At 35.0% G+C, this 72,089-nt stretch overlaps 2 protein-coding genes across 2 annotated transcripts; both read right to left on the bottom strand.

Moving 5' to 3' along the window:
- Positions 1-39,471: 39,471 nt before the first annotated feature.
- On the bottom strand, positions 39,472-42,834 carry LOC131849411 (uncharacterized). Its single transcript, XM_059199490.1, has 2 exons — positions 40,956-42,834; positions 39,472-40,094 (listed from the first exon to the last, which is right to left on the bottom strand). The coding sequence occupies exons 1-2, from the start codon at positions 42,832-42,834 to the stop codon at positions 39,472-39,474; spliced, it is 2,502 nt and encodes an 833-aa protein (XP_059055473.1).
- A 505-nt stretch (positions 42,835-43,339) lies between these two features.
- LOC131849404 (uncharacterized) lies at positions 43,340-44,692 on the bottom strand. The gene has a single exon (XM_059199476.1). The coding sequence runs from the start codon at positions 44,690-44,692 to the stop codon at positions 43,340-43,342; it is 1,353 nt and encodes a 450-aa protein (XP_059055459.1).
- Positions 44,693-72,089: the final 27,397 nt, after the last annotated feature.

Raw genomic sequence — 72,089 nt, 5'->3', positions numbered from 1 at the left:
ACATGAGGTCATGTTTTTTTTATGGATGATAATGGAATGGTGCACCCGCCTCCGCTAACGGTTTACGCTGGCGGGGCACCAGTGGGGGATGATAAGATGAGCATGAGGTCAGGTCAGTTAGCCCATCGTGACAAATTCACCAGGAACTTAACACGATGGTTTCGGGAAAACCGCGTGGAGGTCGACCTGACAAGGTACATTGCTAGCAATGTTAGTCCCTTCATGACGAATTCACGAGATCCACGATAATTTCCAGGAGAGACGTGGACGTCGACCTAACGTCGAATAGAATAGAATAGAATAGAAGAATAGAAAATCATTTATTCAAATAAACTTACATTGAAGCACTTTTGAATAGTCATTACATTTTTTTTAATCTACCGCTCGTTCGGAAAGTTGTCTCATCACAAGAAGAACGAGCAAGAAACTTGCGTGTTGCTCTTTTAAATAATTTTATTATTACTTTACATTTTTAAGTTTAAGTGTGTGAATACAAACCACCAATTAGCACTAATTCAATTAAATACTCAAATAGAAAAAATATTGAATATATAACCAACTGGTTAAACAATTAATAAGAGGAAATCAGTCATAGTGATTAGAGCAGACCAGTCCCTACAAGCAGCACCCGTTCACGAGTATGACGGATGCGCCAGCCATCACTACGCTCGACCATATTTTAGGGAGCCCAATGACCCGGCCCACCACGCCGCCACAAGTCTGGACATTTTAGTGAGCATGACTACTCAAAACACTAGACCACTTCAAAGCTACTTACAATTGCAGAGCACCAGTGGAGGATTACAAGATGAATGTTGCGGGTGAGTGATACTATGTTGTTGGTCGAGACGATGTATATTACAGATGATAATAAACTGACAATATGAACATAGAAATAATGATCTTATATACTAAATAACAATAGGAAAATGTAAGGTGCGGTGACACAGTTTAGACACAGCAGTGCCTAGTAGACAATATTGAATTTGTCTTACTAGACATTATTAAATGCAATTATTATTTTGATGTATCTAGGTTACTGTGTCCCATAATGAACATAAAGCGAGGTCAGTTAGCACATTGAGACAAATTTACCAGGAATTTATCATGGTCTCCAGGAACCTCGTGGGAGTCAACCTGACTTGGTGGATTGCTGGCAATGGAGTTAACAGTGCATTATCAACTATCCTTTTACACCCTGTAGTGATAGTCATCAGATCAGACAGTTAAAGTTATCCGAAAGGCCATTATCACTATAGTTAATTAAAAACAAGCTCACTTAACATGGGGCAACTGTAATTTAATCTTTCAGATTAATCAAGTTTAGGAACTGTGTCTATAATCGTCGGGTCGAAAATTTAAATTACACGAAAAGTTTTGATGTCGGGCAGCAATAAACTCACGAGTGTGGTCTTTTCCAGATGAGGGTAGAGAGAGAAGTAATGTAAACGTAAATTGAACAATGTTTTTTTAATTTTTTTCTTTATGACATAGGGGACAAACGAGCATGCGACTCACCTGATGGTAAGTGATTACCGCCGCCCCTGAGCACCCGCAACACCAGGGGAATTGCAAGTACGTTGTCGGCCTTTTAAAAAGGAATAAGCTCTTTTCTTGAAGGTTTCAATATCGTATCGGTTCGGAAGTACCATTGCTGGAAGGTGATATGATACTTATGATATCGTCAGTTTTTTGTATCCCAAGTTTTTTCGTTACAATACAAATAATTTGACGACCTTGATGGTCTAGCGGCTTTCCACACCGCTTTGCTATCGATGGTTGCAGGTTTGATTATTCGCATGATACACACATTTGTATTGGTCTGGGTATTATGTATGTTATCAGTATTTAAAAAAATCAAAGTGTATCTGCTAGTTGTCTAATGCCCATAGCCCAAGCTCTGCTTAGCTTGGGACTAGAAATATCATAGACTAGATTGTCTAGAGATATCATTATTATTATTAAATATATACATATATATATATATGTCTCGAGGTATATATCCACTGAGGCAGGGTAAGCCTACTGCCTTAATTCCAATTAAATTTGTTTTGCTATTATCGGTATTTTCTTTACAATTTTTTTTTGGCATCTCCCAAATTTGAACTGACTATCTTTTGGAGTACGTTGGGGTAGTAAACCATTGAGGATATCACAGAAATCTTAATTTCATTATAGGCGATTGTTAGCACATTCCATTAGGTAGGCTTAACTTAGCTGTTACAAAATAAAGCCTAAAAGCCTAAGTCAGTTATTAGTCCTTACTAATATCATAAATGCGCAACTCTGTCTGTCTGTTGCTCTTTCATGCCAAAACTTTTTTAATGAAATTTGGTACACAGATAGTCTAGACTTTGAGAAAGGATATAAGCTACATCTTAATGCGAAAAATGGTTGTAAGGGATTGAAAGAGAAGATGAAAAGTTATATGGAAGTATCATCATATTTAAAGCTAGAATCTTGAAACCTATTTTTTGGGCTGTTAATTAAATACAAATAAATATGATATTTTTATCCCCTTAGGGGTGGCATTTATCAAAATCCTTTCTTAGGGGTAGGTTTCCCCTAAGAAAGGATTTTGATAAATGCACACAGTAGCTTTTTGCATGCAAAGTCTCAGCCCGATCGGTTTAAAATTGACAAAGTTTCATACAAACTTTCATCCCCTATTTTATCCACTTTTGGGTTGAATTAATCAAAGTCCTTTCTTAGTGGATGCCTACGTCATAACATCTACCTGCATGCCAAATTTCAGCCCGATCCGTCTAGTGGTTTGGGCTGTGCGTTGATAGATCACTATGTCAGTCACCTTTGAATTATATATATTTAGATTCCAAGATTGTAAACATATTATCCTTAAGGAGGTAAAATAAAATAGTTTGTATTGAAATTAATCATTTATGAAACTAAAACGATGAAACTTTTTCTTTACTTTTTGTAAATAGACTAAATAATTAAAAATGTAATACAAAAGTCATTTTACAAGCTAGAACGATGAAAGTTTCATGTCTTCTTTGGTTTTTTATATCTAGACTAAGTAATTAAATATGCTATCCAAGATCAATATTCCGCTCGGACAATATCATTGTAAGAATTTTGAAAAACATTACGACAAGTCGACAGATTTCATAACTCTTCTGACCGACTTTTCGCCGTTTTAATAAACAAAGAATTTGAAAGCGAAGCTGCAACAAAACCCTGTGCTAATGTCGACCGTGCCGTGGTGCGCTCGGTGAGGGCTCTTCCAAAGCAATTAGAGGCACTCAAACATATAATAGCTCGTGTGAGGGGTGGAGAGGTAGGTCCAGGGGTGGGGGATGGGGTGCTGTCGACGGAAACTGCAGGCAACCGCAGCTGCGCGTCAGTGTAGTTTACAAGTGGCTTTGTTTCTTTGTTTTAATCGCCGGTACTGTTTTTGACACGAATTGAAAATCGATCCCATATGGTTCCACATGGAGCTGTTAAGTATGTGTTTATATACATGATATTGTTTGGCTATTTGAACTTCATCAATGCGCTAATAGATTTCAATGATTTTTCTTCGTATTTCTATTTTTTTTTTATGCATATTCCATTTCTATTACTAAACATTTTTCAAAAGCGAAAGTCGTCACGAAAGTCTCTAACCACGATGATAAGTTTCCTCGTTCATTTCTTCTAAACAACTTAACAGATTTTGTTATAAATTGCACTATCATCTTATTAATATTATAAACGTGAAAGTTTGTGAGTATGGATGTTTGTTACTCTTTCACGCAAAAACTACTGAACGGATTTTAATGAAGCTTTACAGTAATATAGCTTATACATCAGAATAACATATAGGTTATAAATTGTCGCAGGTGAAACTGCGGGTACAGCTAGTTTGGCTATAAAGTATAATGTATAATGTACAAAACAGATTAACATCTCTTCTGTATGGTAATAGGGGATGAAATCCTCTTCATGTGGGGTCAATTGTTTGACGACATTTGGTTCTTATTGTAGTATTATACAGTCTGGGTAAAGTCAAAAATAATTTATTCATGTAGGACATTTTAGCCGCTTATGAACGTAAATTTTTTTGTTTTAATATTTTTTCCCTACCGTCCAGTTCAATATACATATTCAATTGAAAAGAACTGCCAAGAAACTGAACGTATTTTTTTTATTACCACATAGTGTGTGTGTAGGAATGTCTAACATTAAATGAAAATCCCGTTGTTGCGGCCTCCTTGACAGGACTGCTTGCTGGCCGGTGATAAGACGTGACTAGGACAGACGACAGAATTGACAAGACAGACTCGAGAAGGAGAAAGACGGACAATTACATACATATTTAAATAATTATATTTTACCTTTAAAACAAACTCTCTTCTTTAATTACGCGACAATTCTCAACGGTCGGCCGACCAGCAGACCGTTCACCCGTGCAAGAACTACTATTGCAATGCACGCTCGTCATTCAAATAGTAGTTTAGTGAGTAATAGGTTTTGCTCTATAAATATTATTTGACAGATATTTTGAATAAAAAAAATACATCAGTACTATACGTGGGCAACGCCGCGTAATCCCGAAAGTATGTAAAAAAATATTATAAATAAAACTTGAAAAATCCAAAGTAACATTGAATAATTCCGTTGCTTTCGTCCTGATTCTCTTCCAAATTCAATTTCAAAATATTTATTCATGTACGTCTATTACAGACTCTTATGATATGTCAAATCTATCGTCAGTTCGGAATGATTGCGAGATGAGAAGAACTGACAAGAAACTCAGCTCGTATTCCAAATTCAAAATATTTATTCATGTAAGTCTATTACAGACTCTTATGATATGTCAAATCTACCGTCAGTTCGGAATGATTGTGAGATGAGAAGAACTGACAAGAAACTCAGCTCGTATTCTTTTCAAATAAATGTTGTACATGTTTACAATGATACAGATTCATTTAAATTCAAATTTGGGAGAATAGAGTGATCTCCAGCATATCACCATCATATCAGCTCTTATTCCATTTATGGCTAAAACTAAAAACACATTTATATTCTTGATGAATTCTTGATGAATCTAGATTTTTCTGTTTCAACAAAAAACAAAACGAAAGCTGGCCGGAGACTGCGCTAATGCTTACAAAGAAGAATGAAACAAGTCCTGCGCCTCACGGAGCGATAAGTATTAAAAAGTTAGCTGGCAGTCTGAGTGTAGTGATTAAATCAACCATAATTATTTCAAGTGAAGAGTCTTTACTGTGATTTATTATGAAAGTCGTGGCCAATCTGCATAATGCCGAGTCAGCGGCGCACGGAGAGGATTGCACGGCTTTTGTAGTTGAATATTAAAGGGACTATTTGGGTGCTAGCTGTCACGTTACAAACCACTATTTTAGTACAGGCATTACTGTTATTAAATTTAGTGGTCCTTTACTTTGCTAGGTGTTTGTCATGTACATTGTTAATTATCTATACATATGAATAAAATTGGATTGTCTATTTGTAATATTGAAATAACCGTTTTTTAGTACATGCATATGAATATAAATACGGTACATACAGCAAAATATTTTTTTTTACAATTTTTGTCTGTCTGTCTGTCTGTTTGTTCCGGCTAATCTCTGAAATGGCTAGACCGATTTTGACGGGACTTTTTGTGGCAGGTAGCTAAGTGATAACGAGTAATTTAGGCTACTTTTATTTTAGAAAAATAAAGTTAATTTCAATGCGAAGTCGCGAGTATAACTATGTAGTATAATAATAATATTAAATACATTTCTATTTTAATAAAAAATGACATGAGTTTCTGTTATTTTTTCCCGATCAACCAAAGGGTACTGGTATTGTTGTCTGGGAGAAAATATCTCAAGGTTTTACATCTACCATCTGCACCTTTATTTGTGCATTGCAGTCTTAGACAAATCACACAGCAAAGAAGAGCTTGTGTCATGGATACACAGACAGATATACGCTTTGTAAGCTGAGTTGCAGTCGAAGTACAGGATATGAAGGTATGACAACTTAATCCTTCGAAATGTCAACGTATGAGGTGAAGTCCGTAGTGCTATTCATATTTTTATGTATGAGATATAGATAGAGCTAGTATATCATAAAATATTGAATGTATGATAACGTCAAACGGGGATCGATATTACGACGGCCTGAGCCGAGGTTCGAACCCCTAGCGGTGCCCTCAGACTAAAGTCGTATCCGTCAGGCAGGAGTTGGCCTTCAGCTGCTTCATAAGTCCTTTGCTGGTTTGAAGTGCCATCTGCACTCGCTCCGTACCGTCCGGAGAAGCTGTAAAGGCCAGCTACGGCCAACAGCATTAGAGTAGTCCGAAAAAAAAACCTTACCGCATTGAAAATGTTAAAAACTTCCGAAACTTCTTTATAATACCCTACCTTTATTCTGTTTACTTATATAAGATATATCAGCTCTATGTACTAGTAAAAGTATGTATTATAATAAAATAACAACTATATAGCATTAATTTAACTATGTCTCTAACATAATTCACATTAGGATTTAAAATACAACCAGCACATCCTGTGCTCAAACACCGAATGCCGTGGTTTTTTTTTTGGACTACTCTAATGCTGTTGGCCGCAGCTGGCCTTTACAGCTTCACCGGACGTTAGCGGGCGAGTGCAGATGGCACTCCAAACCGCGGAAGGACTTTTGGAGCGGCTGAAGGCCAACTCTCGCCTCACGGATACGACTTTAGTCTGAGAGCACCGCTAGGGGTTCAAACCTCGGCTCAGGCCGTCGTAATATCGATCCTCGTTTGAATTAGATAGGGAATCGATCAGAAGGGATGCCATGGCTTAAAAAAACCCTCCCTTTTATACAGAGAAGATATGAGTGGGAGTTATAAGCAACTAGTTTAACGATACCGAGTAATAATGAAACTACCTTCTTTTAATACTTTTAAATTATCCGATTTTTCAACAATATCGATGTCTCTAGCACTTAGACATTCGCTACCGAATATAATTACCTTACAACTTTAACAGGATTGTAATAAATAATGAACTTCCATTGACTTCATTACTGCGGACGTACCTGAAACAAGAAAATATATTAATAATAATAATAATCTCAAGACAATTCACACAGCGCCATCTACACCCAAGTTAAGGTAGCTAAAGCTCGTGTTATGTGTACTAGATAACTGATACATATACATAGATATTTTTTTTTTTCGTAAATATTCTTCAATTTGATACACAGATATAATCTTTATTGAAATAAATATAATATAAACTTTTGTGTAGTCACATTTTTTTATACTATCACTCATTCGGAAAGCAGACTAATTACAAGAAGAACGAATAAAAACTTGCGTCTTGCTCCTTTAAATATATGGTAATAATAATATTCACCCGCAATGACAAGTTTAACAATAATAATAATCTCAGGACAATTCACACAGCGCCATCTAGATCCAAGTTAAGCTAGCTAAAGCTTATATTATGAGTACTAGATAACTGATACAACTACATAGATTTTTTTTTCGTAAATACATACATATTATACATAGAAAACACCCAGACCGATACAAACAATCATACTCATGAATACAAATGTTTGTGCCGTGCGAGGAACCGAACCCGCGACCATCGGACGTAAAGTGGTATGCTAAACCACTAGACCACTGAGGTCGTCAAATCTAAACGAACTGACAGTAGATGCGAAATATATTACTATGATTTAATCACTTAATTCCACTTTATGATTGAATGCAGTTAATAAAATTACAAGAACATGTGAGAGAGAACATAAACGAGTACTTGCAAGTAAATTCCTCGCTTTCATTACATTTTACAAGAGGAAACTGCGATGTTATTAAATGAGACGAGTTAAATTATGCGTAAGAGGCGATATAAAACGGAAGTATGTGTAAGCACTATAATGCAGGGTAGTAAGCATGTCCGGATAAGCTAGCGTTAGGCCAATAACGCGGTTACACTAGTATGGACATAACATTCTATAAAAACGTGTGGTCTAAGGTAGAAGCTGAAGAGACTCAGAATATTGGGGTAGGCTTTAATGTAATAACTGTACAAAATCAAAAATCATGTATTCATTTAGAACTGAACTGACCGTACAGCGGCCTTGACGCGCGCGCGCATTGTGTTGTGAATTAAAATAAATTAGAACTGTGTTAAACCTACTGTGAAACTGGAAAGCTAGCGAAGATACCTTCGAGACCCTGAAGCCCAAGAAATCCGCAGAACCATACAGGTACGTGACAGACGCTTCCACCACTTTTATTTTTCCCTATATATATACATAGTACTTTCCCTAACATTTTGGTAGCAGAGAGTATTTTCCCTAACATAGAATATTTTAGCCGCTTATGAACGTAATTTTTTTTATATTATATTTTTTCCCTACCGTCCAGTTCAGTATATAGATCCAATTAAGAAGAACTGGCATACACTCAATTGCTCAATTACTTATAACATATTACAATTATGTAAATAATAAATGTTAAAACTAAATATAAAAAAATTAAATGAATTCATATGAAATGCACTCTAACAGTAAGCATGTCCGGGTGAGCTAGCATTCGGCCAATAACGCGGTTACACTAGTACGGACATAATATTCTATAAAAACGTGTGGTCTAAGGCAGAAGCTGAAGAGAATTAGAATATCGAATGAATGAATGAAAAACCCTTCAAAGATCCTCTCACAGAAAGAAACTAACAGTTATATAAATTAATACGTATATCAAATATAAAAAAAACCAATGACAATAGAGAGGTAACAATGGGCGGCCTTAACGCTAAATAGCGTAATAACCATACTTTAACCGTACGATAATACTTATATGTACTAACTAGCTGTACTCGCGAATTCGTCCGCGTGTAATTTAACTTTTTCTGAAATAAAAATGGCCTAAGTTACTCCTTATTACATTAGCTACCTGCCGAAAGTCCCGTCAAAATCAGTCCAACCATTTCAGAGATTAGCCGGAACAAACAGACAGACATACAAAAAGTGTTATTTTGGTGCATGTACCATATTTATATTCATATGCATGTAGCAAAAAATGGTTATTTCAAAATTAGAAACAGACACCCCAATTTTATTTATATGTATAGATAAATAAATTATTTACTGGTAAAACTACATATGAATAATTGAAATGTGAAGTCATATGAATATGTAATAGCACTGTAACGCAGGGTAGTAAGCGTGTCCGGGTGAGCTAACATTAGGCCAATAATGGCGGTTACACTCGTATGGACATAACATTCTATAAAGACGTGTGGTCTAAGACAAAAGCTGAAGAGATTTAAAATATTAGGGCAGGATTTTATATAACAACTGTATAAAATTCAAAATTCAAAAATCATTTATTCATGTAGGATTTTAGGCGCTTATGAACGTCAAATTTTTTATATATATTTTTTCCCCTACCGTCCAGTTCAGTATATAGATCCAATTAAGAAGAACTGGCAAGAAACTCAATTTTAATACTTATAACATATTATATTAATAACAATAATATAAATAACTTTTTACTAGTAAAAGTACATATAGAAAATTTAAATGAATTCATATGAGTGTATAATAGCACTATAACAGTAAGCGTGTCCGGGTGAGCTGATATTAGGCCAATAATGGCGGTTACACTCGTATGGACATAACATTCTATAAAAACGTGTGGGCTAAGGTAGAAGCTGAAGAGATTTAGAATATTAGGGCACATGAACGTAATTTTTTTTTATATTATACTGTTTCCCCTACCGCCCAGTTCAGTATAATTAGATCAAATTAAGAAGAACTGGCAAGAAACTCAATTTAAATACTTATAACATATTATATTAATAACAAAAATATAAATAACTTTTTACTAGTAAAAGTACATATAGAAAATTGAAGTGAATTCATATGAGTGTATAATAGCACTATAACAGTAAGCGTGTCCAGGTGAGTTAGCATTAGGGCAATAACGGGGGTAAGACTAGTATAGACTACATTCTATTATGACGTATGGTGTAAGGCAAAAGCTGAAGAGATTCATGTTAGGTGGTAGAATAAATGTAACGGCTGTACTGTAATAATAGTAATATAAATTTTTATTAGACTTTATAATGAAGTCAACTTGCTGTAGAAGATATGTTCGGTTGTAAGATGATATAAGGTAGTGATATCACGGAGGTAAGAGATCGAAGTCCTCCGAAAAGGAAAGACATTGTAAATAGTACGGGTACTGTATAATCATTTGAAGTAAGATCTTATATATAGATGACATGGCTTATAATAATACTAAAATTACTGGACAATCCAAACAGCGACGTCTAGTCGCAACTGATTAATTTTTTTTGTACAATTACATACCTACATATATTATATATAGAAAACGTGGTACAAACAATCATACTCATGAATACAAATGTTTGTATCGTGTATGGAATCAAACCGCGAGTGTCGGAAGTAACCAGTATTCTAAACCGCTAGACCATCGCAATCATCGGACAATCATTGACTAATTCTGTTAAATAATAAATATTAAAATATGTAACATTTTAATCTAATTGACAACATTGTTTTAATACCTGAAATGGAAAATCAGTATTCTGCAACTCAACATGTGATATCTATGATACCACTAAAGCGATCACATACCAGAGTACCAAGATGACATGCATCTTACCCTGTAATTTCACAGTCTCACATAAAATACGCTAACTCTTATTACTTGTACCACATTTACACTAATGACGGTTCCGCCCGCTGACTCCTGCAACTTGCGCCACCGCCGAGCTCTTTATACAGCAGCACGTAGTGATACGAATTGAGCGGAGCGCTATAATTGCTGTCGGCGTCGTTTGACCGCCGCTCGTGTAATTACTGCATATGGCCGTCGGCGATGGGCTTCAACCAATATTCATTTCAAACGTACCACTACAGGACTATCTCCCGGGGGTAAGTAATTATTAGTAATGATCTAATGATCTTGTTGACAGCAATGTACCATGTCATGACCTTCACGCGGTTCCCCCTGGACACCTGGGTAGACCTGACCTCATGCGCTCATCTTATCATCTTCCACTGGTGCCCCGCCAGCGTAAACCATTAGCGCAGGCGGATGCACCATTTCTTTATCATATATAAAAAAAGTACCGTCTCCGGAATTTATGATGATGATGTATTAATTTTTTTTCATTAAAAATGCCTTTAAGGAAAAAAAACCTCAGGGGTTGGACGGACAGCTAATGCAAGACTCTTACTCATTAAAAACCCTACAGCATTTCTCCTTATCGCCTCCCGGGATTCAGTTCGCAATCGACCTCGACTCCCGTAGCGGATACACTCCCCACAAGTGAATAAAATTCAACATAATTTAATTGACATGTATTTTTATACCATAATGGTGACAATCAGACATACGGCCCAACCCTAACAACGCTAGCCTATGGACGACTTTTAAGTATTATATATCCCATATAAGTTAAACATAGTCATAACAATGTTCTTTCTTAATCTACCGCTCATTCGGAAAGCTGTCTCATCACAAGAAGAACGAGCAAGAAACTTGTGTGTTGCTCTTTTAAACAATCCTTGTAAGTTCACATTATACAATTCGAAACGTGTGAATACAAACTACCAATCAGCACTAATTTATTTAGGCTCAAATATAAAAACACAATAAGATTAAATCAGTCGTAGTGATAAGAGCAGACCAGTCCCTACAAACAGCACTCGTTCACGAGTATGACCACGCCACCACATGTCTGGACATTTTAGTTAGCATGACTACTCATTCCACACGACCACGTCATAGCTACTTAAATTTATTAAATGGTAGTTACAGTATTCGCACTTTACATGAGGATGCATGCGGCAATCAATACAAAAGCCGCTACGCTATCATATTTCAAGTTACTCAAGATTAAATAATTGTAAAATCTGCTAACTATACATATATAAATAGAATGGTGGGCCGGATCATTGGGCTCCCCAAAATATGGTCGAGTGCAGTGGCTGGCTCATCCGTCATGCTCGTGAACGAGTGCTGCTTGTAGGGACTGGTCTGCTCTTATCACTACGACTGATTTAATCTTATTGTGTTTTTATATTTGAGCCTAAATAAATTAGTGCTGGTTGGTAGTTTATATTCACACGTTTCGAATTGTATAATCTGAACTTACAAGGACTGTTTAAAAGAGCAACACACAAGTTTCTTGCTCGTTCTTCTTGTGATGTGACAGCTTTCTTAATAAGCGATAGATTAAAAAAAAATTGTTGACTATTCAAAAGTGCTTAAATTAAGTTTATTTGAATAAATAACTTTCTATTCTATTCATTATTGCAATATGCACTCCAAATTGAAATATTTCTTAAAATATTTAAGCTGTACAAAGTTCGAAGCAAAATAGAGAATTCAAGAAAGATTTTGCTAAAGGAGGTATCAATATAAATAAATATACAGCTGCGAACAAAGTAACATTTCCAAGAGAGCTAGCAGCGCGTCGAAAGTTACGGAGCAACTACAAGTTTCGTTCGCAAATAATACAATTTATCGCAAATCCAATTATTTTATAAGAACTCAACAGAAACTTAAGAATTTATGAGTACTTTAAATTAATGAAGCTAGGTAATTCGTAATAATTTCACGACTGCAATTTGAAATGAGTCAAAATTAATTGGTGTCGCTTAATCTCATTAAACTCATAATCGTAAAACCATTTTTTTGGAAATGAATGGTAAACGTGAAAAAAAACAAAGAATAAAATATTTGTTTTTTTTCACGTTTACCATTCTACCATACCATTCTCTATCTATCTATCTAACATGTTGATAGGCCATCTAGGATTTTGATTAATTCTACCCCCAAGGGGATAAAATAGGGGATGAAAGTTTGTATGAAACTTTGTCAATTTTAATCCGATCGGGCTGAGACTTTGCATGCATAAATCTACTATGACGTAATCATCCCCATAGGAAGGATTTTGATAAATTCCTCCCCTAAGGGGATAAATTAACACAAGCGAAGCCGCGGGCAAAATCTATATAATTATATTATTTTTGTTTAAGATAACAATATAGAATATAAGTGACATAATATTGATTATGACGACCTCGGTGGTCTAGCGGTCTAGTCTACCGCTTTACGACCGATGGTCGCGGGTTCGATTCCTCGCACGGCATAAACATTTGTATTCATGAGTATGATTGTTTGTATCGGTCTGGGTATCTATATAATTATATTTATATATCTATGTTTATCAGAGGACCCATAACAATTTATAGAATATAAGGCGCTGAATTGTCCTGGGATTATTATTATCATTATTATTATCACTGTCTCGTGAGTTACAACAGATGGCGTCTAGCGCCGGTATCTAAATAAAGAATTTCTAATTAATTCCCGCCTAACTCGTTTGCTTTGTAATACTGTAGACTAGTTCTCGACAAGCGATTCGCAATCAAAAGCTAAATATTTCAACGTGAATTCCTGTCACTAAATGTAAATTCAAACCGATATAACGTTCAGATTGTACCTTTATATATATCTATCTGAGAGTACAGAACAACTGTAAAACTCTATGTTTAATATTTAACTGTTTGTTTGTTTGAAATTGTAATGTTTTATTTCTAATTTATAACTATGCATATAATGTTAATATACTTCGGTTAAGGTTCACAATATATATAATTTTGACGAGCTCGGTGGTCTAGCGGTCTAGCACACCGCTTTCTGACCGATGGTCGTGGTTTCAATTCCTCGCACGGCACAAACATTTGTATTCATGAGTATGATTGTTTGTATCTTTGATTGGTCTGTGTGTTTTCTATGTATAATATGTATGTATTTATAAAAAAAAATATCTATGTATATGTATCAGTTATCTAGTACCCATAACACAAGCTTTAGCTAGCTTAACTTGGGTCTAGATGGCGCTGTGTGAATTGTCCTGAAATTATTATTATTATTAATATTTATTTAAAAGAGCAAGCCGCAAGTTTCTTATTCGTTCTTCTTGTGATAAGTCTGCGTTCCGAATGAGCGGTAAAATAAAAAAAATGTGACTATACAAAAGTGCTTATATTAAGTTTATTTGAATAAAAATTATTTCTATAGAAATGGAGAAGATAACATAATTCAAGTAAAGCTAGAGTTACTGTCCTGTTTTCCCGGGACATGTCCTAGTTTTTGAAGTGTCCTGGGAAGTCCTGAATAGTTATTTGTCAGCGTCCTGGGTTTTTAAAATATGCGCGCCTCTTAATTACTGATTTTCAACAGTATAATTTACCCCTCCGATCGATCCCCCGTCCAATTCAAACGGGGATCGAAATTACAACGGCCTGAGCCGAGGTTCAAACCCCTATCGGTGCCCTCAGACTAAAGTCGTATCCGTCAGGCGGGAGTTGGCCTTCAGCTGCTCCATAAGTCCTTCCTTTGGTTTGGAGTGCCATCTACACTCGCCCCCTATCGTCCGGTGAAGCTGTAAAGGCCAGCTGCGGCCAACAGCATTAGAGTAGTCCGAAAAAAAAAGTATAATTTTATCAAATACTTTTTATTAAAAACCTGATTATATTAATTACTTGAATGTTACTACATATTAATATAACTATTGCAACACTATTACTGCGTTCTGTTTTTAAAACTTTCAATTCTGGTGTTTTAAATTTGAGTTTGGCAACCCTAAGTTAAGCAATTAAACTCATACATGCTGGAACTGCTACCAAGATGGTAATACTGAACAAACTTGATCCCTCAGTAAGCAGAAATGAAGATAAACAGACCGAATTAAGATCCATCAAACTTCTATAATAATGTATAACCAAGCAAATATTGAATATATTTTCAATTCAAAATTACTTACGAATAGAATAGAAAATCATTTTTTGAAATAAACTTACATTGAAGCACTTTTGAATAGTCATCACATTTATTTTAATCTACCGCTCAGTCGGAAAGCTGTCTCATCACAAGAAGAACGAGCAAGAAACTTGTGTGTTGCTCTATTAAATAATTTATTCTTACTTTAGATTTTTAAGTTTAAATGTGTGAATACAAACTACCGATTAGCACTAATACAATTAAAAAATCAAATAGAAAAAATATTGAATATACAACAACTGGTTTAACAATAAGAGGAAATCAGTCATAGTGATTAGAGCAGACCAGTCCCTACAAGCAGCACCCGTTCACGAGTATGACGGATGAGCCAGCCATCACTGCGCTCAACCATATTTTAGGGAGCCCAATGACCCGGCCCACCACGCCACCACAAGTCTGGACATTTTAGTGAGCATGACTACTCAAAACACCAGACCACGTCATAGCTACTCACAATTGCCATCTGATAGTTATAGTATTCACATTTTACATAAGAATGCATGCGGCAATCAATACAAAAACCGCTACGCTTTCATATTTCTAACATAATGAAATCAAGAAAGCAATGAGATAATTAAATTATAACGTTGTATGCTAATAAACTAATTATTTATTTGATATGTTGTCGTCTATGAATTCGTCTATCCTGTAATAGGCTTTCTTACATAAAAATTGTTTAATATAAGATTTGAATTGCCTCTCTGTGATTGTGACAGAGTGATGTGACAGATTTAGTGCAGATTCTGGCAGTTTATTATAAAATCTTACGCAATTACCATAGAATGAATTACTAACTTTGTGCAGACGGCATTTAGATAAAATTAGCTTATTTTTATTGCGTAAGTTTCTACTTGTACAGTCTTTAGGTTTTTTAAAACTCTCTAAATTCTACGAAGCTTTAGAAAGGTCGAACTGACCTTGTAACAAATTTATATTATACTAGCTGTGCTGTGTACCTACATACTTTTTATTACTAATCTGTGTTCGCAACCTGAACAGACCCGTTGACGAGTATGACGGATGAGCCAGCCATCATTGCACTCAACCATATTAGAGGGAGCACATCGACCCGGCCCACCACGCCGCCACAAGTTTGAACTTTATAGCGAGCATGACTGTTTCAAATATCCTTACATTTCTCGCTATATGTTATTATATTGCCGTACCTCGTTTCACACAGTTTCGAAATGCAATATGCAACACGGCGTTGCAATAGGAAAATCACGAATTCAATTTCACATAACAAATACGTTTTACCTTTACAAGAATCGACTATTTAGACGGCCTCGGTGGTCTAGCGGTTGTAGCTAGTGCTTCGGAAGTGCTACCGATGGTAGCGGGTTCGAATCCTCGCACGGTATATTTTTATTCATGAGTGTGATTGTTTTGTCGGCTGGGGTGTTTTGTATGTATATTATGTGTGTTTATAAAGAAAATCTAAGTATTTATATCAGTTGTCTAGTACCCAAAACACAAGCTCTGCTTACCGTGGGACTAGATGGCGTGTTAATAATAATAATAATCTCAGGACAATTCACACAGTGCCATCTAGACTCAAGTTAAGCTAGCTAAAGCTTGTGTTATGGGTACTAGATAACTGATACAAATACATAGATATATTTTTCGTAAATACATATTTTACATAGAAAACACCCAGACCGATACAAACAATCATGCTCATGAATATACATAAATGTTTGTGCCCTGCGAGGAATCGAACATGCGACCGACGGAAGTAAAGCGGTATGCTAAACCACTAAACCAGCGAGGCCGTAAAGTTAATTCTCCAGAGTTATTTATTTATTATTTAGTAGCTACTTGCCACGGCTTTACACGGGTGTACATGTATTATATATATAAACATTCCTCTTGAATCACTCTATCTATTAAAAAACCGCTTTAAAATCTGTTGCGTAGTTTTAATGATTTAAGCATATATGGGGACGGACAGACAGCGACAGCGACTTTGTTTTATACTATGTATGTAATGATTGTAGCAAATTATATATATGAATTTATAAGTCGTAATAAACATATATGTTGGTGTTTGTATTATCGATTGGCATTTTCTATTCTACACGTGTAACGTACAGTGGCGTAGCTTCCAGCAGTGCACCGGGGCCCTCAAGCTTAGGGGGGCCCCTACCAGGGGGATTACCAGAAAATCTCGATCGACATAAACTATTCAAAATTTCTCCCATTTTCAAAATAAATATGACAGGTTGCAACCAAACTTTGATCATGGCAACTCAGTTTCAATTCAATTCAATTCAAAAATCATTTATAGTTGAGAGAAATTCTAAAGTTATACCTTCGAAATTCCCTTAAATTCTTTCTGTGGGTTGGCAACACTGCCAATTGGAAGGATTTTTTTTTCGGACTACTCTAATGCTGTTGGCCGCAGCTGGCCTTTACAGCTTCACCGGACGTTAGGGGGCGAGTGCAGATGACACTCCAAACCAAGGAAGGACTTACGGAGCGGCTGAAGGCCAACTCCTGCCTGACGGATACGACTTTAGTCTGAGGGCACCACTAGGGGTTCGAACCTCGGCTCAGGCCGTCGTAATATCGATCCCCATTTGAATTGGACGGGGAATCGATCGGAGGGGTATTGGAGGGATAGCGATATGTGCGTTTTAATAAACTGTAATGTGTCCCACTTCTGGGCAGTGGAACCCTATTTTTTTATTTGTCCCAGGGCCCTTACCTAACCGCGCCACTGGTAACGTAGTTAGAATAAACTTTACTTACTCGCTTTTTATGTAGTAAGGCGTTGTAAAGTTTATTTATGTATCTCATTCACTTGTATTTACACTCTGAACCCCTCACGGTCCCTGTTTATTTGATTTACAAATAGAGTGATATTTTGCAAAAGAACTAAATTCCCAAAGAGAAATAAAAATATAAATTTATATAATTTAAACGTAAACATAGGTTTATTTTCTATATAAATATATGTAATAAAAAACTATGTCAAGTTGTTCCTTATATCCGTATGTAGACACGCGGTAGCGTGTCAAAGCTGAGTTCAAGTAAGAGAACTGGCGAGTAGCACCGTGTGTAGTTTTACACGAACCATTTGGAGCCACTTTTGACCCCCTCATAACTCAAAAACTCTTTCACACAATCCTGTCAAATTTGGTACATATATTGAGACTTACGAGGTAAATATGTGTTCCAAATTTCATAAACATATCTCAAACGGTTATTTAGATATTAACGTCCAAATATTGTTATTTTTATCACTGATCAACTATAGATCAAAATTATAACCCACTTCCAGATGTCCTAGGAAGTTCAAATTTGGCATGCAGATAGGTAATTAGGTGAATATAAAGGAAAAAATCTGAAACTGGTAAATTGTCATAATTTTACTATAATTTTTCACTTTAATTGATTCTATTTCAACTTATATTGGATGATTACTAAAATTCTATGAAAACGACGATAGCCACCAATTAACGTTGATCCCTGGCTACGAAGTAGTTCATCTTGTACTGGACGGAATGTAATATTGTATGAAAATGTCGATATCCACCAATTAACGTTGATCCCTGGCTACCAAGTAGTTCATCTTATACTGGACGGAATGTAATATTGTATGAAAATGTCGATATCCACCAATATATTAGTCATTACCACTGATCAGAATAGGTAGAGCTATTTAGGATCATTGACCTTAAACATTGATGTTAACATGGATAGGCCATTGAATTTTTCTGTTTGTCGTTACTTGTTGGTTCTTGTGTAAATATAAGAAATTGTTACATTAAAAATTAAATGTGATTTAATTATAAATTTATGTAATTTAAACTTAAATATAGGTTTATTTGCTAGATAAATGTATGTAATTCAAATTCAAAAATCATTAATTCATATAGGACGTTTTAGCCGCTTATGAACGTCAAATTTTTACATTATAATTTAAATTTTTTCCCTACCGTCTATAATAAAGAAACTATGTGAAGTTATTATTTAAGCTGGTGATATAAATCGGTCATTACTGTTGCTTGCAGCTCGTTAACCATTTTTTTTTATTGAAAAAGTTGTTTTACAACTAAAATCGCTTTTAATAGGGGTCAATGTTTGAAGGGTGAAAATTTAAGGTTGTAAATATTTTTTGCCGAATCATATAAAAAACATCTCTGAGCAATTCACATAGCGCCATCTAGTTCCAAGCTAAGCAGCTTGTGTTATGTTTACTAGACAACTGATATAAATGCATCATGTTTTTTTTAATACGTACATAATATACATAGAAAATACCCATGAATACAAATGTTTGTACAACGCGTGGAATCGAAACCACGACCACTGGAAGCAGGCTGTTAAACCGCTAGTTCATCGAGGGCATTAAAGATTTAACCAGTTCGAATTACATACTTTATCTAATCCTAAAATTGAAGATTTAAACCCGTTTTATTGAACTAAAACATTTTCCATTGGACTTCAAATTGTAATCCGCACTCGGTCATGTCACTAAGCGATGGACAGCGTTTTCAGGGCGTTGCATTGCGATCAAATTCAGCAGCGTATTCCCGGAGAATAATGGTCTAACGGGATCGTACCGGGATTCCCGGGATCAACCGTTCACAATGGTGACGTGCCTGCCAGGGATACATTCGTAGCACTGAACAATACTCATCTAAATAGGTCAGCTAGTTTTGTTTATAAAATACTAGCTACTCGCCGCGATTTCGCACGGCTGTACATGTATTATACACATAAACCTTCCTCTAGAACCACTCTATCTATAAAAAAACCGCTTCAAAATCCGTTGCGTAGTTTTAAAGATTTAAGCATACATAGGGACGGACAGACAGCGACAGCGACTTTGTTTTAAACTATGTAATGATACTAAGTGAAGTATTATACAGATAAACCTTCCTCTTGAATCAAATTCAAATTCAAATTCAAAATATCTTTATTCATGTAGGTCTATTACAGACTCTTATGATATGTCAAATCTACCGTCAGTTCGGAATGATTTCGAGATGAGAAGAACTGACAAGAAACTCAGCTCGTATTTTTTTTTTAATGTTGTACTTATTTACATTAATTCTCATTTAAATTCAAATTTGGGAGAATAGAGTGACCACCAGCATATGCTATATAAAAAAAAAAAAAAAATCAATAAATCTAATCAGTGTTCGCAACCTGAACAGACCAGTCCCCACAAGCAGCACCCGTACACGAGTATGACGGATGAGCCAGCCATCATTGCACTCAACCATATTAGAGGGAGCACATCGACCCGGCCCACCACGCCGCCACAAGTTTGAACTTTATAGCGAGCATGACTGTTTCAAGTTACTCCACTACGTCATTTATATTATTTACAGCATAAACTGTACCAATCACAGTTTTCACCCATTACAATATTTAATTTACATTATTTAAATTACAATATGTCATTACTAAATTTAGGATAAGTTTCTTTAGTGTTTATTATATTATCTATGTCAATGAGAAAGTTATATACCTCATAACAAAAGTTAAAATTGTAATTAAGTCCACGCATTGTAGTCATTCAAGTAGTCGTTTATTTTGTAATAAGCTTTAGCGCAAAGTGTATTTTTTACATGTATCTTAAATTTCCCTTCATTTAAATTCAAAACATTATCGGGCAATTTATTATAAAAACGTATACAATGTCCCATGAAAGATGTACTTACTTTTTTGAGACGAAAACTAGGCATATTTAATTTATTTTTATTCCTTGTATTAAAACCGTGTAAGTGACTATTCTTTGTAAATAAATTTAAGTTTTTACGAACGTACATTATATTTTCATATATATATTGAGAGGGAACAGTAAGGATACCTGTTTCTTTAAAGCGTTCTCTAAGAGATTCGCGACACGGTAAATTATATATTGAACGAACTGCTCTTTTTTGTAATATAAAAATTGATTCTACATCAGCCGCCCTGCCCCACAATATAATACCATACGACATTATACAATGGAAGTAACTAAAATACACTAGCTTCGCTGTTGCAGTATCAGTTAACTGTCTAATTTTTCTGATAGCAAAAGCAGCCGAGCTAAGTCTTTTGGCCAGTGTGAATATATGTGGTCCCCACTGCAATTTATTATCTATTACAATACCAAGAAAAGAAGTCTCATCAACAAAGTCCAAAACATGATCATTCAGACTAACATTTGTCATTACTTGTTTTACATTTGGTAAAGAGAATTTAACACATTTTGTTTTCATTGAATTAAGCGCTAGATTATTTGATGTAAACCAGTTAAGAATATCTTCAAGAGTATTATTTATATTACTAAAATCCTTATTATTTCTTTTCACTTTGAAAATAAGTGATGTGTCATCAGCAAACAATACAATGTCAAGTATATTTTGAAACTGGTATGGTAAGTCGTTTATGTAAACAAGAAAAAGAAATGGGCCGAGGACAGAACCCTGGGGTACACCCATTTTTATATACGACCCCTTAGATTTGCTTCCTTTAATGTCTACTACTTGAATTCTATCGCACAGATATGATCCAATGAGTTCTAAGGACTTTTCTCTAATTCCGTAATGTTCTAGTTTAATCAATAAAGTCCTATGGTCGACGCAATCAAACGCTTTTGAGAGATCACAGAAGACACCAATGGCATCCTGTGAATCTTCCCAGGCACCAAAAATACTTTGTACTAAGTTAATGCTTGCATCAGTGGTAGACCGTCCTCTCGTAAATCCAAATTGCTGTTTATGAAGTAAATCATGTGTATTAAAATGAGCTAACATTTGTGTAAGTAATATCTTTTCAAAAATCTTACTAAATACTGGCAAAATTGAAATAGGTCTAAAATTTGATATATTGTCTTTGTCACCAGATTTAAATAGCGGTATTATTTTACTCACTTTCATTAGATCTGGAAAGATACCTTGATCAATGCTCATATTAAATATTTCAGTTAAATGTGAAGCAACTTCGTTTATTACTGTTTTTATTACTCTAACTGACATACCCCAGATATCCTCAGTGCCCTTTAGATTGAGAGCGTTGAATGTTTTTATTATACAGGAGCAGCTGATATGGTGAAAATGAAAGTCATAAACGCATGGACTTACAGTATTTTTTAATAATGTTTCTGCTAGACTAGGTGACGAGTTTAACCTTTCCGTAGCTTTGAGAGGTATTGTGGAAAAGAAATTATCAAAAGTTTGAGCAACAAGTTCATTTTTATCAATAACGACGCCATTTTCTGCTTTTACCTCATATTCTAACTGTCGCGACTTAGTGTTACCAGTTTCCGTATTTATTATATTCCACGTAGCTTTTATTTTATTTTTAGAAGACTTTATTTTATTTTTTAAATGAAGTGCCTTTGCAGCCTTACATACTTTCTTGAATATCTTTGAATAGTTTTTAACATATTCGTCGAATATAGGATCACGCAAATAGGACCTAATATCATATAGTTGATACATATTTTTCCTACTTATATAAATACCTAACGTTGACCATTCAGCATACTTAGAATTATGGACTTTAAATTTCTTTACTGTAAAATTTTTATCAAAATGCGTTTTTATTATATTGAAAAAACGACTATATGATATATTTGGATCAATATTGTCAAATTTTAAAAACTGTAAACTTTCATTTAATTTGATTTTAAATTTCTGTAAATTAAATGCTGTTGTTGGTCTGTAGAACTTATATATAATCTCGTTTTTTTCATTACTTGCGAATGTTGCTATTTGTCCGCAATGGTCTGACGGCAATGTATTTATTATAGATTTATTTAAAATACTAAAATTACAATATATATTATCAATACAGGTTGCTATAGTGGACGTAATCCTTGTAGGTTCAAAGAAAATATGATCAAGATCAAAACTTTTAAAAAGGTTTCTAATTTTATTACTTATAGGACTATCAACAAGAAGATCTATATTGAAATCCCCACATACCAAAATAGTTACTTTTGAATGCTAACTTCAGTACATCTTCCATGGTAGACTCAAATTTTTCATAGTCTGAGTTAGGAGGCCTATACACACATATAATTATGTGTTTCTCAAGTTCTGCACATGATAATTCTATAATGCATTCATTTGAAAGTGCTACAATATCTTTACGTTCTTTCCCTTTAATGTTATTTTTTAATAAAATAATTGAACCACCTCTAATTGAATTTTGCCGAGTAAATGTACTCAATATTTCATAATTTGGTAACTGAAATACCATATTGGACTGTTTTAACCAATGTTCTGAGAGGCATACAATGTCAATATTAAATTTACTTATAAATAATTCTATCTCTAATTCTTTGCCAAGAAAGCCTTGAATATTTTGATGTACTAAATTTAGTTGTGATGGCTTTCTGTTTGTCTGTAACTTAAGTTTAAAGATTCATGCACAGAAACATTAGTAAAACTACTAAAAACGGTGCAGTCAGGATAAGTACCCGTTATACTACTTATAACAGGATTATGTATATTATAAGCTAACAAAGTAGCTATATGTCTTTTATCAAAATGTGACAAATAAAAAGTATTTTTAGTCAATGTCAATTTTTTTACAAATTTATTTGTATCAATACAATGAATGTTGTCATTATAACAGCTCATGTTATATATATGAGTGTTAAGTTTAAAGATATAATTATTTCTATTCTTAGATAATGATTTTGAGTATGGAAATGTACATATTACAAATTTTTTAATTTTCATATTTAAGACAGATTTAAATAAGTTCATCAAATCATTTTGAGTGATACCTAAACTATTTCCAATGAATAACACAATAGTTGTGTATTCAGTATAACTATTTTGATTTTTTAACATTTTCTCAACTATATAATTAAATGGGGCATTCGGCATACAATTGTTTTGGATATGTTCGCTCAAACAGTTATTCATGAGTGATCCTAGATTTATTCCTATACTATCTGAATATATTACAGTGTTATTCTTACATGTGTGGTGACTACTAACAACATTGGGTAGTATATTTGTTTGTTCCGGAGTGACAATGGATGTTGATGTATGTGATGTGTAATTGCCCGACAAAGTGTTGCAGTCTGCATGTTGCTGTGACAGTTGTTCTGATGTTCCACATTCACTTTTTGAGTTAAATGCAAGCAATTCCTTCATCACAACATTATGTTTTGATATTTGAAACTGAGCATGTGAGTACTTGTCAGTAATAGCATCCAATGATGTTTCCAGTTCTTTTATATGCAATAATAACCTTGTAGTATTTGTATCAAACTGTAATTTATGGGTCCAGAACTGATTTTCATAATATTCTAATTGTTTTTCAAAATTAAATTCTTTTTCTTTTACTAATTTTGATAAGGCAGTTTGATTAATTTTGAAAGATTTTCTTAATCTTTTAATTTGTCTACTTATTTTTCTATAGTTCTTACTATTGTAATTAGTTAGAGGATACTTTACTCGCTTCTGTTGTACAAAAGGCTTCTGTGTGTCGGAGATAGAGTGGACAGGGTCAGGCTCATCACATACACTTTGCTCGATCAACTCGGCATATAATGTCATAGTCTTTTCAGCTTCTTGGTCTCCCATTTTTGTAAAATGTGTTAATTTTATTATATGCTTCGGACAATTCATATTCTAATTCATGGATGCGTTTGAGTGCACAGTCATGAGCATTCCGGCACTGGTCAAAGGAGTCGACAAGAAACTGCAGTTGATCCCGTTCTTTTTGTAAATTTTGAAATTTACAGTCTAATTCAGCCAAGTTTTCTTCAATATAGTATTTTTATGTACTATATTTGATATTTCTACCTCTCCCTCATCCCGTTCCTGAATTAATTTGTCACATAGTTCCTTCTTGTCTTTTAACTCCTGTAAAGCCTTCTTCAATTTCACATCCAAGTCCTTACTGCGAGTGACCATTTTTACTGGAAACATAGTAAGGATAAAACAGATGAGTATTGAAAATATACAATTTAGTAAGGCTGATTAGGGAGTTAAAATATAAAGATTACCTGACAATTTAATAATTTATAAAGAAATTTTGTAGTTGTATACTATTTTATATTTATGTATTAATTATTAATTAAGAAAATATACTAGAAATTGTCAGGGACTACAGTAAAGACAAAATAAACGAATCGTTAGTACTATTATGTAGGTAGTTCGGAGTGTATTTTGTATGTCATCAATTTTTGTTAAATATTTACTTCTAATATTAGTTTAGGAACACAAGGAGTAAAAAAAAAAGTTAAATCTAGATAGTTATTTTCCTATAAATAAAACAAAATTCAAGGAATTTGTATATAACAAATGATCTATAGCATGTGATGAGTTGATGACAATCTAATTATTTAGATTAGCAAGAAAGTATTTAAGTATTAAGAGGTAATTTATTGATTAAATAGATTACTCAATCAAAGGTAAACATATAAATAAAAACAATACTTCCCCGGTTTATCCAAAGTTTTTCAAATTTTGCTGCCGTTTCACAAATTAAAACTTGATGAAGTCTTTAACAAACACTGGTACTTATTAATTATCACTAATTACATTAAATTTTATTAAAATACACGATTATTTATTAGTAAAATTAAATTAAAATATAAATAATGTATCAGCTGTTAGTTGTGACAACCGGCCGTGGTGTTGCCCGAACAAAAAAATCACTCTATCTATTAAAAAAACCGCTTCAAAATCCGTTGCGTAGTTTTAAAGATTTAAGCATACATAGGGACGGATAGACAGCGACAGCGACTTTGTTTTATACTATGTAATGATACATGTATTATATATATACAAACCGTCCTCTTGAATCACTCTATCTATTAAAAAAACCGCTTCAAAATCCGTTGCGTAGTTTTAAAGATTTAAGCATACATAGGGACAGACAGCGACAGAGACTTGGTTTTATACTATGTAATGACTAGCTACTCGCCTCGGCTTCGCACGGGTGTACATGTATTATACATATAAACCTTCCTCTAGAATCACTCTATCTATTAAAAAAATTGCTTCAAAATCGTTGCGTAGCTTTCAAGATTTAATTTAATTTAACAGCGACTTTGTTTTATACTGTGTAATAATAATTATGTTGTTCAAAGTATATACATATTAACAAGGATTAGGCATGCGACAATCAACATAGAAACCGCTACGCACTTCTTTGCGAAATCAGACAGTATTGTCATCTCCACACGCTGGAACCTAAGTGATCATTCTACTTAACTATTTTGTGTAAACATAGTAAATGTAAATTGGACTCCATTCTCCGCAATTAGCCTCTCATTCGGGCCGTTGTGCGTGTAGAGCCAGACTACTAACGTAGCCAGCCAAGCTCCTCCCAGAAGCGCAGAAGATTCCTGGTGTCTTCACAGGCTTCACGGAGCGACCTCACCGTTCCGAGGATTTGTGTTCGTTGTGTGGCCACTGCAAGCACTCCAGGATTACGTGAGCAGCCGTTTCTTCAGCTTCAAAGCAGCCCCGACAAAGGGGACTGTCTGTAGCATCTATTGTGTACAGATGTTTGTTCAAACATAGATATGCACATAAAAAAATCGCGACTCCTTGACTTTTTAACAACTGTTTGACGAAAGTTTGTAATTCGTTTTATGGAAATTGTCTTAGGTTTTACAACAAACTGCCAGAGTCTGTCCAGAAAAAAATATTTAAATGTCACTTTCTTTATAAAGAAACTTATTATAAATGATAATAATATTTGTGTAGCGAAACTAACTTAAAATTCGTGTTTTTATTTTCTACTAGGATGGCGGTAAACAAGCATACGGCCCATCTGATGGTAAATGGTTACCGCAGTCCATAGCACACCTGAAACACCAGCAGTATCACGAGCGCGTTGCCGACCCTTAAACAACCTTAATATACCCTTCTTGAAAAACCGCATGCTGTCGTCTTGTGGGAAAACCTCGACAGGAAGTTCATTCCACAATCTAAGTGTACGCGGGAGGAAGCTCCTCTGAAACCGCACTGTACGAGACCACTTAGGTTCCAGCGTGTGGGGATGAATTCCCTGTCGATGGCGAGCGGTGCGATGGTAAAAGGTAGCCGTAGGCATCATGTCGAACAATTCCTCAGAACACAGTTGTATAATCAATAGAACACACAAAGCGAAGCGAAGTCTCGCCTCAAACTAAGTGGCTCGATACCGCCAGAGAGATTGGGATCATCGACAATATTTCAAACACTCACCAAAATACAACCATGAAGACACAAGGTCGTTTTATTTAAATTCCACTCTACCACTCTCCCATCATCATCTCAGCCCGGAAGACGTCCACTGCTGAACAAAGGCTCTCCCAAAGATCTCCATGACGATCGGTCCTGCGCTGCTCGCATCCATTGGATGCATTGGCCTTCCAGCGATCTTGACCAGATCGTCGGTCCATCTTGCTGGAGGCCTTCCCACGCTGCTAAGGCAAACTAAAGACAGCTTTAACAACAGGGAGATAACGTATACTGCAACAAAGCTATGATAAACAGCAAGTAGATGTTACAAGAGAGTTACATCTCATCCATAGCCATTACTGTCTCATACACTATCCCATTATTCAAAGGGGATTAATCAAATGTGATTTATTCCCTTAATGTAGAGTCGCCAACCGTCCTGCTTTCCCAGGACATGTCCTAGTTTTTGAAGTGTCCTGGAAAGTCCTGAATAGTTATTTGTCAGCGTCCTGGGTTTTTAAAATATGCGCGCCTCTTAATTACTGATTTTCAACAGTATAATTTTATCTAATTCTTTTTATTAAAAACCTGATTATATTAATTACTTGAATGTTACTACACATTAATATAACTATTGCAATACTATTACTGCGTTCTGTTTTTAAACTGGATAGTCCTAGTTTTTTAAACTTTCAATTCTGGTTTTTTAAATTTGGACTTGGCAACCCTATCTTAATGACCCTATTCAAATCCCCATAAATGCATTGTTGTACATAACCTACTATCAATATTATAATGATGGGTTTGGTGGTCTAACAGTTGAGCACACCGCCTTACTTGGTCGCGGGTTCAATTCCTCGCAACATCACGAACATTTGTATTCATGAGTATGATTGTTTGTATCGGTCTGAGTGTTTCTATGTATAGAATAGAATAGAATAGAATAGAAAATCATTTATTCAAATAAACTTACATTGAAGCACTTAATATGTATGTATTTACAAAAAATAATATATGTATATGTATCAGTTATCTAGTACCCATAACACAAGCTTTAGCTAGCTTGAATCTAGATGGCGCTGTGTGAATTTCCTAAGATTATTAATATATATATATAAATATATATTTGTATCAGTTATCTAGTACCCATAACACAAGCTTTAGCTAGCTTAACTTGAATCTAGATGGCGCTGTGTGAATTGTCCTGAAGAAAAGAAAAATTCTCGTGATTAAACGACCTTAGTGGTTTAGCGGTGACGCATACAGCTTTAGTTGCTTGGTCGCGGATTCGTCTCACGGTACAAAGATTTATAATCATGAGTGTGTATCTTTTTATAATTATAACTGTATTATTGTTGGCAATAACTACAATTATTATTATACTAGCTATTATACATAAACAGGTTACATTTTTCAAATTCAAATTCAAAATATCTTTATTCATGTAGATCTATTACAGACTCTTATAATATGTCAAATCTACCGTCAGTTCGGAATGATATCGAGATGAGAAGAACTGACAAGAAACTCAGCTCGTATTCTTTTCAAATAAATGTTGTACATGTTTACAATAATACACAGTCATTTAATTTAAAGTCTAGTAGATTTAGTTCGTCAATTACAATATTATAAGTCAATAATAATCATTAAGATAAATTTAAATTTGATTTTGTTTGTAAATAATTTTTGATTTCATTTGATTTGATTTGATCACTAATGTTGGTAAGACTTATGGTGCAATATCGATGGTCCATTTCATTGACATCAATAAATGATATACTGGCATGCGCCAATGTATGTCGACCATTGGGTTGGAAGGGCAGACAAATTTGCATATTGAGATCGAATACAGAACGTGTCTATCTGAAATTGCGATGAGAATATCTGTATGTACGTACACATAGACATTACTCCTACTGTACGGAACTATTTAATAGGAAACTAAAATATACTTTTTGTACTCAAATAGATGGAAAGAGAGGAAGGGGAAGACCAAGACACAGCTATATCAAGCAAGTTTATATTTGACAGCATCGGTGGTCTCGGTGGTATAATATGTATTTATTTACAAAAAAAAATGTATCTATGTATTTATATCAGCTGTCTAGCACCCATAACACAAGCTCTGTTAGCTTGGGACTAGATGGCGCTGTGTGAATTGTCCTGAAATATTATTATTATTATTAAAGTTACAGAAAAAGTTGGAGTCGTGTCGTATCAACAGCTAAAAGGACTGATGGAAGATCGTGGAAGGTGGCGGGAGCTCCACCGACAAGAGACAATCTTAAATTATGAATGAATGAATGAGTCAAATGTTTAATGTATTAAATAACATCCCGCGTGATTGAATACAGCCAATTATTCTGTACTAACGCAAGTTGGTAACTAACAAAAGTCGATGTGGGATGTTAACATAATTATGCGAAGTACAAGTTTTAATTAAATCGAAGTAGTTTCCGCTATGCATTAATCACAAATTTAGCTCTTCCGGCCCTGACTCCGCGACATCACACTGATGTTCGATATCACATTACAATCTTCTATTAGTGGGAAAGGGAATTGTTATTAATGTACACAACGGCGGATCAGGGGGGGTCATGGGGGTCATGACCCCCCTGAGCCCAGAACTTAGGTGGACCACTAATTGAACATAATGATTTTATTTATATATTTTGTCACCATACAGATTTTATGTAACTACATACCTTCAATATTTAATTAATTATATTTGAATAGTGCTTCTCTGGATATCTTCAATATTAAATTCTTAAATATTGTCAATGTCACGATCCTTAAATTCATATACATCTACTTGATATTTTTATATTATTGACTTATATATTGTTACTCCATTACATAGTATAAAACAAAGTCGCCGTCACTGTCTGTCCGTCCCGATGTATACCTACTTGTCTTTAAAACTACGCAACGGATTTTGAAATGGTTGTTTTAATAGATAGAATAGAATAGAATAGAATAGAAAATCATTTATTCAAATAAACTTAATTTAAGCACTTTTAAATAGTCATAACAATTTGTTTTTTATCTACCACTCGTTCGGAAAGCTGTCTCATCACAAGATGAACGAGCAAGAAACTTGTGTGTTGCTCTTTTAAATAATCCTTGTAAGTTTACATTTACAAGTCGAAACGTATAGAGTGATTCAAGAGGAAGACTTACGTATATAATACATGTACACGCGGACGAAACGAGTAGCTAGACAATGATAAATAGTATAAAAAGTCGTTTCAACTGTCTGTCCGCTTAGACCTTTCAAACTACGCAATTTTAATTTTAATGCAGTTTTTAGCAATAGATAGAGTAATTCTAGAGGAACGTTTTTTCATTTATATTCAACTAACTACATGTACACCCGAGTAGTGAATGTATTATATATTTATACACCCGTGTGAAGCCGGAGCGAGTAGCTAGTTCAATATAAATGAAAAGCAAATTAATTTATTGCTATGTAACATGCAGTGATATACGATTCTGTGACATAACCTTCTAATAATTCTGAGTCGGTGCTCCAAACATTTGTCATAATAATTCAGTCGGATACACTGAATTAATTCGACGCTGTCCAAATATCATTCCCACTGTTTTACCAGTGAAATTTCACTGAAATACTTCCATACTCTAATCTTCGTTACGTAGTATAAAACAAAGTCGCTGTCGCTGTCTGTCCGTCCCTATGTATGCTTAAATCTTTAAAAGTACGCAACGGATTTCGAAGCGGTTTTAATGGATAGAGTGATTCTAGATGAAGGTTTATGTATTAATTTATCCCCTTAGGGGTGGAATTTATTCAAAATTCTTTCTTAGGGGATGCCTACGTCATAGTAGATTTATGCATGCATAGTCTCAGCTCGATCGGTTTAAAATTGACAAAGTTTGAATCAAACTTTCATCCCCTATTTTATCCCTTTGGGGGTAGAATTAATCAAAATCCTTTCTAAGCGAATGCCTACGTCATAACATCTACAAATTTCAGCCCGATCCGTCCAGTAGTTTGGGCTGTGCGTTGATAGATCACTACGTCAGTCACCTTTGAGTTATATATATTTAGATACATTACACCCGGGCGAAGCCGGGGCACCTTGTCTGTTTTAGAAGGAATAGTTTACAATCCATTTTAAAGATATCAATCAGTTTTTAGACAGCCTCCGTGATATAGCGATTCAGCACACCGCCTCACTTCCTATAGTGATGGATTCGATTCCTTGCACAATAAAAACATTTGTATTCATTAATATGATGATTGTATCGGTCTGGGTATTTCTTATGTATATTATGAATGTATTTCTGAAATAAAATGTATTATCTGTATTTGTATCAGTTGCCTAGTAACGATAATACAAACTGTTGTGGTGGGGTTCTTTTTTGTTGAGATGATATGTTTTCTAATAAATAATGTATATGTTTGCAGCAGAATAATTCTATTATCCCTTTTTATAATATATTTACAATAATGTCAATCAGTATTTGACAACAACTATTATAAAATCGTAATCGGTGAGGAGGCCGTATATTCTCGTAACACAAACTCTGTTTTGTTTAAGACTAGATGGCGCTGTGTGAATTGTCCTAAGTTAATATTATTATTATTAATGTAATCGACGCGTTCTGTGCCTCAAAAAAAAAAATTAAAATCGTATTTGTCTATGTGATTGTCTCTGCGAGCGATGTCATAGTCGTTTTTAAACTTATCATTGGCGCAACGGACGCCACGACCTAGTTTGCACCTAGTTACGATCGACATCACACGTAATATCTGTAATTAACCTTTATAAAATTATTGTGTCAAAAATAAAATCCAATTGTAAAAGTTTTTGTAGAAAATATCTAACTTAAAATTCATAGCTCTGACAATGTTATCTGATTGAACAGAGATCAAGTGCGTACCGGTTTGTATGTTGATTGTCGCATGCCTAATCCTTGTTGTTAATTAAATATAATTAAATCAATATTTATTTAAAAGAGCAACACACAAGTTTCTTGCTTATTCTTCTTGTGATGAATCTGCATTCCGAATAAGCGGTAGAATAAAATACTTGACTATTCAAAAGTGTTTATATTAAGTTTATTTGAATAACGATTATTTCTATTTCTTCGTTTTTTGCCGTCACCGTGACTTACAATATTCTATACCATACAATTAAGTTATCGGAAGATAATGAGTAGAATTAAGAATATTCTAATTAGAGGAAGAAAATGTGCAGGATTAAAACATTCTATTTTTGCAAAGTCGGTAAAGAGGCGATACTAATCTATGGAGCCGTTTCTTCTTGACGTCATTAAAGTTGAAATAGTTCCTATAAGAGGCTTACGTTCATTCACGGCTCGCTATCGCTGAGCCGTTGTTAGACTCAAGTACTTCGGATCAGATCTCGACGTCTCCCCTTGATGCACACACCAAATTATTCACGAGCGCCGACAAATCGTCTAAGAGGTTTTCATGTGTTTAATTATAAACTTTAGGTAGATTTAAAACAAAACTAGCACTAAAATTACAATGGTTTCAGTGTTTGTTAAAGCTAAACATTATATTTGACGACCTCGGTGGTCTAGCGATCTAGCACGCCGCTTTATGACCGATGGTCGCGGGTTCGGTTCCTCGCACGGCACAAACATTTGTATTCATTAGTATGTTTGTTTATTAAAATTTTAATATAATTATTAAAAATCAACCCAGGTTGATATTATGTATGTATTTACAGAAGGATTTTTCAAATTCAAAATATCTTTACTCATGTAGGTCTATTACAGACTCTTATGATATGTCAAATCTACCGTCAGTTCGGAATGATTTCGAGATGAAAAGAACTGACAAGAAACTCAGCTCCTTTTCAAATACATTTTGTATATGTAGATGTAGATAATAATACAGATTCATTTTTAAATTCAAATTTGCGAGAATAGAGTGACTAATTGCTAACATAATGCTTGGAGCGTGCTAGGAATCCAACTCCCAACTATCGGTGCTAGACTACCGAGGTGGTCAATAAAAAAGAAAGAAACGTTTATGTTAGGGACTAGGAAAATACAAGAAATTCCGGTGAAGTTGTAAAGGCCATGTAAGGCCAACAGCATTAGTATAGACCGATATAATTGCAATGAAGCATATGTGCCACGCATACTTTCATCATCAGAAGATTCGAAGATCCTATTTCATCAGGAATAACTTATAAACAATAACTAACAAATTGTAAAATGTTACAAATTATTTTATATTTATGAAAATATTGCTGAATATGGTAGACTTGAAAAAAGAAATACATCTATTTCAAATACGTGCAAATAGAAATAGAAATAATATTTATTCAAATAAACTTAATATAAGCACTTTTTAATAGTCAAGTTTTTTTATTCTACCGCTCATTCGGAATGCAGATTCATTACAAGAAGAATGAGCAAGAAACTTGTGTGTTGCTCTATTACATAACTATTGATTTAATTATATTTAATTAACAATAAGGATTAGGCATGCGACAATCAACATAGTAACCGCTACGCACTTAATCTCTGTTCAATCAGATAACATTGTCAGCGCTATGAATTTTAAATTAGATATTTTCTACAAAAACATTATTATAATTTATAAATTCTTCAATTTTATAATAAGATTTATTACAAAGAAAATATGTTATAACACATTTGAATTTTTTCTGTCAAATTTAGTACAGACTCTGGCAATTTGTTGTAAAACCTTACGCAATTTCCATAAAACGAATTACTAACTTTCGTCAAACGGCACTTAGTGGAGAAATGGGGGGTAGCGGGATAATGTAAGTGGACTGTATGGAATGAAATAAAGGGGGCGCACAGTACGTACCTGCGACTGGAGAGCGGGTGTATTCTTGCACAGCTGCTGCACTCGATGAATACTAAGTTTAACACAGGCACGCTCACAAAGTTACTTATTTTTAATGTCAATATATTATATTAATTAATTTAAAGCGGAGCGGTTGGGACGAGATGTCACCATTCACGTTAGTAGACGAGGTCGTCGGGCGACCTCAGTTGACATACTGTGCGCGGGAAAGGGATTAGGATATGGGGAATAATACCATACCACTTGATATGTTTATAAATGGAGCGAAAATCCTCCCCCGCCTTGAGAAACTAAGGGTTTCTCAAAGAAAATACAAAGAAGAGCAATATATAAAGCGGATGTACATTATAGTATATATTCCTAACACACTTATAATTAGTTATAGAGCGTAATATAATAAGAAAAACTTAATAGAATACACCTAACGGTAAATAATAATTAAATGCGGTTTATAAGAAAAATAGAGTTTATTGAGAAGGTAAAGGGCTTAATTTAACGATTGGTCGCTTGAGCAAACCATTTTGAGTTTTAACAGATGCTACGCGAGCAATACCATCTGAGCCTGGATATATTTTGACAATAATACCCATTGGCCACCGCAGTGGTGAGACGTTATCATCATGTATAAGCACTACAGTACCAACCTAAAAATTGTCTGTATTATAAAACCACATTTGGTGAATTAAAGAACTAAGAAGAATGGCACCTGTGTGACAGTTAACGCGGTGAAAATGATCTATTATTAAGTAAGTAATATGGTCGCGCTTAGGCAATAAAACGGGATGTTTTGCCTCGAAAGGTAAGTTAGCATTTAATAATCTACCTATCCTAATTATGCCATCGTCATCAATAAAAAGTCTAATTTACGCAGAGTTCCAGTAGGTAAATTACCCTCTTTAAGATCACTAATAACATGAGAAAAATGAGCGACCTGAATTGCTGTAAGTATATATTTTTCAGCGATATTTAAGTGAGCGGTTTCAATATATTTAGAGCGGGGCAATACGCGTATAAATCGCAGTATATAAATAGTAATTCGTAATAATTTGTTCCAGGATGAAACTTTAGATGCAAGATCACAAAGCGGTGAGACTACAGTATTGGAAGCAGCTGTAACGAACGTCTTAGTATTATATTCAGGTAAGTTTTCATATTTTTCAGGTGTAAATGACTCTACCGGCCAAGAGCAGACGGGGCTACTCAGCCACGCGGGACCGTTCCACCACAACTCATGGGTAAGTAATTGTTTAGGCAGTAAACCTCTTGAAAGACAGTCGCTTGGATTATTGAATCCAGCCACGTGATAGAAATGTTTTGATTGTAAATTTTCCTGACATTTAGCCACACGATTGCTAACGAAGATATTCCACCGATGTGGTGAAGAATGAATCCATGAGAGTGCAATTTTCGAGTCAGAAAATGCATAGACGTTCTGTACAGACGTGCGTGAAGAGTAAGCATCGTAAACTAGTTTAGTTAGTTTAGACATTAAAACGGCGGCGCAAAGTTCTAGTCGCGCAAGTGAGACTACCTTAACGGGTGCGACTTTTGATTTCGCACAGACTAATCTCACGTATATATTGCCTGCGGGATCTGTCACATGTAAGTAAATAACGCAGCCGTAAGCTTTTAAACTAGCATCCGAAAACGCAACGATATTTATTATACAGTCTTGCGTGACAGATAAATGACGCGGTATTTTTAAATTAGCAAGAAGCGGTAATTGTTGTTTAAATGTAGTAAAAATAGCGGTTATATTTGTCGGAGGTACATCATCCCAACCGACTTTCTGCAGCCAAAGATCTTTAATAAGTAGTTTAGCGGTAAGTACGACAGGCGCAGCAAAACCTAATACGTCCCATAATCGGGCAATTAGGGTACACAAGCGGTCATCACAATTGATTTTAAAAACGAAAATATCATCTTGCGGGTTCCATTCGAGCCCTAATATCTTAAGGGACTCACGTCTATCAAACTCAACTTGCTGTGCAAGTTTCAGCGGTGTAGGAATGCTCTCTAGTAGGTTCTTTGAATTACTGGACCATTTAACTAATTGAAAGCCACCTGACTTGAACATATTAATTAATTGAGCGGTAACCTCGACAGCATCAACCTCATTTAGTATAGACGTAGCTAAATCGTCCATATACAGTTCCCTTTCAGCTATAGAAGCAGCCAGCGGGAAGTTATCGCGTTCATCATCACAAAGCTGACGAATTGTACGCATGGCAAGGTAAGGACTTGACTTAAGACCAAATGCAACTCTATTAAATTGAAAGGTACGTATGGGTTCAGACGTATTAAAGCGGTACAGTATTTTTTGATATTTACGATACTCGTCGGTAACTAAAATTTGTAGGTACATTTGTTTTATATCCGCGGTTATAGCGATTGGAAATAAACGAAAATTTAATAAAAGTAAAAATAAATCAGCTTGGAGATTAGGACCCGTATGTAAAATATCATTTAGAGAAATGCCGTTATGACATTTAGCACTTGCATCAAGGACTATTCTGACCTTGGTCGTGTCTTTATCCTGCCTAATGACAGGGTGATGCGGTATGACGTAACCGTCATCCATATTATCGGATGTATTTAAAACTTCAGATAAATATTGGTTGTCTATATAGTCTTTTATGATGGCATTATAATCAGCGCGCAAACCTGTACTTTCTAGTTTGCGTTCTAGCGATAGCAAGCGACTAAAAGCGGTGATACGGGAATTACCTAACTCGCTAGGATCCTTATAAAACGGTAAAACAGTACAATAACGACCTGACGAGTCGCGGGACACGGTAGAAGAGTACATTTGCTCGCATTCCTTTTCTGCGGGACTTAAATATTTATTTATAGGAACCTCCTCTAATTCCCAGAATTTAGAGAGAGAATCATTAAGATTATTTTCAATACATGTTAAGAAAGCAGAGGAAGATGAGTCTTGTTGAGGCGCGGTATGATCACGATCAGATGTGGTCGCATTATTACAGGGAACGTCACCAATAAAAACATAACCAAAAATAGTTTCTATGGCTGGCGGTGCGGGTGGACTTATTATTTTTCCACTTAAAAGAATATAAGGGAACAAATTTGCTCCTAATACAAGTTCGATCTCACCTGGCATATGCCAGTGAGGATCTGCAAGCGGTAAGTCGACTAAATGACTTATAACAGACGTATCTATATATTCAATAGGTAGTCGATCGGTAATACAATCGACAACCAACGCGGTTATAGTGAAGCTTTGTTCGTTATGTTTATCGGAAATCATTAATTTAACATAACCCTTTATAGGCCTCGTTGTTAATCCGACACCTTTTAAAAATGAATTCGTAAGCGGAATAATGTTTAAGTTTAATTGTTTACAACAATCAATCGTAATAAGGTTATGTTGCGAAGCATTGTCTAAAAGGCAACGAACAGTACGTATTATATTTTTGTTATAGTTACGAACAATAACAGACGCTGTAGACAGAAGTACCTCTGTACGCACTTTACTCGTTGGACATACAACACCAGGCATGGCTGCTGTAGTGGTAGGTACTCGAGTGCACAACGACAAAGGTGCGGGCACCGCGATTTCAATGGGCGCGTTTGAGTCCCCGTCAGGAGTCAACTTACATTGAGTTGGAGTACGACAGGGGACTGGCGGGAGTGCGGGAGCGGCGATCGTAGATCGATCACTCATCACATTAGATCGATGAGTGCAGAGCGGTGTATTATTATTTTGTGCCTTATCTAAATGTAATAAGGAATGATGTCGCTTATTACAAGTTCTACATTTGTATTTAGAATTACAAGTGGACACAGAATGCGTTATACTAAGGCAATTTACACAACCTCGTTTAGATTTAATAAAATCTAATCGATTTTTCGGCGGCATTGATTTAAATGTGGAACAGGTATATAACTGATAATGTTCCGAAGTATTACACATAGAACAAGGAGCTCGGTGACCAGAAGTGTCACTTCGTGTAACAAACGAATGTACATTTTGCGGGCGGTTGTTTTTAATATTAGTTAATGTGTTGCGGCTTACTGAATTAATATTATTACTCGTGCGGTCTAATATTTTCACCTGACTTTTTATAAATTCCACAAAATTCATATAACTCGGAATATCTTTATTTCTAGCGGTCATTTCGAAAGCCTGTGTAGTACTTAAATCCACCTTTCGTAAGGCTAAGTTCAATAAAATAAAATCTTGCATAGCATCAATATTTAATTGACGCATAGCAGCAACAGCGGCATCGAAAGTTTCGATGAAATTATTTAATGAAGCGGAATTATTTGTGGCCGATTTAATGTTAAATAATGTAGAAATATAATATGAACCTAAGGCCCTTTTATCCCGATATTTCTTTACTAAACTTTCCCATATGGAAGTATAATTATCACCAGACGGAATTATACCGGCCATTATTTTTTGAGCGCTTCCAGTTAATTTACTAAGTAAATACTGAATTCTTTGTGAATCGGTTAAATCGGTGTTACAATGAATATATACTCCTAAAGGATTCATAAAAGCTAGACCACGTGGACATATTCCCGTCAAAACAAGGAATACAGAGAGGTTCTAGTTTGATACTAGATTTATTATGCGGTACCGATTGTGAACACGAAGGCTTATTAGCTTCGCTTAATATTAAACGACATCTTTTTATTCGACTAAAAATATCTTCAAACGTTAAAAGTGCCTGGTAATCAGGTTCAAATTTAGGATTCAACTGCATTTGTAACTCGTTCATAGAATCTAAATTTTGTATATATTCATGGCGCAGTATATCAATGGTTGTCCGCCATGAATGCCTCTGCGGAGCGTAAGTCGATTGACGACGGTGACAGATTTTTACAAGTATCACGCAATCTTGTAATACGTTGAAATATAGCTCTGTTTTTAGCTTCTAGCATTTTTAAATTCGACTCCATTATCGTTACGATTATTGGCGTTGAAAAATACAAATTAATGTAGGTAGGTATGTACGATTACTGCGTAATATGTATTATACAAATAATAAAGTATTATTATTAATTAAGCGGTAATTATTAGAAAATATACCCAAGACTAGGCTTATAGGTATGGCGTACTAATATATTAAGTACAGAAAATGCGTATGCGCGGGTGAATATACGAATAGGTACAAAGAAGCGGTATGGCCTATAGCGGGCGGTATAATATAATGAAATTATGTACCTATCAATGCGGGGATGTAAATCTCGTCCTAATTATAGTATTTAAGCGGTAGGTATCCGGTTCGAAGGCGTACCATGGAAAAATGGGGGATAGCGGGTAAGGTAAGTGGACTGTATGGAATTGAAATAAAGGGGGCGCACAGTACGTACCTGCGACTGTAGAGCGGGTTTATTCTTGCACAGCTGCTGCACTCGATGAATACTAAGTTTAACACAGGCACGCACACAAAGTTACTTATTTTTAATGTCAATTATTATAGTAATTAATGTTTTGGAGTAATCACAGCGGATTTTCGGGAATAATGAAATTAAAGACGCAGAGTAACATGTACGACTTCTATATTTTTAACTTAATAAAAACTACAAAATTGTATGAGCACAAATCGCAAAAGTGTAATATTTGCGTAAATAAAATAAGTAGGCGCTTTGACTTCACAACATGCCCCCCGGCATTGAAAGTTGCGCTTTCAATGAGACTCCGATGATACTGGTAATGGGCAGATTTTGCTAAAGGCTCGCCGAATAACTCCAGTGGATGTCCGGATATCAGCAACCCGTACTATGCCGTCAAGACCAGGATGAACTCCCACAACTCTTCCCAATTTCCACTTTAATGGCGGAAGATTATCCTCCTTAATTACTACCAACGTATTCAATTTTAAATTATCCTTGCAAGTACGCCACTTAACACGTTGTTGCAATTCTGCAATGTACTCTTTGCTCCATCTAGCCCAAAAATGTTGTCGTAATTGCTCAATGCGTTGAAACCGTGTTAAATTATTTGTGGAATGTCTTTGATAATCTCGGTCTGGCAAAGAAGTCAGAGACCGCCCAATTAAAAAATGGCCTGGGGTTAATGGATTATAGTCCGCAGGATCCGAAGAAAGTGATGTCAGGGGTCGAGAGTTCAGCACTGCTTCAATTTGTATGAGAGTGGTGTTAAGCTCTTCATAGGTTAATGTACAATTACCCAACACTCTCTGTAAGTGGTATTTTGTCGACTTTACACCCGCTTCCCATAAACCTCCGTAATGAGGAGCATACGCCGGAATAAAATGGAAGTCAATGCCATCACAGGCTGCACTTTCGCCTAAAGAATTACAATTCGTCTTTAGAAATTTTGAAATGTCGTTGTATGCACCCACAAATGAGGTACCGTTATCGGAATATATATTGACAGGTTTACCTCTTCGCGAAATGAATCGACGTAAAGCAAGTATATAATTATTACTAGTTAAATCGCCTACCAACTCTAAATGAATAGCTTTAGTAGTGAAGCAAACAAAAACTGAAATATAAACCTTTACTAGCTTACAACCGCGGCCTTGTCGACTAGCGGACATAATAGGTCCGGCATAATCGACACCGACCGTTTCAAAGGGATAGCCACCAGAAAGTAGGCGCTGCCGTGGTAAATTTCCCATCAAGGGGGTTACAATTTTACCCTTCATGCGTGTACATCTGATACAATTGTGATAACAGGTTTTCGCTAAATTTCGCCCGCCTATAGGCCAATACCTTTCTCTTATAGATGCTAGCAACAATTGAGGACCGGCATGCATTAACCGTTTATGCTCATAAATAAATAATAATTTTGTAAAAATGTGACTGGACTGTAAAATTATATGATGTTTTTTATCTTGTGAAAAATTTGAATTATCAATACGACCTCCGACGCGCATTAATTTATTTTCGTCCATAAAGACGTTCAGTTTTAATAGTTGACTGTTTTTTGGCAAATTATCATTATTTAACAGTAACTTGTACTCGGGAAAGGATTCATATTGACTATTTGAAATAATTAAAACTAAGGCGTCGCGTAAGTCTACCTCTTCTAAAAAATTTGATACTACAAGTACCTTTTTACAATATTTGATAAATCTTAAAACATAGGCAACTGATCGCAATAGTCTTAAATAATTAGAAAAGCGACTAAATTCAATGAGCCCACAGGAATTGTTATTGTTAATAACAATAGCATTTAGAGATATGTCTGGTTTAATTTCTGGGAGAACTTCAACACACTTCAGTTGCGTAGGCCACTTTGACAAGTCATTCATGAGAAATTGCGGACCAGACCACCATAAGTTTAAACCTTGCAGTTTAATATCCACACCACGAGATATTAGATCTGCTGAGTTTTCATCAGTTGGTACGTGTCGCCATGTACAATTTTCTGTCCTTTCTAAGACTTCAGCAACACGATTACGTACAAAAGGCTGAAGTCTAGAAGGCAGCATACGTAACCAACCTAAAACTATGGTGGAATCTGTCCAGCAGTAAGCTTGATCTATTCCCAATCTAAGCGACGTGATGACCTTATCATATAGCCGCGCTCCCATCAACGCACCGCACAGTTCCAACCTAGGTATTGTGGTAGGCTTAATAGGAGCTACTCGGCTCTTAGCCATTAACAACCGAACCATAACTTCACCAGAAGTACTGACGCTACGCAAATAAATGCAAGCTCCATATGCACGCTCTGAAGCGTCCGAAAAAACATGCAACTCTAACGACTTACAGGAGTCGCAAATAACAATCCTCGGTACACGAAGATCGTTCAAAAGAGGCAAAGTTTTACGAATGTAATTCCAATGACGATTAATATCATCAGTTAATGGTTCGTCCCAAGCTAATTTTTTAATCCAAAGCTGCTGTAACAATATTTTCATATTAATTATGCATGGAGCCAAAAGTCCCAATGGGTCAAAAATTCGAGCAATCATCGAAAGAATATCACGTTTTGTATTACCATTAGGAACTAGAGAACTTATTGGGAAACAGAGTTCATCAGAATCTGTGTGCCAACTAAGACCTAATAACTTATTTGGCTCATCACTCCCAATATTCAAATCGAATGATGATGCTTGAACGTCCTGAGGATCAATCATCAAAAGAGGATTATTCGATTTCCATTTTCTTAATGGCATACATGCAGAAGCAAGTACATTAGTAACTTGCTTACGTATAGCTTGAACTTCAGCCAAATCGTTACCGCCCGTTAATAGATCATCAACGTAAAAATCATGTTGAATGATCTCGGAAATTTTATCATCCTTGCAGTTGATTCCTAACTGCTTTAGACAGCGTGTAGCCAGAAATGGAGCACTGGATGTTCCATATGTGACCGTGTTCAATATGAATTTTGTAATTGGCTCAGCTACATTACTACGCCACAGTATTTGCTGCAGATGTCTATCAGACGGGTGGACAATTATTTGTCTGTACATTTTTTCAACATCTGCAGACAAAACATATTTATGCTGCCTAAATCGAAGCAATATGGATATCAAATCATCTTGGACGGTGGGACCAATCATTTGGATGTCATTGTAAGAAACACCTGAGGTCGTAGGAGAACTGGCATTAAATACAACACGGAGTTTGGTGCTCGTGCTACTATCTCGCATAACACCGTGATGAGGAATGAAATATTCCTTTTTATCTACCTCAGGCTGTTTATATTCTGACATATGGCCAAGCGATTTATACTCTGTCATGAAGTTGCTATACATATCTCTCAATTCAAGATTGCTCGTCAACCTACGCTCTAAAGAAAATAAACAGTGTTCCGCTCGATGAAACGAATTACCTAAAACAGAAGAATCATGTTTAAGCGGTATACGGACGCAGAAACGACCGTCATCGAGGCGCGTTGTGTTCGCAACAAAATGTTCCTCACACATTCTTTCTTCCGGAAAATAATTTGATTTGGAGCATATCTCTTCCAGCTGCCAGAATCGTGTCAAGTCAGCTCGAATGTCGTCCAAATCATGACTTGCACTAGAATCAATTTTACTAAAATTACATTTTATATCATTTAAATGCATAATTGTGTCATGATGACTAAAGATAGGACCTGAAATTATCCACCCTAATCTGGTTTCGCACAATACAGGCTTTTTCTTACCTAGTATTATTCTCCGCGTCCCTACCAAATCCCAAAAGAGATCGGCACCAATCAAGATATCAACATCTGCTGGTACAAAGAACGTAGGATCCGCCAAACTAATGTCAGTAGGGATGTCAATATTAGAAATATTAATTTCGTGACCGGGTACATTACTTGTGATTGATGGCAAAACATAACATTGAAGCTCAGAAGAGAAACTGTTATTCAACGACGTCATGTGCACATGACAAGTTTTGCCTACGCGTAAAGTTATTTACACCCATGATTGACTTATCTACCTGACAGGTTTCCAAATTTAATTGTCGACACAATCTCTCAGTCATTAGACTTGATGTACTACCACTGTCTAATATTGCACGTACTATATGTTCGTGATTATTCTTGTCATATAATTTTACCAACGCAGTAGATAATAATACATCTCATTGAATTTTATTATAACTAGACATATTTGCTGCTAAAGTTACATTGTCAGAAGCAGCAGTCGTTGAAGACGACGCTAAAGGTGTAGTTTCAGATACGACTCTATTTTCATTACGAATATGATGATCATTGGCTGCATGAATCAGAGTGTTGTGTCGACGCTTGCATATTTTGCAACCTGGCCTTTTGCATAGATTAGCAAAATGACCTACACGAAAACAATTGAAACATACCTTAAAACTGGGTAGTACCTTTAGGCGCGCTTCAACGCTCAACGCAAGAAACTGGGGGCAACCGGTTAGACTATGGTCACCCTTACACTTAGGGCAGATTCGATTATGTGATTCTGCTGTATTGGAATTCTGATGTGGATGACTGCCATGAACTGAAACCATAGATTTTAATTTCATAGTCGATTTATGATTTAAATTGCCCTGATTAACACGTGAAAGCTCTAATGTTTCAATCAAATCTGCACGATTTCGGATAAATTCTAGAAAGGTGTCAAAGGTAATTGAAGTATCTTTATGTGAATGCCCCTTAAATTCCTCCCACTCTCTATAAGTTTTACTATCTAATTTATGGGTAATAATATGGATTAAAAGGGTATCCCAATGTTTGACAGGTTCACCTAATGATTCAAGTGCCCGCAAGTTTTTATTTACCTGATCAATTAACCGCTTTAAATTTGCTGATGACTCCTTTGTTATTGCTTCCACATTGAACAAAGAAGACACATGATTTTGTATCAACAGACGTTTGTTGTCAAACCTATCGCACAAAAGTTTCCACGCAACAGCATAATTACTAGATGAAAACTCAACTGATTGAATTACCACGGCAGCAGAACCCTCTAACGATGCACGCAAATAGTGAAATTTATTCACTTCGTCTATTTCATCATTGTTGTGTATAAGGCTAGTAAAGGTGTCTCTAAATTCCAAATAATCATCGTATGAACCACTGAATCGCGGTAGCTGGATGGTCGGAAGACGCACCAGCCTATGATTATTGCTCGCTCGAGTACCTCCATCACTGCCCATATTGCTCATAGTCTCAACATTAACATTTTGTAAACCTTGGGCTTTCGCGATTGCCTTGAAATATTGTGATTCAAATTCGGAGCGCTCTTTAAATTGCTCTTCACTATTATCAACTATACATTCAAGGCGCAACTGTACCTGATCATACTGTTCATACAACGACTCAATTTTACCCATACGTAATTGTAATTCTCTGGCATCCGAGAGACTTAACGGTTCATCAGTTAGTGTATGCAAATAATTAATAAATGCAGTTAAACGGCCTTTAAAACTGCCTCGCTTTTTTATTAACTCCTTTTCTTCGGACATTATGGGATTCGAGTGTTGTCGACCTGGAATTTATACAATTAAAAAATTAATTCTAATTAATGAAATAAAAATCTACGATCAGTAGGTATGAATACAAAATATTAAGCTAACAATATGTTAATTCGATAAAGAAATATATTTATATGTATATTATATAAATCTAGTAAATGTACTGTAAATGTTGTGACATTACATATATTACATATGCACAAGCATAAGTACCGATTCAAATTGACATTAATAGAGAAAATATTTATTTATTTATTTTATTTATTTTATTTATTTTATTTAAACTCTTTATTGCACCAGACAAAGAAAACACACAAAATGATATAATACATAAACTGATACAAAAGGCGGTCTTATCGCTAAGCAATCTCTTCCAGACTACCAGTAGAGAAAGTAACATTAAGATAAGAAAATAGTAGGTGGTGCACGTAATGAACATAAATATACATTTGTACATAAATATATCTATTAATATATATAATAAAATAAACTCATACGTAAACATACATATACTTAATAATGCACATATCTTCAGAAAATATGAAGGGAACTATGAGAAAGAGGACAATATGAACTTAAAGGGAAAGAAAGTGGGATTTGACAGAGACTTTGAAACTAGCAAGTGACTGAATGCTCCGAATGCAAGGGGGGAGTGCGTTGCATAACCTGACAGCCTGGACAGAAAAGAATTTGGAATAGAAGGAAGTGGAATGAGAGGGACATCTGAGAAGGAGGGAGGAAAATACTAGATTGTTTCTTAACTTGCTGTCGTACATACGGCAAATTATTTGTTTAACATAAATGTACAGATTCCTTAAGTACCTACATTTATAATATAATATAGAACCTGACAATAAAATTAAACACCAAACACCAAAGTAACATTTAACACAAAAGAATTAGTTATACCTACTTTACTTACATACAACTGACGTGAATAACTATTGAAATTTGCAATTATAAGGCATATATTCTGATAATTAACTCAAACAATATAGCATTAGTGCTTACTATACTTAATTAAGTATGATTTGTAGTTAATTTTAGCAAATTATGAAAAAGTACTAATATTATTCACAATGCAGTAGGTAGGAAACTAATGAAGTTAAAATAATGTGATACAGATAAATAACGTAATTATCGTTTACTAACCTTAATAAAGTTTTTGATTTACTTATAATATTACCTGTAGAGTGTTGGGATAAGTTTATTATATAGTAATTTATACTTAACACCACTATAAATTACACTCGATTCACATCCAATGGTAGGTAGTTCTGCCGGTCAACTTGCATCCAATTAATTTCTCTTTTATTTCTTGTATTTCGATTTAATTCCACAAAATAATAACTGATCCGCATTTAATTCACATCAGGCTTCGATATAGGACCATGTTTTGAAGTAATCACAGCGGATTTTCGGGAATAATGAAATTAAAGACGCAGAGTAACTTGTACGACTTCTAGATTTTTAACTTAATAAAAACTACAAAATTGTATGAGCACAAATCGCAAAAGTGTAATATTTGCGTAAATAAAATAAGTAGGCGCTTTGACTTCACAACAATTAATTTAAAGCGGAGCGGTTGGGACGAGATGTCACCATTCACGTTAGTAGACGAGGTCGTCGGGCGACCTCAGTTGACATACTGTGCGCGGGAAAGGGATTAGGATATGGGGAATAATACCATACCACTTGATATGTTTATAAATGGCGCGAACACTTAGGTAAAACTAGTTTATTGAGATTAAAATCGTTCGTTACTCTGCTAATGGAAACTTAAGATGTTTTTTCTTTTCTTTTTCCAATGTTCAAGTGTTTAGCTACGAAACCTTTCTAATTTAACTCCATTAATACGTATTTATCTTCAGAAAATAACAACTAATCCGCAAAGGTTACAAGACTTGCTCCACTAGCGTACCTCTCAAAAGCGCATATCTTCCTAGGGACGGCTGGCAGCTCAAGCTCCAAATCGGCTTTGGAATGACTCTAATCTTACTTTATTACACGAAGTCTGCTCTACAGGGCTTCATTAATACAGAGCTTCGCTGTAGGGTGCATACACGGTCGCAACGTGGAGCAGATTTTTAATCAGCTTTTAATAAATTCATGCTGGCAGAGCAAAAACAAAAGACCCGCAAATATCTTCCTACCTCGTATTTTGGATTAAATTTAATTGAGGCATGGGCGGTAATAAAGTCTTCTTGCATTATGTTTCATAAAAAAAAAACAGAAGGAAAGTATTTTATAAAACTTCATTGTTTGGTTTTATACTCGTAGCTCCAGATTGCGGTTTAGGAATTTGTATAATATTGTTAAACAACTTGATATTTTCTTCTTTTCTTTCGGTTTTTGAAAACAATTGCTATCTTACTTCTGTAATGGTCACAAATCTGATGATATATTCATGTCAAGCGCTTTTAAATGCTGTAAATTTTGGTTTAAATTTCGTAGCTAGATTTTAGAAACATTTTGTACTATGATATACTTTTAGAACAATATTTGTATTTGAATGGCAACAGTTGATCATGCACGGGATTTCCATTTAATGACACCTATATACATTGTAAATAAACTAGCTTCAAAAAAAAGTAATTCAATGGAGTTTCTTCCCAGTTCTTCTCAATTGGATCTATCAATATACTGAACGGAAATTATAATATAAAAAAATTCAGAAGCGGCTAAAATGTTCTACATGTATAAATGATTTTTGAATTTGAATTTGAATGGTAAATAAATGCATCATCGTATCATCTTAGATCATTATCATCTTACAGGTCGCTCTAACAACGAGATGAAGTCTACACTACACCATCTACAGAACAGACCTGGTAAAATGCTAACGAGACCTTACGACTCCGGCAATGGCGCTCGTAGGTACACCGCATGGTTTTATATTGAGTAACAATCAGATATACTCACTTGTCACCTTTCTGACGGGGGGATGGTCTATTGAAGATATTCCCAAACGACAAAAAAACAACAGAACATTTTTAGCGGTTGCGACGCCATATTGCCACATCTATAAATTGTCTTTTAAACAGCAACCTCCTTGTCTCCCGAGGCGTGTAAATCTTGTGTTGCGTGACATATGAAATATCATATTAAAGAATTCCAGTGGTTTCGCGGTGAAAATGAAATTGATTCAGCCCGTCGGCATAGCGTATGAACTTTCAGAATGGGGAGATAAAAGTGAATTGCTCGTAATATAGCACGCTTATCTCCTTGTGGTATAAATATTACGTCTTCGACGGAAGTTAATGTACCAAATTGCCTAAGGTATGAATAATGTTACCCAAAATTGCGCAAATATTGGTTCAAGATGTTGTATGAGCCCTTATGAGATAGTTAGAGCTGTGGCGTAGTTAAGTAACTAAGGACCTTGGGGCAAATAAAAAAATGGGACCCCACTGCTCAGCAGTATAGTAGGTGCAGGTACATATACCCTACATTATAGTTTTATTAAAACGCACATATCGCTATCCGTCAAATTGACATCACTGCCACCCCATAAAAAGAATTTAGGAGAATTCCGAAGGTATAACTTTCGGATTTCTCTCAACTGAGTTGCCATGATTAAAGTAGGGTTGCAATCTATCATATTTATTTTGAAAATGGGAGAAATTTTGTAAAGTTCAGTTCGAGATTTTCTGGGCCCCGGGGCCCCGCCTAGCCCCTAGGTAGCTACGCCACTGAGTTAGAGATCCGAGACATGCCAGAAGCAACTATTGTTAGAGGCGGTCCTTGCATCAACCACCGCATATCTGCTTGTAAGCATATATGCCGGTTTCTTGACACCTGTCTCCCATTGGGACATGCTGAAATAGCATTGCTAAATATTACAATTCTAACAGATCTGCTATTTACTAAATGCATATTTAATAATGTGTACATAAGCCAATGTGACAAGTAGCGACTATTACTGTTTATTTATTTACAGCTAGTTGTACCCGCGTCTTCGTCCGGGTGGAATTTAAGAGCGTCCAGACATTTCACAGATTAGCCGGAACAAACAGACAGATAGAAAAAATGGTAAAAAAATGTTATTTTGGTGCGACTTCGTCCGCGTGGAATTTAACTTTATTTTTCTAAAAAAAAAGTAGCCTAAGTTACTCCTTTTACTGCAGCTACCTGCCAATAAAAGTCCCGTCAAAATCGGTCCAGCCATTTCAGAGATTAGCCGGAACAAACAGACAGACAGACAAAAATGGTAAAAAAATGTTTTTTAGTGCGACTACGTCCGCGTGGAATTTAACTTTATTTTTCTAATATAAAAGTAGCCTAAGTTACTCCTTTTACTGCAGCTACCTGCCAATAAAAGTCCCGTCAAAATCGGTCCAGACATTTCAGAGATTAGCCGGAACTAACAGACAGAGAGACAAGAATTCTAAAAAATATTATTTTGGTGTATGTACCGTATTTATATTCATATGCATGTAGTAAAAAACGGTTATTTCAATATTACAAACAGACACTCCAATTTTATTTATATGTATAGATGGCACATGTATATACAATAAACTTACATATAATAAATTAACAATACACACATGGAATCTGTTTAAAGAATGTAAAAATTTCGTAAATATTTTACAATATCCAAAAGCATCCAAACCTCTTGTCAGTTTGTTACTATAAAATAAAAATTAAAAGTTTAAAAGATCATTATTTTAATTAAACTTTTGATTCAGAATTTATTATCCTGCGATATATTCGTTAGTTTTAAATGGATTTTGATTAATCATTTTGTAAAGAAATGTGGTATCTATACATATAAATAAAATTCGAGTGTCTGTTTGTAATATTGAAATAACCATTTTTTACTACATACATATGAATATAAAAATCATTTTTTACAATTTTTGTCTGTCTGGCTGTTTGTTCCGACTAAGCTCTGAAATGGCTGGACCGATTTTGATGGGAATATTTTTGGCAGGTAGCTGATGTAATAAGCAGTAACTTAGGCTACTTTCATTTCAGAAAACTAAAGTTAAAATCCACGCGGACGAAATCGCGTTTACAGTTAGTAGGTTATAAATACAGAAGTGTTAAAGTTTCAAAACTGAATAATCCTGAATCATATTTACCTGAATTTTATTTCTATGTTGTAATAGAAATAGAAATAGAAATAGAAATAATCTTTATTCAAATAAACTCATTACAAGCACTTTTGAATAGTCATATTTTGATTCTACCACTCATTCGGAATGCAGATTCATCACAAGAAGAATGAGCAAGAAACTTGTGTGTTGCTCTTTTTAATAGATGTTTTTTTTATATAAATAATTACAGTGTAACAAGTAAGAGGCATGCGACAACCAACATAGAAATCGCTACGCACTCATTATTAGTGTAATCAGATAATATTGTCAGTGCTATGTATTTAAAATTTTTCTACAAAAACATTATTATCGTTAACGAATTCTTCAATTTTATAGTAAGCTTTTTTGCAAAGGAAGTGTTTTATTTGACATTTAAATCTTTTTTCTGGCAGATTTATAACAGACTCTGGTATTTTATTGTAAAACCTTACGCAATTGCCATAAAACGAATTACTAACTTTAGCCAAACGACATTTAGGTAAAATCAGTTTGTTATTGTTACGTAAGCTTTTATTAAATCACTAACTCTTTTGAAACTGTCTATATTGTTCCTGGCATACATGATATTTTCAAAATATATTGAGAAGCAACGGTAGGATATTTGATTGCTTAAAGCACTCTCGCAAAGACTCCCTGAATAATGCTTAAATGGAGCGAATGGCCCTCTTTTGTAAAATAAATATTTATTTATATCAGCTGCTTTGCCCCATAACAAAATGCCATACGACATAATGCTATGGAAATAGCTAAAGAAGCCGTTGCCACGTCTGTTAATTGTCTAATTCTTCTTACCGCATAAGCGGCAGAAAAGTTGTGGATGTATGTATATCTATATGTGTCAGTTACATTGTGAGTTGCAGTTGGCGGGGTTCCAAAACGTTTATTAGCCTATATAGGCCATTACCACGTAGCATTGTCACTAATTGCTTTTATAATATCCTACGGTGTATTTACTTAAAATATATCCTTGATACGAATAATTTTAAATTATTTATTTATAAACTCTTTATTGCACCAATAGAATTAATATATAAGAATTATACAGAAAAGAGATATGGAAGTGCAAAAGCCGGTGTTATCGCTAGAAGCAATCTCTTACAGACAACCTTTAGGTAGTATATATATATATATGTGTGTGTAATAAGAGGCATAGGTATGAAAGTGGCACCGATGTCAGACAGGTTAAAGAGTAATCGTCTATCGTGGTATGGGCATGTAATGCGTAGGAATGAAGATCATATCCTAAGGACGGTGTTACATATGAATGTGGATGGTTATAAGGGTAGAGGAAGACCGAAAGAGAGATGGATGGACTGTGTGAAAGATGATATGGTGAGAAAGGGAGTAAATAACGGAATGACTGCGAACAGAGATGAATGGAAGAGAAAAACATATTACGCCGACCAGAAATAAATGGGATAAGGAAGAAGCAGATGATGAAGAGGGATAGGATAATAATACCAATAAATATTAGTAAATATCACACATTATATATACTATATATAAATATATACATACATATATCTATACATATAAATAAAATTGGAATGTCTGTTTGTAATATTGAAATAACCGTTTTTTACTACATGCATATGAATACAAAATGGTAAATACAACAAAAAAAGACTTTTTAAAAATTTTGTCTGTCTGTCGGTCTGTTTGTTCCGGCTAATCTCTGAAATGGCTGGACCGATTTTAACGAGACTTTTTTGGCAGGTAGCTGATGTAATAGGGAGTAACTTAGGCTACTTTTATTTTAGAAAAATAAAGTTAAATTCCACGCGGACGAAGTCGCGGGTGCAGCTAGTGTATAAATAATAATAATAATAATCCTGGAATTAACTCAGCGCTATCTAGTCCCACAGTAAGAAGACCCAGCAGAGCTTGTGTCACGGATACTAGCGAACTGATATAAATACTTAGATATTTTGTTTTATAAATATACATAGAAAACACCCAGACCGATACAAATAATCATACTCATTATTACAAACGTTTGCACCGTGCGAAGAATCGAACCCGCGACCATCGGAAGCAAATCGGTGTGCTACCGCTAGATCACCGAGGCCATCATATAACCGAGGAATTCACATAGTGTCAACTGTGCCCAAGCTAAGCAAAACTTGGTTTGTTGTTAAAATGTTAAAGGTAATAGACAACTGATATGTTATATATATAAAATTCTCGTGTCACAATGTTAGTTACCATACTCCTCTGAAACGATTTTTATGAAATTTTATATGCATATTCAGTAGGTCTGAGAATCGGCTACTATCTATTTTTCATACCCCTAAGTGATAAGTGAATAAGTGATAACATTATTTTAATCTAAGTTAATTTTAAATGTACATATACTATACTAGCTGTACCCGCGACTTCGTCTGCGTAAAATAGTGACCCTGACCAAAAAATGAAAAAAAATATTTAATGACCTAACCCAATAAAAACCAAATAAAAACGAAGAAACTTTTTTATTTGGTTACTTATTGTTATGTTATATGTTATGTTTATTTAGTTAATATTACCCTTAAGAGGGAGAGGGTAATATTTTTATAAACTTTGATGGCCTATTTATTTATATTTAATCAACAGCCTCAAACATAAATTGCAAGTTTCTAGCTTCAAAAATGACGAATTTGCATAAAAACTTTCATCCCCTATTTTATTTTACCCCCTTAAGGGTAATATTTTTACAAAATTTGATGGCCTATTTATTTATATTCAATCAACAGCCTTAAAAATCAGTTTCTAGCTTCAAAACTGACAAATTTACATGAAAACTTTCATCCCTTATTTTATTTTACCCCCTAAGGTTAAGATTTTTACAAATTTAGTGTGTCATATTTATTTATATTTAATCAACAGCCTCGAAAATAAGTTACAATCTTCTTGCTTCTATAATAACAAATTTACATAAAAAAAATATCCCCTTATTTATTTAACCCCCTTAAAGGTAATATTTATAAAAACTTTGTATGTCATATTTATTTATATTTAATTAGCAGCTTCAAAATTAAGTTTCAAGCTTCTAGCTTCAAAAATGACGATTTTTTCATACAATCCTACATCCCCAATTTCATCCCCTTACAACCCTTTTTTCGCATTAAAAAGTACCCTATGTCCTTTCACAGGATCTAGACTATCTGTGTTCTAGACTATTTGTGTGTGTGTGTACCAAATTTCATTCGGTCAGTGGGTCAGTAGTTTTGGCGTGAAAGCGAGATAGACAGACAGACATAATTACTTTCGCATTTATAATTTTAGTAAGGATAAAATATATAATATTATACATAGAAAATACTCAGATTTATACAAAATAAACATTATAAAACTGAAAACTTGAATATTCAACAGATCCAATATATCAAGCCGTTTCAATTAAACTATACGGAAATTCATCGAACGGTTTCAGATGTTAATTTGAGAAGGCGATAAATTTTAGCCGTTTTGTTTGGAAAAAAACGAGGTGCCTAATGAAAGTCCAGCACGTGTTCGCATTGGAATTCCGGGCGGCTGCGAGGTCGCAGTTCAAATGTTGATTTTACTTATTTAAAACTCGTAAAGACTCTTCTAGATTTATCACAAATTAAAATCTTATCATTTTAAAACTACTACGTACATACGTAGATATTTATATAGATATATAGGTTACATCATTATCTGTGATTTATAGTATTTTATTGTTCACGCAAAATATATATTTTTTTTTATAACACAGGGGACAAACGAGCATGCGGCTCACCTGATGGTAAGTGATTACCGCCGCCCATGAGCACCCGCAATACCAGGGGAATTGCAAGTACGTTGTCGGGCTTTTAAAAAGGAATAAGCTCTTTTCTTGAAGGTTTCAATATCGTATCGGTTCGGAAATACCATTGCTGGAAGGTGATTCCACAATGTGGTTGTGCGGCAAAAAATATCTAGAAAACCACACTGTGGAGGACCGCCATTCATCCAGATGATCAGGATGGTATTTTAGTTTCTGGCGGGTGGTACGGTGATGAAACTCAGCAGCTGGTATTAATCCGAACAATTCCTCAGAACACTCCCCGTGATATATGCGGTAGAAAATGCACAGAGATGCAATATCTCGCCGCAAAGCCAATGGGTCGAGTCTGTCACATTTCGCAGTTTACATGATTCGGAACCTGTTTAAATATATTTATTAATACGCGTACTAAACGGGTTTAAAAATGAGTATCTAGTACTTAAACCAGTCAGTATAAACTGCAAACGTATGACGTACAATATAATGTATTATGAAAATAAAATAAAATTAAAAAAAATATTAACTGCGGGAAGCCACAATGTATATTATTCGCGGAGCAATGATGGCGTAGAAAAAAAATAATAGAAAACCAGGATTTAAAAAAAATGCAAAAAAGGGCATAGACCTTCAGTCTATGGAAATAAGGGCGTAACTAAAATAAAAAAAATGCAAACGTAACAGTTTCTTCAAAGCAGATAAAAGTGTGAGCATAAAGCGAGCCATCTAACAAAACTTCCTCTTTTGTCAGCGCTTCGTCTAATCCCAGTTTGATTGCTCGATCGTCAAACATAGACTCATTAATAATGGCGCTCGTCTGCCATCACTTTTTACTTCAATCTTCTGTCAATCGGCCATATTGATTGCAATAGGGTGTAGTAAAATTACACTAGACTAATACTAAAACACTCTATCTTCTTAAATATATATAACTCAAAGGTGACTGACATAGTGATCTATCAACGCACAGCCCAAACCACTAGACAGATCGGGCTGAAATTTGGCATGCAGGTAGATGTTATGACGTAGGCATCCGTTAAGAAAGGATTTTGATTAATTCTACCCCTAAAGGGATAAAATAGGGGATGAAAGTTTGTAAATTTTAAACCTATCGGGCTGAGACTTTGCATGCATAAAGCTACTATGAGGTAGGCATCTCCTAAGAGAGGATTTTGATAAATTCCACCCCTAAGGGTATAAATTAACGCGAGCGAAACCGCGGGCAACGTTATTTTGCCATATAAATTAAAATCGCTATTAAAAAATAGGGGTTGATAGAAGGGTGAAAATTTTGAATTATATGTACATACTTATTTTTTAATATCATATTATACAAAATATAAAACAAAAAGAATTTGACCAAAAAATAAAAAAACAATGTTAGGACGACCCTTATTACTTTGGGGTATGAAAAATAGATAGTAGCCGATTCTCAGACCTACTGAATATGCATATAAAATTTCATAAAAATCGGTCAAGTCGTTTCGGAAGAGTATGCTAACTAACATTGTGACACGAGAATTTTATATATAAGATACATACATATAAATACTGTACAATAAAATATAAATAACACACTATACTAAATTTCGTAATAAATCATTCAAAAAATTCAAATTCAACAATCTAAAATATCTTTATTCACGTAGGTCTATTTTGACTCTTATGATATGTCAACTCTCCGTCCCCTCCGATGATTTCCCCGCCTATGGACGCCTGAAGCACTCAGGGTATTCTTTTCAAATAAATGTTGTACGTTTACAATAATACAGATTCATTATTAAACCTTAATAGTACCCTTCTTTGAAAAATAATGCTTATAGTCTCGTGAGAAAACCTCGGCAGGAAGTTCATTCCACCATCTAAGTGTACGCGGGAGGTAGCTCGGAGCACTTTGACTCCGCACCGGTGCCCACTATCGCCCCTCCGATAGATCCCCCGCCTATGGACGCCTGAAGCACCAGGGGTGTCACGTGCGCGTTGCCGACCCTTAAGAAACCTTAATATACCCTTCTTGAAAAACCCCATGCTGTAGTTTCGTGAGAAAACCTAGGCAAGAAGTTCATTCCACAATCTAAGTGTACGCGGGAGGTAGCTCGGAGCACTTTGACTCCGCACCGGTGCCCACTATCGCCCCTCCGATAGATCCCCCGCCTATGGACGCCTGAAGCACCAGGGGTGTCACGTGCGCGTTGCCGACCCTTAAGAAACCTTAATATACCCTTCTTGAAAAACCCCATGCTGTAGTTTCGTGAGAAAACCTAGACAGGAAGTTTATTCCACAATCTAAGTGTACGCGGGAGGAAGTGTTACCACTTAAGTGATATCCCTAGCGATCAGAAAGTCCTATCCGTCAGGCGGGAGTTGGCCTTCAGGCGTTACATAAGTTCCTCGGATTTGTACTGCCATCTGCTCTCGCCCCTTATCGTCTGGTGAAGCTGTAAAGGGCCGGCTGCGGCCAACAGCATTAGAGTAGTCCGAAAAAATGCGTTTTAGTTTGCATGTCATATTAAACTAGTATACAACTCCCAATCTGCTCCAATAAAGCAGAGTTTGAAATTTAACGTGGCAGGAACTTCATCTTGTGAAGTTTTAAGTGAAAATCTGTATGCTGGAGCACGGCTGATTTGCATGTTACAATGCTCCGAGTGTTCACAATAGGATTGGGCTGTCACTATCTGTTCTGCAGTATAGTTTAGTGATGGAAGTTTACTTAGATGACTGTACTTATACGTAGATTAATAGTGTTCTGTTTAATACTCTATTTTGCATAATGGTATAATATCTTGTGAATATCATATTAGTATTCGGAAATTATAGACTAATAAAGTTGAATCCCACGCGGACGAAGTCGCGGGTACAGCTAAAACTAGTTGTACCCGCGAGATTTAACTTTATAAAAAAATATGTAGCCTAAGTTATTCCTTATTACATTAGCTACCTGCCAATAAAAGTCTATATTTCTAAAAGATTAGCTGTACATATTACTTAAATCTATACATATAAATAAAACTGGAGTGTCTGTTTGTAATATCGAAATAACCGTTTTTTACTACATGCATATGAATATAAATATGATACACCAAAATGTTTTTTTTTTTTTATTTTTATCTATCTGTCTGTTTGTTTCGGCTAATCTCGGAAATGGCTGGTCTTTTTCTGACAGGTAGCTCATGTAATAAGAAGTAACTTAGGCTACTTTTATTTTAGAAAAATAAAGTTAATTTCCACGCAGACGAAGTCACGGAAACAGCTAGTATATATTGAAATATATCCTCAAATATTTGTCATCATTTCATTTATGCGAAAAGCATATAATCGTAGATAAGCCGTATCACAAAGCGAGTTTTACTATCGCGGGTAATACTGCTCGGTTATACTATAACTAGCTTTTGCCCGATGCTTCGCTCGCGTTAATTTATCTCCTTAGGGGTGGAATTTATGAAAATCCTTTCTTAGAGGATGCCTACGTCATAGTAGCTTTATGCGTGAAAAGTCTCAGCCCGATCGGTTTAAAATTGACAAACTTTCATACAAACCTTCATCCCTATTTTATCCCCTTGGGGGTAGAATTAATCAAAATCCTTTCTTAGCGGATGCCTACGTCATAATATCTACCTGCATGCCAAATTTCAGCCCGATCCGTGTATTGGTTTGGGCTGTGCGTTGATAGATCACTATGTCAGTCACCTTTGAGTTATATATATATATAGATTACTGGATGTGCTTGTTATTTGGAATTCATAGATTTACGCGGATCGAATACATTAAACAGTATCGGGGCGGTATCGGCGGTTATTGATTTCAGATTAATTGCCCACTACGGGGTCGTCGCTCAGCAAGTTATTATACCCTCTATATTATACTAATATTCTGGGTAAGGGCGCTACATCCTAGGCCTTGCCATCATTTACCATCAGATGAGGTAAGGCAAAGAGCAATCCCTTTATTACTAAAAAAAAAATACTTACCCGAAACTCTATCTGCGTATCTGCCAAATATACCCTCTACATCAGTGGTTCCCAATTAGCTATTGCTGCGTACCACTTAAAAAAAGACCTCAAATCTACCCATTGTTGTAGCAATCACACTAATGTTATAAATGCGAAAGTTTGAGAGGGTGTGTATGTTTGCTACTTCTTCAACTCAAATGCTTGCGGGAACAAAACGAAGAGGGAACAGGTGATGGGTGGCGGGGTAGCAGAATGACGAGATGAGGCAGGCGCGGGATAGCGCACGGTGGGTCTTAGTGCTCGGTGCTCCGTGCTTTTACTGTGATGATTGTTATAAAATAATATTTTGGAAATTGTTCTTGTTTTTACTGATACCCGCATGTACCCTTTGATGCAATTTCACGTACCCCTGGGGGTACGCGTACCACTACTTGGGAAATACCACTCTACATTATACTTACCTGAGACTGTCTGCCAATCTGCCAAAGATAGCTTTTGACCGCGGCTTCGCTCGTGTTATATTATCCCCTTAAGTGTGGAATTTATCAAAATCCTTTCTATGGGGATGCCTATGTCATAATAGCTTTATGCATGCAAAATCTCAGCCCGATCGGTTTAAAATTGACAAAGTTTCATACAAACTTTCATCCCCTATTTTATCCCCTTGGGGGTTGAATTAATCAAAATCCTTTCTTAGCGGATGCCTACGTCATAACATCTACCTGCATGCCAAATTTCAGCCCGATCCGTCCAGTGGTTTGTTTTATGTCAGTCAGTCACATTTGAGTTATATATATTTAGATTAAATTTTAAAAGAATAACCACACATAGTACTATCATAATATGACCGACCTAAAATAACACTAATGAAACACATAAACAAAATGACTCATCCTAAACGAATGGGTTAGACCACCAAAAATAGATTGCGTTACATTCGGCGGCGCATTTTCATTTTGTCACATTACATTTAATGTGTTTGGATTTGTCAGCGCTAAAATTGCAGACAAAACCTCGGCCATTGCTGGCCTGGCAACCGTTCACGGGATCAAGTCGTTATTGCGTCGTCCTATCGACCCTATTTGATCTGCCATCCATTGTGGAGCACGACGTGGTAAAATCCAGGAATTCTCTCGCAGCATCGAAATTGCAGGAAATCGGCACGTTTGAGGCACGTATTATCAGGGTATTAAGGTATTTGGCTCGGTTTTGTTCAGCCTCGACTTAACTTGGCTGAAGTTGAGTTGGTTCAATGGATAAAGTTTCATGTAAAACAAATAGAAGGGTTGAGTTGGGTAAGTTTAATCTCGGATTGATGCGGGAATACATTAAATTGTGCTTTACGTTTAACAAATTAACTAAACTATCATTAACTGTTATTGTGATTTTATGGGTTCACTTTGAATAATGAGTAATGGCTAATAATGATGTATATATAGTAATAATAATCTCAGGATAATTCACACAGCGCCATCTAGACCCAAGTTAAGCTAGCTAAAGCTTGTGTTTTGGGTACTAGATAACTGATACAAATACATAGATATATATATTTTTGTAAATACCTACATATTACATATAGAAAACATCTAGATCGATACAAACAATCATACTAATGAATACGAATGTTTGTGCCGTGCGAGGAATCGAACCCGCGAGCTAGATCACCGAGGTCGTCGATATAAATAATAATAACCCTAGACAATCCACGCCATAGTCCCAAGCTAAGCAGAGCTTACATATGTTATGGGTCCTAGATAACTAATATAAATACATATTTATGAATGAATGAATGAATGAATGAATGAAAATTCTTTATTGTTCCTCTCAAAGAAAGATTACAAAAATTACAATTACATAAATTAATATGTACATAAGATATAAAAATAATAACAACGTAATTATGATATAGAGGTAACAATGGGCGGTCTTATCGCTAAATAACGATTTCTTCCAGCCAACCTTATGATGGAGAGGAGTGATTAGACTGTTTCTGGCCGAGGCATATCAATATTTACTAGGTATAGCGGTATTTATATACATTTTTTTAATAAATACTTGCTTAATATACATAGAAATTTGTACTTACGTGTATTTGTACATAGAAATTAAAAATTGTCGTCGCTACCACAAAGCCTTAAGACCAAGGTTTATAACCAGTGCATCCTACCCGTTATGACTTACGTTGCCGAAACGTGGACACTGACGATACGACTGGTCCACCAACTCAAACTCGCTCAACGAGCTATGGAAAGCCAATTTCAGCCCAATGCGTCTAGTGGTTTGGGCTGTGCGTTGATAGATCACTATGTCTGTCACCTTTGAGTTATATATATTTAGATTTACATGTAATATTTATTTTATATCTTTATTTTAATATTAATTATTAGACTATCCGATTATAGGTGTCTATGTCTAACATTAAGTGAACATCCTGTTCATGTACTAGTATTACCACGTATATGTCATTTAGGTGTATAGATTACCTATATCATATGTTACTGTTAAGTCCAGCCTTCAAATTTTTCGTCGGTGTATCCACAAATACATGCTTTGTTGATATTATGATACTCCCCAGCAGGATTGCCATCTTTTGTACTAATAGGTATATATTATTAAAACCACTAGTTATAACGACTTAAACCCTGATACCGGACACCGGTTGGTGGAGGGAACCCCAAGTACCCCGTGATTTGTGACACGGGTGTAGGTTTTGAGAGCCCTTTTAGGAATGCATTAACACTCACCTTCACTACTTGTGGTATCCTCCCAGTCTCAACTACTAAACCCTCCAATGCCTAAAATATTCACAATTACATATCTCTTATTTGTTTGATAATAATAAACACTCCAACATTTCGCTCCAAACTCCCGCTACGTCAGTTTTTTTTTTTTTGGTTCGGTTTTTCCCTTTTTAGGGAAAGGCAAAAGGAATCAGCCCATACAGCCATTGTCTTCGGTACTAATTTCTTATATATATTTTTTTTTCTAATGATTGTCTTCAGAAGTTACAAATCTTGAAAAGTTGATATAATGTACTCAAAAATGGGTTTGTAAGTTTCTGGGTTCTTCAATAGAACAAGTAAATTCATCAATTTACTTGTCAATGTCACAAAGATTATTTTGGCTCTGGACCTGCCGTTCCGTTTCAGGTTACTCTGAACGCCTTAGACAAAGAACATGATTATTGACGTTACTGTTTTAATTAATGGTGTCTCACACGATAGTTAACAATATAATATACAACTAGCTACTCACCCTGGCTTCGCACGGGTGTACATGTATTATACATATAAACCTTCCTATAGAATCACTATATCTATTAAAAAAACCGCTTAAAAATCCGTTGCGCTGTTTTAAAGATTTAAGCATACATAGAGACGGACAGACAGCGACAGCGACTTTATTTTATACTATATAATGAAGCGTGAGCTCGATAAAGGTAGTAAACAATATTTTTTTATACTGCGATGGACAATTAAGCATACGGCCCATCTGATAGTAAATGATTACCGTAGCACATAGACGCCTGAAATACTTGAAGTTGTTTCGTTTTCCTGACCCTTAAGAAATCTTTTGAAATTCTTAAAAAATAATACTGATGTCTCTGAAAAAAACTTCGGCAGGTAGTTCATTCCACAATGTAAGTGTACGCGGGAGGAAGCTCCTCTGAAACCGCACTGTTCGAGACCACTTAGATTCCAGAGTGTGGGGAATTCCCTGGCGATATCGATATTGACCTCCCCTGATAATTGTCAAAATATTTTTGTCTGTCTGTTCGTTCTTGCTAATCTCTAAAATGGCTGGCCTAATTGTGATGGCACTTCCACTTGCCGATAGTGATTAAAACGAGTAACTTAGTCTACATTTTATTTATTTTAATTTTATTAAATAAAATATAAAGTTTAACGCGAACGAAGTCTCAGGTTGTTAGTTGTTGCCAGTATACAATACGAATACACCAAAACAAAGTTACAACATTAACAGGTTCAAAAAGTTCAGACACGTTTTATCTGTTGTTGAAAAACAGAATGTCCGAAAGTGACAACCCTAACACAGCCGCTGCACCGAAGTGGGCAGCGAGAGCCAATCGCAAAACAGAATGGGGCATCAAAGGAATTACACCGCCGCATCCTCTCAGCTGACCTACATCGCTTTATTGCCTGTTATACGTGCCCTGCCCTTTTTGTCTGCCTGTCCGTTTGTTTTTGCTAATCTCTGAAACGACTGGACTAATTTTGATGGCACTATCACTCGCTGAATGCGAATAAAAGGAGTAACTTAATTTCGTTTGTTTTTGCTAATCTCTAAAACGGCTGGCCTAATTGTGATGAGACTTCCATTCAGGATAGTGATTAAAAGGAGTGACTTAGTCTACATTTATTTTATACATTTTATTAAGTAAAATATAATTTTTAACACGTTTTATCTGTTGTTGAAAAACAGAACGTCCGAAAGTGACAACCCTAACACAGCCGCTGCACCGAAGTGGGCAGCGAGAGCCAATCGCGAAACAGAATGGGGCATCAAAGAGATTACACCGCCGCATCCTCTCAGCTGACCTACATCGCTTTATTGCCCGTTATACGTGCCCTGTCTCTAACTACAGCCCTGTTAATTTAGCCCTAACTAAATAAATTTTCACTATATGCTCACAAGAGGGTCTAAAGTACACATAAAATTTGTTGGAAGCTGAATAACTGGACCTTAATTGCGTACTAGTTCAGGGCGTGTACATTTTATTTGTGAGGGATTTGTTTAATTGTAAGAATCACATACAATAGGGTTAGTCGGAAAATATATAACTCGATAGCACTCTAACACAGTACTAGTAAGTAATTGATCTCAAATGATATTATTACTAAAAACTATTTTTTAATCTATACTCATATTATAAAGAAGTATATATGCTCTCACTCACTCACTCTATTCTCCCAAATTTGTATTTAAATGAATCTGTATTATTGTAAACATGTTGTACATGTTTAAGTTGTTGCAATAAACGCTTCATGAGAAGAGTCTCACTCACTCTTCCTTACCAAAAAACAAATTAACCATGTACAACATTTATTTGAAAAGAATACGAGCTGAGTTTCTTGTCAGTTCTTTTCATCTCGAAATCATTCCGAACGGTAGAGTTGACATATCATAAGAGTCTGTAATATACCTACAAAAATAAAGATAATTTGAATTTTGAATTATTGAGTTTGACACATCTATACATATAAATAAAATTGGAGTGTCTGTTTGTAATATTTAAATAACCGTTTTTTACTGCATGCATCAATTTCAAAAAATAGTACCAAGTTTTAAAGGCTGTGTAATATTTACATTAATACTGTAATTATTATATAAAAAAAACATCTATTCAAAAGAGCAACACACAAATATCTTGCCCTTATTTTTGTGATCTATCTACATTCCGAATGAGTGGTAGAATCAAAACTATAACTATTCAAAAGTACTGGTAATGAGTTTATTTGAATAAAGATTATTTCTATTTCTACATTTTAGTAATAATAATAATCTCAGTACAACACACAAAGCGCCATCTAGACCCAAATTAAGCTAGATAAAGCTTGTGTTATTGATACTAGATAACTGATACAAATACATAGATTTTTTTCGTATTAAGTAGGTCTGAGAATCGTTCAACATCTATTTTTCATGCCCCTAAATGTTAGGGGTAGTCCAACCCTATTTTTTTTTTATTTTAAGCCAAAACAACGTTTGCCGGGACAGCTAGTAATATATATAGGAAATACTAAGACGGATACAAATAATATACATATATACAAATTCGATTTAGCAAATCTAAAAATTGAATATATTGTAATTGTAATAATAATATAATATTCCTGGTCAATTCACACAGCATCATCTAGTACCAAGTTAAGTAGAGCTTGTATTATGGTATGGATAATAATAATAAATAATAATAATAATACATATTATACATAGAAAACACCCAGACCGACACAAGCAATCATACTCATGAATACAAAAGTTTGTACCAAACCGAATGTTTGCATCGAACCAACGACCATCGGAAATAACACGGTGTACCACCACTAGTCCACCGAGGCTGTTATTTTGAAGCGTACATTTTAATTAATTATGTATAAACGTACGTAACAAACAAAAATACCTCGAGTGTAGCTTTACAAACAATGTCGGCCGTGGAAATGCGGTAGACATGTACCCGTACTACAGTGCTGCTCGACAATGCGACATCCAAAACCTGGTATCTATACTGCTGCAGTTGTACGAAATCTCGGATATATAGTTGGTAGAAAGGTTTAAATAACAATAGGAATTAATATTAATCATTATTAGGTACATTGATTTTATAAGATAAAGAATAGAATAAGAAACATTTATTCAAATAAACTTATATTGAAACACTTTTGAATAGTCATCACATTTCTTTTAATCTACCGCTCATTCGGAAAGCTGTCTCATCACAAGAAGAACGAGCAAGAAACTTGCGTGTTGCTCTTTTAAATAATTTTATTCTTACTTTACATTTAGAATAGAATAGAAAATCATTTATTCAAATAAACTTACATACATTGAAACACTTTTGAATAGTCATCACATTTTTTTTAATCTACTGCTCATTCGGAAAGCTGTCTCATCACAAGAACGAGCAAGAAACTTGCGTGTTGCTCTTTTAAATAATTTTATTCTTACTTTACATTTTTAAGTTTAAGTGTGTGAATACAAACCACCAATTAGCACTAATTCAATTAAATACTCAAATAGAAAAAATATTGAATATACAACCAACTGGTTAAATGATTAATAAGAGGAAATCAGTCATAGTGATTAGAGCAGACCAGTCCCTACAAGCAGCACCCGTTCACGAGTATGACGGATCAGCCAGCCATCATGCGCCCGACCATATTTTAGAATCAATCATTACATAGTATAAAACAAAGTCGCTGTCGCTGTCTGTCCGTCCCTATGTATGCTTAAATCTTTAAAACTACGCAACGGAATTTGAAGCAGTTTTTTTTAATAGATAGAGTGATTCAAGAGGAAGGTTTATATATATAATACATGTACACCCGCGCGAAGCCGGGACGAGTAGCTAGTAATATACGTAATTTGGTGGACTAATAGTTTAGCATATCGCCTTACTTCCGATGGTCGCGAGTTCGATTCCCGCACAGCACAAACATTTGTATTCATGAGTATGATTGTTTGTATCAGTCTGGGTGTTTCTATGTATTTATCAGTTATCTAGTAACCATAACACAAGTTAGCTAGCTTAACTTGAGTCTAGATGGCGCTGTGTAAATTGTCCTGAGATTTTTTTTATTCAGCCAAGTCGGGTACAGAACTGCTGTCTTCCATTTAATTTACATCTACGTGAATATTTAGACGGAGTAGTGCAGCGTGCACATTGGGCGGTTATAAAGGCAGTCGACACGAGGCCTGCCGTTGTGTCAGCCAGCTTGAGACAGCTTATTGCTGCAGCTGTACCATTAATATTCCCTGGATCAGCAACCTCCCTAGTTTCTCCTTACACGGCTGACTAATAGTTTCGAGTTTACTCGGACATATGTTTAACCTCATAACTACATATACATACATATATTATATATGTATGTATATACAAGCATGAAAAATGAAAATATGTCTATATATATAAAAGCAATTCAGTCACAATATCATAGTGTTGGGATGAGTTAGTAAGCATAGACATACCTGTGCCAGGTACATCCCGCTCGTCCATATACATTGTTATGTATGACTGTCTTTTTTTAGATTATTTAAGACATTAGATAACTAATATTATAAACTAAAGCAAAAGTTATTTATTAGTATAAATAATAATAATAATACGTTTACAAGCCTGTTATAGTAGATACCTAGCAAGTATTACGACACATCTCCAACGGCGACCGGATCGGACCACCAAGTGTGACCAAGAAGGTGCGCTACCGAGAAAACCACCTGCGTCGAGTCAGCATTTTAATTCCCACAGCAATAATACACATTTCCGTGATTTTTAATTTTATATAATTGCACTTACGGATCACACATCGATCCGAAGACAGCTATATAATTGTAATAATTAATTCTTAGAATTAAAGTTAAGTTACTTATGAAAATTGTTTTTTTTTTGGGTCTTCCGCCAGCGACTTCAATAACTAGCGGCATGTTTGTATTCATTTCCGTGTGTTAGTTTGAATATCTATCATCTAAATATATATAACTCAAAGGTGACGGACATAGTGATCTATCAACGCACAGCCCAAACCACTGGACGGATCGGGCTGAAATTTGGCATGCAAGTAGATATTATGACGTAGGCATCCGCTAAGAAAGGATTTTGATTAATTCTACCCACAAGGGGATAAAATAGGAGATGAAAGTTTGTATGAAACTTTGTCAATTTTAAACCGATCGGGCTGAGACTTGGCATGCATAAAGCTACTATGACGTAGGCATCCGCTAAGAAAGAATTTTGATGAATTCCACTCCTAAGGGGATAAATTAACGAGAGCGAAGCCGCGGGCGAAAGCTAGTATAGTATAATGTGTGTGTGTGTTTGTGTGTGCAAGCATATATCGTCGATTAAATAGAAAAATCTAATTTTTCAAAATTATAATCTAGAATTGCCTTCTTTCATATAAGTCAATTAAATTAACCACGCCGTCTTAATCAGTATCGAAATACTTTTAAAATGATATACAATACATCTGTGTAAATTTAAAACTTTAAAGGAAAAAATAATTTAAATAAATTAAAAAAAGCTTTAAATTTAAATCTATAATTTTAAATATGTAATATTGATCTAATTGTTATAATGTAGACATTATTAGGTTTATTAATAAAATTTGCATGCCTACTGAAAAAAGGAATATTACAGCGCAGCCTACTACTGTCACTGGGGCTTTATTGTTATGTGCATATCTGTCTGTAATGCGAATAAATGACTTACTTACTTACTTACTTACTTACTTACTTACTAATGCTTGTCTTGTAAAAAATGTATATTTTGAATACTGCCGTGTTTCTGTTTAACTGACGATATGTTCGTGTAGCAAAAACTTAGCGCCGCTTTTTATGTGGACGGAGGAGCAGTGCAGAATGGTAATATTTATTTATTTATATAACTTCAATGTACAAAATACCAAGGTAAAAGTACATATGGCGGACTTAACGCCTTAAGGCATATTCAAAATAAAAAAGAAACATTACACACAGTACCGTTTATTAGACCACTCTTTTGAATAGAATAGAATAGAAAATCATTTATTCAAACGAACTTACATCGAAGCACTTTTGAATAGTCATCACATTTTTTTTAATCTACCGCTCATTCGGAAAGCTGTCTCATCACAAGAAGAACGAGCAAGAAACTTATGTGTTGCTCTTTTAAATATTTTATTTTTCTTTTTTGTTTATTGTTATAACATTTTTATGACTGGCTTAAAGATCTTTTTCTATTGTTTATTATGATCGAATTTCTGTCATTCCTAGAGATTATAATCTATACATCTATACATATAAATAAAATTGGAGTGTCCGTTTGTAATATTGAAATAACCGTCTTTTACTACATGCATATGAATATAAATACGGTATATAACCAAAATAACATTTTTTTCAATTTTTTTCTGTCTGTCTGTTACTCTGTTTGTTCCGGCTGAAATGACTGAACCGATTATGGCGGAATTTTTTTTGGATGGTAGCTAATGTAATAAGGTGTAACTTAAGCTACTTTTGTTTTAGAAAAAAAAAGTTAAATTCCACGCGGACGAAGATGCGGGAACAGCTAGTATATAATAATACTAGACAATTAACACAGCACCATCTCATCATCATTTAAAATGTCTTTATTTCTTTTTCATTTATTACAGATTTTAATGACTGAGGTTTCTAAGGACTGTATTGTTAATATATTTTAATTTTAGTTACAAGAGAAACTACGGTCGCTGATAGTAAAAGACATATTATATATTTCAAAGTGACAAATAATAGAACAATAGATAATGGATTTTAAATATATATAAAAAATAAATAAAAGTCTAAGAAGGTGCGTCGTGCACAACAGAATTATTTTCAGTTGTCAAATTCAAAACAACTATACCTGTACCTCAAGTCTATGAATTTTATTTAAAAAATATGGTTTTAACTTTTTGGCGCCGAAATATTTTTACTTTTTAATATGGACTTATGCACACCAATATAGCTGTATACAGAACATTCTATACAGCTATATTGGTATTATAAAATCTTAATACAGACTAACTCATGATAATATTTATTTATCAACATATAAATCGTGGGATATTTAACAAAATATTCAAAAACCAATAATAATTTTTTTTTGTTACATACTGCGCCGACCCCAAATAATGGGATAAATGGACTTATGATGATTCAGAACATCAATACATGTTTTTTTGTATTAAAAATCTTAATACAAACATTTTATGACTTATTATATTTATCTTATGCATAAAAAGACAGAACATCGTATACAGCTATATTTGTATTATAAAATCTTAATACAGACTTACTGATGATAATACTTATTTATCAATGAATGAATGAGTATAAAACAAAGTCGCTGTCGCTGTCTGTCCGTCCCTATGTTTGCTTAAATCTTTGAAACTACGCAACGGATTTTGAAGCGGTTTTTTTAGTAGATAGAGTGATCTTGAATCACTTCTTCTTCTTTCTTTGACTCAATCTTCGAAGGTTTATATGTATAATACATGTACACCCGGGCCGGGGCGAGTAGTTAGTTAATATATAAATCATGGCATATTTAATAGAAAATTCAAAAACCAATACTGAAATAAAATTTACTACCTAATTTACATTACTTTCAGATAACTATATAATTTGAATAGATATTACCAGAAGTTGGAAGTGTAGGCGAGCAGTTGATGATACCCGGGTGTCTCAAACAATACGATGGGAAGTTAAATCTGAGTGTCAGTCGGCGCGGGGTGATCTGATCCCGCAGTAAGGGAGCTCTCCGGGGACTAGATATTGTAAAGTTGCTGTCAAACTGCTACCATGATAGGTACTATTATTGTTTCAGACACAAATGACGGATTCCGATGTTGTGACTGTTCAGTTAGATGATAAATTGTAGGTGAAATTTAATATCAGACTCAAACAGATCGCTTCTCTGTTGCACAGACTGCGGGGCAGCAGTAACAGCATTCTGAAAATCATCATCATCTGCTTCATCCTTATCCCATTTATTTGGGGTCGGCGTAATATGTTTTTCGCTTCCATTCATCCCTGTTCGCAGTCATCGCGTTATTTACTTCCTTTCTTACCATATCATCTTTCACACAGTCCATCCATCTCTTTTTTGGCCTTCCTCTGCCCTTATAACCATCCACATTCATTTGTAACATCTTTCTTAAAATATTATCATTAACAGCATTCTGAAAATGCTGTGCAATAAATTTGACAGCCCAATACTTTGTTTTTGGACCCAAATTGTTACGGGGGCCCTTAAATGATAATATGTAATTTTAGATATATGTACTAACATAGGCTAAGTGCAATTGTTACTAACAAATTGGATCTCTGTTATCTGAAATAAATTTAAATTAATTAATTAATTAATTAATATAACATTTACAAAAGTCTATGTATTTCAAATGTTTCATTGTGTTTAAATAATTGTATTTATTTATGCAGGCATTGGATGCGAGCAGCGCAGGACCGATCGTCGTGGAGATCTTTGGGGGAGGCCTATGTCCAGCAGTGGACGTCTTCCGGGCTGCGATGATGATGATGATGATGATGATTTATGTAGTTTCATTTCAATAATATGTTATACATATAAATGAAATATTAGTCTGTTTGTAATATTGTAATGAGCGTTTTTTATTATTTTTTATATTCATATGCTACATGCATATGAATATAAATACGGTACATATACCAAAAAAACATTTTTTACCATTTTTGTCTGTCTGCCTGTTTGTTCCGGCTAATCTCTGAAATGGGTGGACCGATTTAGACGGGATTTTTTTGGCAGGTAACTGATGTAATAAGGAGTATCTTAGGCTACTTTTATTTTAGAAAAATAATGTTTAACTCCACGCGGACAAAGTTGCGGGAACAGTTAGTATACAGTAATACTGGCCAATTAACACAGCGCCATCTAGTCCCACTTGTGTTATGGGTACTAGACAACGTAAATACTTATTACTGTTATATATTATTATAATTTTTTTTTGTAAATACGCATTTATATCTTGTGAACATCGGAATTGGTGGAAAAAGATGAGTGATATAAGAAATCAGGTGGCAATAATAAAAACAGTCAATCTATATGCAAGCCATTTATTCAAAGTTCCTCTTGGTTCAAACTCCAGCGCGTAACTCACTCACTTTCTACCCCTTTTTAAGAAGAAGGGTAGTCGTTTCATTCCTTTCCACTATCTATCGTTACACTAAAATTATACAAAATAATGGAACGTATAATATAATAAAACAATTTAATCATTATTACATTTTTATAATATAAATTTCGCTTCGCGTTGTGTATTCTACCGACTATACAACGGACTGTGTTCTGAGGAATTGTTCGACATGATGCCGACAGCCACCTTTTACCACCGCACCGCTCGCCATCGACAGGGAATTCATCCCCACACACTGGAACCTAAGTGGTCCCGAACAGTGCGGTTTCAGAGGAGTTTCCTCCCGCGTACACTTGGATTGTGGAATGAACTTCCTGCCCACGAGACTACAGCATGGGGTTTTTCAAGAAGGGTATATTAAGGTTTCTTAAGGATCGGGCGCGCGATACCCATGGTGTTTCAGGCGTTCATAGGCTACGGTAACCGTTTACCATCAGATGGGCCGTATACTTGATTGTCACCAACATAGTATAAAAAAAAGTTATGAAATAAACACGAATATCTCTAATCTAACTGATTGTAAGATGGCGCTGTATAGTCAGTACAATACTTGATAGTTTCCTATTTAATCATTTCATAAAGATAATATATACACATGTAAATTATTTCTTACATATATAAGGTTGTATATATTTATCTATATTTAAACATCTCTAGTTTTTTACCTTAATTATTAGATAGTAAAATAATTACTTCCGCTTAGGACGAGGTCAGTTTTATATTAAATAAATCGTTTTATTTTAAATAAAACAGATGTGAAAATAAAACGAACGATCAAAACAATGGTGGCAAGGATATCTGTAGCCCGACCGTTGAGCTGGCACACCGCACGGCGCGAACAACCCCGAGGGAGGCATCATTGTTACATTGCCAGAATTTCCATTCTAAAGGCAAACGGACAATGCGCACGGGGAAATACTCCACTCGTTCGTATCATACCCAAATATACAGGTTAATATATGATTGTATTATTACAATTGTGAGTAGCTTTGACGTGGTCTAGTGTTTTGAGTAGTCATGCTCACTAAAATGTCCAGACTTGTAGCGGCGTGGTGGGCCGGGTCATTGGGCTCCCTAAAATATGGTCGAGCGCAGTGATGGCTGGCTCATCCGTCATATGAACGGGTGCTGCTTGTAGGGACTGGTCTGCTCTAATCACTATGACTGATTTCCTCTTATTAATTGTTTAACCAGTTGGTTATATATTCAATATTTTTTCTATTTGAGTATTTAATTGAATTAGTGCTAATTGGTGGTTTGTATTCACACACTTAAACTTAAAAATGTAAAGTAATAATAAAATTATTTAAAAGAGCAACACGCAAGTTTTGCTCGTTCTTCTTGTGATGAGACAGCTTTCCGAACGAGCGGCAGATTAAAAATAATGTAATGACTATTCAAAAGTGCTTCAATGTAAGTTTATTTGAATAAATGATTTTCTATTCTATTCTATTCTATGACGTATGAAATAGTGGTAATGTTATATTGATTTTTTTGGTTTTAAACTTTAGTGTTTAATATACATACATTACTAGCTGTTTTTAAATTCAAATCGCTATTAAAAAGTAGGAGTTGTAATTAGAAAGGCGAAAATTTTGGTCTGTATGTCCTATAGTTGAAGGTTATATGTAAAAAATTGTCCAAAATAAATGTTAGGGGTACCACCAACCGTAACAATCTTTTTTGGACAATTTTTTCAACAACAAAATTTTGACAACCATTATCACTTAGAGGTATGTAGAATAGTTAGTAGCTGATTCTCAGATCTACTGAATATGCATATAAAATTTCATAAAAATCGTTCAAGCTGTTTCGGAGCAGTATAGTAACTAACATTGTGACACGAGAATTTTATATATATTGACAGCGTCGGTGATCTAGTGGTTTAGCACACCGCTTTACTATCCGATGGTCGTGGGTTCGATTCCTCGCACGGAACAAACATTTGTATTCATGAGTATGATTGTTGGTATCGGTCTGGGTGTTTTCTATGTATAATATGTATTTATTTACTATAATATGTATTTATTTTAGTACCCATAACACAAGCTCTGGTTAGCTTGTGACTAGATGGCTGTGTGAATTGTTCTGAGATGTTATTATTATATAAGATTTATATTATTAACCGGGTCTTGACACGAATAATTTAATGCGGCG

Source organism: Achroia grisella, unplaced genomic scaffold, assembly GCF_030625045.1.
Source record: "Achroia grisella isolate CSIRO2021 unplaced genomic scaffold, CSIRO_AGI_Agris_v1 utg1110, whole genome shotgun sequence".
Classification (NCBI taxonomy): domain Eukaryota; kingdom Metazoa; phylum Arthropoda; class Insecta; order Lepidoptera; family Pyralidae; genus Achroia; species Achroia grisella.
The sequence above is the reverse complement of the archived record's forward strand: the minus strand, read 5'-3'. Positions and strand labels throughout refer to the sequence as shown.

Coding starts and splice junctions, on each gene's coding strand:
- LOC131849411 (XM_059199490.1), bottom strand. CDS start 42,834: ATGCATTTAAATGATATAAAATGTAATTTTAGTAAAATTGATTCTAGT. Junction 40,095..40,955: donor TATTAACAATAACAATTCCT/GTGGGCTCATTG, acceptor GTAATTCTTTAG/GCGAAAGTGCAGCCTGTGAT.
- LOC131849404 (XM_059199476.1), bottom strand. CDS start 44,692: ATGTCCGAAGAAAAGGAGTTAATAAAAAAGCGAGGCAGTTTTAAAGGC.